Source organism: Lissotriton helveticus, chromosome 10 (genome assembly GCF_964261635.1).
Source record: "Lissotriton helveticus chromosome 10, aLisHel1.1, whole genome shotgun sequence".
Classification (NCBI taxonomy): Eukaryota; Metazoa; Chordata; class Amphibia; order Caudata; family Salamandridae; genus Lissotriton; species Lissotriton helveticus.
This window is the reverse complement of record NC_136071.1, coordinates 993,854,878-993,926,966: the sequence shown is the minus strand read 5'-3', so window position 1 is coordinate 993,926,966 and position 72,089 is coordinate 993,854,878.

Below are 72,089 nucleotides of genomic sequence, written 5' to 3'. Positions count from 1 at the left end.
GGGGGGGTCGAGAAAAAAGGGGGGTCCCAAAACGTGTTTTTAACATTGAGTTTTCCATAGGGCGGTTGGCCTCACTTTTAGCCCGAACGGCTGAATGGATTTGCACGAAACTTGGCAAAATTGTAGGGACTGGTAGCCCGATGTGCCTTTTCTATGTCTCAATATATGTGCTCCAGTGGATTTTGAGAAATTAACGTTTAAAAAAAGATATATATCTGTAAGCGCGCTCCGGGCAGCGCTCCGGTCCGCGGACCTTAAGCGTACCGGAACTTCGCGTAGCTAAGCTGATTGGCTCTCCGGTGTCTGTCAACATTCTAAACAGTCCGGAGCGGCCGCCATCTTGTCTCTCGGTAGGATTGAGAGACAAGAGGAGGCCAAAACAAAAGCGAAAATGACCATAAGGGGGCATACTACATCCTCCCTGACCCCCTAGGTTTAATGTGGAGGTTTTAAAAGGGCCCCGCGGGGCAAAAAAAACAAAAACATTTTTTTGTTTTTTTTTGCATGGGGAGCGCCCGGTCCGCGAACCGGGAAGCGTTCTGGACAGCGTACTGCAATGAAAAATGAATGATAGACTTTTCAAATGCTGTATGTTAATTGATTGTTGTTTTTGTTGATTATTTTTTATTTTTTTTATTTTTTAAGCATTTTTTTTATTGTGATTGTGTTTCATAATTTATTAAACTTTCTAACATTTCATTGTCAGAAATTTCATAATTATCATGGAATATACATTGTAGTCTCTGAGGGTGTAAAATGTCCTCATTTGCAAGGAGGTTATCTACTGCTTGTACACATTGCAGTAGTTCATTGTCCCAAGTTTCATCGAAAAATTCAATGTCAATTTGATCAATTGTATCAATCAATTCTTGGCTGCTCTCTTGCAGGTCCATTTCAAAAGAAACTTGGTTTTCGCCTTCCATTTTGCCTGAAATTTGGATTAAAAAAATATATATTAGTAGAGATAGGGCAATGTTGGGAATAATTTTAAATAGGCATTTTTTATCAGTGAATTTATCTTTGGGCAGTGTATAGTATCAGAGTGGAAGTAGGAATATAAAAAAGTGTATGTGATTTAACGTAAGTAAATTCATAATTATACAAGAGAAGCCTAACTCCATCCATAACTATAACAGAGAAGTCTCTCTAAATCTATAACTACTACAGAGGGATAGTATATATCTATCAGAAAAAGTTTACCATATTAACTTATAGTGCACAATATACTTCAGTTTTAAAAATAAAAACTTACCTTTAGAAATAAGTTGAAGGAATTAGTGAAAATACTATTGAAATGTACAGCAAGAGGTAGTAGTCAAAATGGCTGTGTTTTCTTCTCTTCCTTTATATATATTCAGGTATATAACCAATGAAATGTCATGTAAAAAAAGTAGAAAATGAAAGTAACATTTTCATTGGTTTTCAATTCCAACACTTCAGATGTGTTTTGTGAAGTAATTTACCTCAGGGTATTTAGAGAGGTCTATAGGCTAAATGACTAAATGGAATTCCAATCAAATTTGTGAAAATGGTAGGGATTGGTATGTAGTATGAGCTAATCTATATTTGGTGAAATTGTCTCCAGTGGCTTTTCTGTGAACTACTTTCCCACCTTTTTTGATGGTGCGCTTCCCAGGGAGCGACCCGGTACGCGTACCGTTGAGCGCCCCGGTTCGCGAACCTTAAGCGTTCCGGGAGTCCACCATTTTGTGTTTCGGTCGAATTAAGATACAAGATGGAGGGCAAATAATGTTCAGAATGGGTAGAAGGGGGCACGGTAGAGTTATCTTGACCCCCTAGGTTTTCTGAGGGTGGCTGAGGAGGCTTATATGTGCGAAAAAAAAACATTTTTAAAAATAATTTCGCGAGGTTAGCTCCCGGTTCGCGTACCGGGTAGCGCCCCAGGGAGCGTACTTTGTTGGAAATTAGTGAAAAATGTTAGAGTAAAATAATAATTGTGAGTGATCAGATGTAGGGTAGCTCTGAGAAGAGCTTTTGGGTTTATGGTACATTTAGGTACTTATAAGTAGGTACCAATGCACATTCTTAAATTCAGAGTGAAAACTCTGTTGCCCTCATCTGAGAAGTGAACTCCATCTCCTCTGTAGATATCTTGCATGTAGTAACGCAAGTTATTGTTGTACAGGGAGCCCATTCCATGGTCTCTCATGTAAGCTGAAACAGATTTGTTTACATGCTTCCTCGACTTCTCAATTTGTGGACAAAATTGGTTTGACCACCTCCATTTCTGTCTTTGGCATATATTTGAATATACCAAGGCAGTCTGAGGAAAAAGTGCCATTAATTGCTCAAAGGTGTCCTTTAAAAGCATTTCCAGACCTACACCAGTCAAAGTGCCCAAGTCATTACCTCCACAGTGCACAATTAACAGGTCAGGTTTGGGCAAATGCATAAAGGTTTTCACCAATGGTATCAATTGGTGACATTTTAATCCTCTGTGGCCAAACCACTTAATTTCCACATCTTGTAAATTGAGGTTAGGTAATTTCCTGTTTTCAACGTACCTTTGAGCCCAGTGAATATAACTATGTCCAACAATCCAGACAGAAAACTTGGTGAGAGAAGGTTCTCCTGCAGTCAGATGAAGTGTGGCAATGAAATGGCAGTTGAAAAAATGAGAGTTTAAAATGAAAAAAACTGTGGAGTTTCTGTGTTCATGAAGCAGTAACAGTGATTGGTGGATTTTGATTGCTGAAAACAGAAAGTTAGGGTGCACGGATGTGTTCTTTGAAAGATGTATTTTGAATGGTCAATAAAAAATCATTAAATGAAAGAATGCACTGGATATGCAGGTGCACTGAGAGTTCAGAGTTCAATTGCAACAAAGTTGTGTGAACTTGCAAACACCAGAAGTCTTCCAAGAGGTGGTTGCCATGCAGAAAAGGCAGAAAGGGCAGAGGGGGGAAGGGTTTTCATTCGAAAAAAAGTGAGGGAAGAGTTTTGATTGGGTGACATGAGAGATATGTGTGAAGAATTACAGCATTTCTGTGCTTTTGATAGCTGCAGACTCTGGAGTGCATACCTTTTGCTCTGCTGAAGACAAATTGGTGTGTTTCTGAGACTGTTTTCAAACTCAAAGTATTTGCTAAGGTGAGAAAATATTTCTTTAATTTAGATAGAGAATAGTGTGCTTTTAGGAGAAAATTATGAATTATGTGGCGCAAATTGCTTGTAAATATGCTCCCACATGTGCATGGAAAATTTAGATTTTGAATGTTTGTGTTACATAGCCATGTTAAAAGTGATACAAACATGCTGCAAAGGCAATCAAAAAACGCTTTTATGTGTCTTAAGGACATTTTAAGTAATTTTCCCATGTGCAGTGTTTTGAAATTATGATTTGAAAATCGTTTTTGGGGAAAAGGAATTGTTTTTAAATTAATAAAAAGAAATAATGGTGTATGCTTCTTTATACGGCAATTGACTGTCCCTGATGTTATTTTTCCCATTTTAATGTAAGACCTTTCTCTGTGGCGCAAGTTGCTTGTAAATATGCTCCGACCTGTGCATGGGAAATTTAGATTTTAAATGTTTGTGTTACATAGCCATGTTAAAAGTGACCCAACCATGCTGGAAAGGCAATAAAAACACTTTCATGTGTCTTAAGGACATTTTAAGTAATTTCCCTGTGGGCAGTGTTTTCAAATTATGAATTGAAAATCGTTTTTGAGGTAAAGGAATGTTGTTAAAATTTATGTGTGCCATATGTCCACAAATTTCGTTTTCAGGGGTGCAGCAGGGTGTTCTTGAGACACCCCTGCACCTTTGGAAAAATTCCTAATTTGCGATGAGCTAATTGCTAATCGCAAATTGCACCTTCATTCTTATGGGCCTCCTGCTCCATGGAAATGAATGGGTAATTTGCAATTAGCAATTTGCTCATCGCAAATTAGGAATGGTAAAGAATTGCTATTTATTCCTTAAAATTCGCTATTTTGGAAATGCAAAATAGTTATATGATACATATGGCGGTTGATGTCTAACAAGATAAGAAGCTTAGGGATACATTTATGATGACTGGCGCAATGAAGTGGACATCACTTACTTCATTGGTAGAGCTTTACATGTATTATGTCCTCTGTATTCTTCATCAAGCGTAACTTTAATCTGCAATCCTGAGTAGGCCTCACCTTAAACAAACCTCTGGATAGGCCACACCTTATCGTCATCCTGAATTAATCATTTAAAATGCTAGGGACAGATTTATGATAGGTGTATGCCTCTTTTGCGCCACTTAGAAAACACTGTCCATGGGGAAATGACTTAAAATGTCCTTAAGACACATGAATGTGTTTTTTTAAAACGTTTGCAATTTTTTTGGGTCACTTTTAACATGGCTATGTGACTCAAACAGTCAAAATCTAAATTCGCCATGCACAGGTGGGAGCATATTTACAAGGAATGTGCTCCATGGGGAAAGGTCTTATAATGTAATATGGGAAAAATGACATCAGAGACACTGAAATGCCTTATAGAGAAGCATACACCATTATGTCCTTGTCATAAATTTGCAAACCATTACTTTTCCCCAAAAACGATTTTCAAATCAATAATTTGAAAACACTGCACATGTGGAAATGACTTAAAATGTCCTTAATTCAAAATTTGCTATTCCTTATTTTGCGATTGCACTGAAGGATTTGCAAATTTTGCGATTCCTTAAATGCAATGTATCAAACAAAAAATATGTAAAAAATGATATTAAGGATTTGGAAACTACCACCAACTTCTAGTTTGTGGTAATTTGTGAATTCTTTTCAAAAAGCATTTATTTCTAAAAAACAAAAGGTCCCATATGACGCCCATACATGCCCTTAGGGCATGTATGTGTGCCATATGCCCCCAAATTTCTTTTTCAGGGGTGCAGCAGGGTGTTCTTGAGATACCCCTGCACGCTTGAAAAAATTCCTATTTTGTGATGAGCTAATTGCTAATCGCAAATTGCAACCTTCATTCCTATGAGCCTCCTAGCCCATGGAAATGAATGGGTAATTTGCAATTAGCAATTTGCTCATTGCAAATTAGGAATGGTAAAGAATTGCTATTTATTCCTTAAAATTTGCTATTTAGGAAATGCAAAATAGTTTGATGGTACATATGGTGGTTCATCTGTAACAAGATAAGAAGCTTAGGGATACATTTATGATGACTGGCGCAATAAAGTGGACATTACTTACTTCATTGGTAGGCCTTTACATGTATTATCTCCTCTGTATTCTTCATCAAGCGTAACTTTAATCTGCAATCCTGAGTAGGCCTCAACTTAAACAAACCTTTGGATAGGCCACACCTTATTGTCATCCTGGATTAATCATTTAAAATGCTACGGACAGATTTATGATAGGTGTATGCCTCTTTTGTGCCACTGTGCGTCACTTTTATGATGCAGCGGCGGTGCTAATTTGCAATTAGCAATTTGCTCATTGCAAATTAGGAATGGTAAAGAATTGCTATTTATTCCTTAAAATTTGCTATTTAGGAAATGCAAAATAGTTTGATGGTACATATGGTGGTTCATCTGTAACAAGATAAGAAGCTTAGGGATACATTTATGATGACTGGCGCAATAAAGTGCACATTACTTACTTCATTGGTAGGCCTTTACATGTATTATCTCCTCTGTATTCTTCATCAAGCGTAACTTTAATCTGCAATCCTGAATAGGCCTCACCTTAAACAAACCTCTGGATAGGCCACACTTTATCGTCATCCTGGATTAATCATTTAAAATGCTAGGGACAGATTTATGATAGGTATATGCCTCTTTTGTGCCACTGTGCGTCACTTTTATGATGCAGCGGCGGTGCAAAAGATTTGCTATGAGGCGACAACATTACAAATTGATGCATTTAGGCAGATATGTCATGGTGTAAAAAAAACGTACCACATGAAACCGATGCAGCAGTGATGCAAAAGATGCACCATGTCGCAAGACAGGCCTCACTTGGGGCCATATGTATCAAGCTAATTAGCATTCGCAAAGATCAAAATTCTACGAATTTCGGCCTTTGCGAATGTTAATTAGACAAATGGTATGTATCAAACAAGTTTGATGCAAAATAAGGAGTAGCAAAATTTGCTATTCCTTATTTTGCAATTGCACTGAAGGATTTGCAAATTTTGTGACTACTTAAATGCAATGTACCAAACAAAAAATATGTAAAAAATGACATTAAGGATTTGGAAACTATTGTGGTAAATTGGTGGTAATTTGTGAATTCTTTTCAAAAAGCTTTTTTTTAAAAAAACAAAAGGTCCCATATAACGCCAACACATGCCCTTAGGGCATGTATGTGTGCCATATGCCCCCAAATTTCTTTTTCAGGGGTGCAGCAGGGTGTTCTTGAGACACCCCTGCACCCTTGGAAAAATTCCTAATTTGTGATGAGCAAATTGCTAATCGCAAATTAAACCTTCATTCCTATGAGCCTCCTAGCCCATGGAAATGATCGGGTAACTTGCAATTAGCAATTTGCTCATCGCAAATTAGGAATGGTAAAGAATCGCTATTTATTCCTTAAAATTCGCTATTTAGGAAATGCAAAATATTTTGATGATACATATGGCAGTTCATCTCTAACAAGATAAGAAGCTTAGGGATAGATTTATGATGACTGGCGCATCACCAGGGATGTGCCAGTCATCCTGCGCCGCTGTTCCGCCACCCATGGTGTGCTGCATTTACAATGCGGCGCAGCATGGGGCAAAAATGGCACAGATGCGTGACGCATCTGTGCCGTTAAGGTGGCGCATTGCTGGAGTTGTATCGCAAGTGCGATGCAGCTCCAGCAACGCTCAGGGGTGCACCATCTCCACAATGTTGCGTCAAGACCTATGCCTGCTTCAAGCAGGCGCAGGGTTTTGACGCAGGTTTCTCCTATCTGATTGTAAATGCGGCACACCATGGGTGGCAGAGCAGTGGTGCACGTTAACTGGTGCATGCCTGGGGATGTGCCATTTAACATAAATCTGCCCCTTTACATTTAAGTATGTGCAGGGGACACAGAGTCGGTGAGGCTTATCCAAGGTTAAGAAGAGATGAGTCCTGTTCAGTGAAAAATTAGACATAGGCTTCACCTGCTCAGCATCGCTGGACATGGCTAAATAATAGCTGCAAAATATTACTCTTGTTAAACAATTTTACTATTATAATCTCTGAGATTTGTCTCTTACTCTGCAACATCTCATTGTTGTTATCTTTCTTTAAAGATAAAGACAACCTCAACATGAGCGACAATCTGCAATCAGTTGATTTTGACCTCATCATTGAACTTGTAATTGAAACATCAGTGGATGTTGATCCCTTGGATGATTTAAATCCTGAGGATGTAGAAGAGCGTGATGAGGATGCAGATTTGTCCGAATTATATGACATAGGATGGGAAGCTGACCTGCTTGAGCCTATGGAAATATAAACATTTATTTTTAAAATTTATAATTAATAAAAAGTAAAAAGGTAAACCGTTTAATTTAAAAATAAAGACACCTTCAAAAGCAGGTTATGTGTAGTGTCTTCAATAAAATATTAAAATATGCTCATAAAATTAGATCAGATTCACATATAAAATAGCATAGGTAACATAAATATAAATGTAATTTCTTTTCTGCTATTTCTGTATTGTAAATTTGCAAGGACTAAAAAATCTTCTATTTAAAATGTCAAGTAGTGTGTTAAGTTTTTGATCACTGTTATTGTTTTACTGTTTGGTAATAATGGTAAATAACATTTTTTATTATATTTTACCACAGATTCAACTGCAGATCATTTCAAGATTTCACCATGCCAACAATAGAAAGACAGAGAAAGGCTGCAAAACGTCAAAGACAGCAGGTGAAAGAAAATAAGCAGCAGTCCTCTAACAAAAAGATTTGTCAAGTCACGAAGAAAGCACCGGGTAAGAGCACAAAATATTTCATAAGAAATATGTGTAGTAAAAAAAATATTACTACAGAAAATGTTTCAGTCCATAAAACGAGAAGGAATTCAAATGGAAAGGAAAGGCCAATCAAAAATGTTAGTGCTAGAGCAAGAGATAACTCTGTGCATGATAGTAGAAGGAAACAACAGTTTAGGGAGATTCGTAAACGAATGTTCCGCAACAGGATAATTGGCAATTTGTTAAAAAATATTAAGAAAGGTCAACAGAAATTGGTTTTTTATAAGAGAAAAAAAAAGTTGAGAAAGTTATTGATCAGGCATTTGAAATTAAACGTAAGTTATTTATTTTGATAATCAATAGAATTAGGAAGCTAAACAAGGCAATTTATGATTTCAAAAGAAATAGTAGATGGAAGAGAATAGTTAATCGTAGTAATTTTTGTGAACTTTTTTCTGGAGAATGGATGCATAGTTCAAGCTGTGAGGCATTTTTTAATGAGGAGAGTTATTTCCAGGATAATGATTTGGTGCATGCAGTTGACACCAGTGGTCGTGCTTATGAAGTGAAAGATGGTTGTCCAGTTGAAAAAGAAAAACTTGTGACAACAGAGGCAGAAGAGGTGTTAGGTAATGAGGTTTTAGGAAGACGTGCTAAGGGTCCTGTGTACACCTGGAAGTGTAGTAGTATTTGCAGTGTGCGACAGGATTCCATCAATTTGCTTTGTGATTTTGTACGGTCATTTAATAAGAAAAGTTTGAAGCAGAAAATAAGGTTGTTGCAAGAATTAGATCCTTGCAGAGTAAGAGAAGTGACAGGTTTGCATGGTCATTCACTGGCTTGTCTTTCCAGGAGAGTATGCCAGAGTGTTTTTCATCATTTCAGGATGCTAGCAGTGCATCATAATAAAGTGAGGAAATTAGTTAGAATGTTGTATTATGCTAAGAGTCCAGCAATTATGCTTAAACAATTATGCGCTGCTCTTTTGCATGGTTCTGAAATAGATGTGAAGAATATATGTGAAGAAATTGAGTTTTGTTACTTTGGAAGTAAAGAGGAGAATGTTGAAATTGAGCAAGAAGAAGAGGGTCATGTGGAAGATAGTGTACAGGTTTCCAGTACAGATAATTTCCAGAGGGAAATTGCGACGTTTGAGGTGAAATCAAGTGAGAGGCCTAATTTCACTTGTGTGTGTTGTCGACGCACTTATTATAAGAATCAGACTAAGTTAGTGGATTTATATGCAAAAAGTGAAAGGGAAAATAATAGTGAATGGAAGGATTTCGCAACATACTTGATGGTAGAAAATTGTTTTGATTTGGGATTGGATCAACGTGTGTGTAGTTATTGTTGTTGCAAATTAAATCAAAACCAGATGCCTGCTAGAGCAGTTCATAATAATCTGGAATTGGTTGAGATTCCTTCTGAATTGAAGGATTTAAATACTTATGAATCTATTTTGATTCAAAGTATCCATCCCTTTCAGGCTATTGTAAGAATGGAGCCAAAGACAGGGAAATTGCCTCCATCAGATTTACAGAGAGGATTAAAGGGAAGAGTTGTTTATTTGCCTCTAGATTTGAAGAAAAACATTAACACAATTGGAGTAGAAAAAGTGGAAGAGGAACCTCTGGTTATCTTAGTTAATGGGGTTCCGACAAAGAATAAGAAAATATGGCAAGATTTAGTAGATGTTAGGAAAGTTAAAAAGGCAACATTGTATTTGAAAAAAAATAATAAATACTATAAGAATGTATATGTTGCAGAAGAGGAAGTAAGTGAGGAAGAGGATAGCGATTTGTGTGCTGGTCAAATTGAGAAAGTAGAACCCTCTACTAGTGAAGAAATATATGAACATTATAGTGTTCATCCTTTGCATTCCAAGGAAGTCATGGGGAATGCTATTGAGTTGTTTCAAATGAAACAAGCCAAAGGGAGTCCCATTAGTGTTTGGGAGGAAAGTTTGGAAGCTCGGTGTTTCCCACAGCTTTTTCCAACAGGTCAGGGAGGAAGATATGATGAGCGACCTCATCAAATTCCTGCTTCTGAATACCTGACTTTGCGATTGTATGCAGGAGATGCTAGGTTTCGACAATGCATTCCTTATTTGTTTCATCTCCTGTTTGAAAGCGATCTGTCTGGACTGTCATATGCAGTGAACCACATCTTGAAAAGTGGTATACACATGCAAAACATCTCGGCAAGTGACTTTATGGATAAAGTCAATGTCCAAGACAGTATTTTGGATTCTCACCTGATTAATCTCATGGCGTGTCAGCGTGGTACTAATGAGTACTGGTACCGTCGTCATGGTGATTTAAAATGTATGCTGAGGAACTTAGGAACTCCCACATGGTTCCTCACTCTGAGCTGTGCCGAGTATGGCTGGGAAGACTTACTTGAATTTCTACGAGAGGCAAATGCTAACGTAGATAACATCGAATTCAAGACACCCGGAGAACTGTGCTCTTTGGATCCAGTCAATGTATGTAGGTACTTCAATCATAGATTTGAAGCTATGATGTCTATCATCATGAATAAGAAGAATCCACCTCTTGGAGAGGTGTTGGATTTCTTCTGGAGAAAGGAGTACCAAGCAAGAGGTGCTCCTCATATACATATGTTGCTGTGGATCAAGGATGCACCTAAATTTGGAACGGATCCAGAAGACTCAGTGATGAGTTTCATCCAACAGTATTCTACGTGTGCTGTTCCAAACGCAAAGGAGAAGAAAAGCCTAAGAGAAAAAGTTCTGCGTTTCCAAAGCCATCGATGTGGAAAGTACTGCCGTCGTAAATTCCAAAACAAGGACAAGTTCTACACTAAATGTCGTTTCGGCTTTCCACGGCCGGTGATTTCTAAAGGAAGAGTAAACAGTTTGATGTCTTCGCTGCGACACAATGTCATGAAGAAATCACCTAAAAACACTTACAATTTGAAGAGGAACGAAGAGTCCAAGTACATCAACGACTACAACCCGGTGATTTTGTCCATGTGGAATGCTAACATGGATATACAGTTTGTGGCTGATAACTGTATGGCTGTGGCTCGGTATGTGACGTCTTACATCACCAAAAAAGAGAAGACAGAATTGAAGGATATGTGGGAGGACATTTCCCATGAAAAGAGCCTCAGCAAGAAGTTGTACAGTTTCAGTCTGAAGATGCTGTCGCATCGAGAAATCGGAGCGTACGAATGTTCTGACCGGTTGTCTTCAGCAAGTCTCTATGCCAAGTCCAGGAGTATCGTTTGGGCGAGTCTTGGTCTTGCTGCAATGCGTAATCGAGTTCTCAAACCTGTGCGGGAAATTGAGTATTTGGCGGAAAAGGAGCCAAACAGTACCGACATTTTGAAGACCAACATGTTGGATACATATTATCCAAATCGAAGCATTCACCTCGACAATGTTTGTCTGTATGAGGTTCTTCAAAATTACATATTCAAGAGGAACATCAAAGAAGATACTGAGAAAGGAGTGTATGCTGTAATAGGAAGAGAGGGATGTCTGGTCAAGCAAAGAAAATGCCACTTGGTAAACCATCGAAAATTGAGTGGCGAATCTCCTGAAAAAAAGGAGTTTTTCTATTTAGCACTTTTGCAACTTTTCAAGCCTTGGCGTGCAGAAGAGGAACTGCTTGGAGATTTCCTCTGTTACGAAGACTCTTTCAATGCCGCCAAGGAGACCATATAATGTCCTGCTTTTCCCAAATATGTAGAAATGTTGAATGCGGAAATTGAGCAGGAAGCAACGATTGCAGCCGAGATTGCCAGAGACAGTTCTCAGGACAGTCAGAGTTCTGCTTCATTGAGTCAGGATCCACTAGGAGGACCTGTTATTGAAAATGAAGCTGCCACTGCTATGAATGAAGTGGAAAGAGCCATGGCACATGCTCAAGAGGATGCGGTTAACTTAGAAGAGTTGGAAAGACAACTCAACGTTGAGCAGAGGAAAATATATGACGAAGTTACCATGCAAATTGATCATGGATTAAGTCATGACAAGAAAGAGTGCTCATGTACGTCGTTGAAGCCTGTCCGACTGTACGTGAGTGGAGAAGCGGGAACTGGAAAAAGTTTCCTCATTAAAGCAATTTCATGCTATTTGCAGGAAAGGACAGAGTCATCGCTGTCTTGTGTTGTCACTGCTCCAACTGGACTGGCAGCACATAATATTAAAGGGATTACTTTACATCGTTTACTGATGCTGCCAGTGGAGCATGACAACAAATTACAATATCACAAGCTATCTGGAGATGCTTGTTTTGAAGTTTCAAGAATCTTGAGGAAAATGAAACTTCTTATCATTGACGAAGTAAGCATGGTTTCCAATGTCATGCTTGCCTTTGTGCATTTGAGGATGCAAGAAGTTCTCAAAACAGAGTATGATGTGTTATTTGGTGGCAACCACATCATTGTTTTCGGAGATCTTCTGCAGCTGACACCAGTGAAAGGGCAACCTGTGTTCAAAATGCTCACGCATGAAGATACCAGGAAGTGCCTAGGCAGCATTGGCAACGTCAATATATGGTTAAACTTCAATTATGCTGAACTGCATGAAAATATGCGTCAGGCAAAGGATGAAGTTTACAAGACTATTCTACAAGATGTTAGAATTGGAAAAGTGACCGAGCATGGGAAAGAAGCTTTACATGCACGATTACTGTCAAATTTATATCCAGAACAAGATGTTGTGCCTGAGAATATTTTTCAGAAAATTACTGAGAAGAAATCTGGAATATGTTTGATGCCAACTCTTGCAGAATGTGCCAAATTTAACAACAAAATGTTGCATTTAGAAAAGCAAGAGATTGTGAAACTGGAAGCTATTGATAGAGTAGAGCATATGGGATCAACAATTATTTTGTCTGAGAATCTCAAAACAAAATTGCATTCATTAGAGAAGAGTATATCTAAAACTGCAGGTTTTGAAAAGACTCTGAATGTGTGCTTGAACTGCCGTATAATTTTAAGAAGGAATTTACATGTTGAAAGAGGTCTGGTAAATGGATCAATGGGTAATGTTGTTGATTTTGTGAAATACAGAAATAGAGATGGAATTGAATTTTTAAAAATTAAATTTGATGGCATTGAGGAAGTACAGCTAATTGGTCGTTGTTCTGCTAGATTTTTGCTTGTAAAAGACTTATTTGTTTCCGCGTAAGCAGTTTCCTGTTTGCTTGGCATATGCGGTGACAATTCATAAATCGCAAGGTTTAAGTGTAGACAGTGCATTGGTGAATATTGGCAGTTCTGTGTTCAAGGAGGGTATGGCATATGTGGCATTGTCACGAGTTAGAACTTTATCGGGATTGTACTTGATTGAGTGTGATGTCACAAACATTTGTGCGGATCTAGATTGTGTTAAGGAATACAATAGGTTAAGAAGAGAGTATGCGCCACATTTGCCTCAGTATCCTTTGTTTGAGAAACGTGTGGTAGGCCGGAAACGAAGAAATGAGAACAATACTGGGGAGGTTGTAGCAAAAAGACAAAAAGTCAATGAACCTAAAATTACAAGCAGAAACAAAAAGGATTCTGTTGAAGATGTTGTTGGTTTTCAGTTTGAAAACAGTTCTGGTGTCAACTGCTATGCTAATGTAGTGGTTAATGTTTTGTTTTCTCTAGAAAATGTAAAAGAAGAGATTGTGGTCAATTCTGATCAAAGATTTTGCAGTTTGTTAAATTCTGTGTTAGAGAAATGTAGCACTGATAGAAGAAACATAGAAAGTGTGTCTGAAATTCGAAATCTGTTAGACAGATGTTCAGGCCAAACACAATTCTCTCAAAATATTCAGCAAGATTGTCAGGAGTTTTTAATGTATATGCTTGATGTATTACATGCTGAAGGTGTAGATGTAGATCAGCTGTTTGGGCTTTCTTATCAATGGCAGCATGACTGCGAGAACTGTATGGTATCAAGTACTACTAGTGTAGACTCAGAAAGATTTATATATTTAACTTTGCCAGACAGTAAATCAGTCTTCTTTAATAAGCTAGTAAAAGCAGCTGATCACAACATGGAGTGTAGCCAATGTAAATCTGAAATGATGTCCACATTATTTATACGAACATATGGCCAGTATGTCATTTTAATGTTCCAACGATGTAGGCCTGATGGAACAAAATTGACAACTTTAATTAAAAATTTTGTAGCTTCGCAGTTGTCAATATCAGGAAGGACTTTTGTAACTGCAGCAATTATATATCATGACGGCCCTTCAATAACATCAGGACATTACACAGCTTATTTAAAGTCTAGAAATGGCTGGTCATTCTGCAATGATTCTGTTTTAATTTTCAAAAAAAAATTGCCGTATGACCTTAAAAACTCTTACCTGGTGTTTTTAAAACCAAAATTTTAGGGAAATAATCTCGGGATGTGCTCTGTGGAATTTCAAGAAGTTCTAATGGCTCCTACACAATTTGGCCTTGAGGATAAGTGTAGTTCAGAGACATAACTTCTAACCATAGGACTGGACGTCATGGAGAAATACGTGCACTTTGAATGAGTTCAGAAAAACTGTTTCTTTTTATAAGCTAATTGAAGCAGCCAATCAAAACATGGAGTAGAGGGAATGTAAGTCTGCAATGCTGTCTACTGTTTTACATTGCTTTGTGATTAAAAGTGATGTAGAGAATTAAATAATTGTAGTAGTCATAGAGGTAGTGTAAGTCTGCTTCATAGTAAGCAGTATCAGTGTCATAGGAAATGTAGAACATGACTGAGCAAGAAGGGGAAGATATTACTATTCCAGGATTGTGAAAATGATCTTCAACATTTTAATTCTGAAAGTTGCGGAAATGCCAAATGACGGGATTGGCTTACAAGAAATCCAAGAGTTATAAATGGCTCTGACCAGATTTGGCCTTGTGGAAAATTGTGGTAGAGAGCAAGAAGTCATTTATTGCATGTAATGTGTTTTTAAAAACGATGGAGATTTTCTTTCAGAAAGTGGCGGGCTGAAAGTAATAACAGCACAAAAGAGTGTAAGCTGTTCATAGGACATCCTTGGACGTCATGGAAAGTAAGTTAACTTTAAGGAGTTCTGAATTTTGATTTCTGATGTTGTATGGGTTTTTTAAACACAATCATTTTGATTGTGTTTTTTTTTCCCCGCTGTTACATGATGAATACCTTCAAGTCACTGTTTTTAGTGAAATTTGATACATTCTGAGAACAGCAAAAATAAACCATTTAAGATGTATAATTAATTCTGTACTGTTTGCATTTATGATGTATATGTAGAACTGTGTAGGAGGCATGGAGAAGGTGAGGCTTCTGTAAGTGTCAAAGTTGTTGCATGCAGTGCTGCACTTCTGCGTATTCTTTCATATGCTAGACTACATCTGCACAATGAGATACCTAAGCAAAGGAAACACAAGTGATGTGATTGTGAAATGAGCAAAATAAATTGCACGTATTTCAATTACATCACCTGTGTTTCCTATCATTACGAATCACATTGTGCAGATCAAGTTTAGGTCTGTCCAGGGAAACATAGGAGATTTGGACTTTGTTGAAGAGTGCAGTGGACATGACTCACTTCATTGGTAGACCTTCACATGTATTATCTCCTCTGTACTCTTCAACAAGTGTAAATCTCATCTGCAACCCTGAGTAGGCCTCACCTGAAACAAACCTCTGGATAGTAGACATCTTATTGGCATCCTGAAGCAATTATTTAAAATGTTAGTGTCTTGCGACACTTTTCTGAAACAACAGCAATGCAAAAGATGCACCATGTTTTAAGATAGGCCTCACTTCATCTGCATCAAGATACTGTTAGTTTAAAATGTATATCTTTAGGACTGTGTAGGGGGCCTGGAGAAGCAGAAGCTTCTGTAAGTGTCAAAGTTGTTGAAAAACTGTTTGTCCTTCAATCTTTTCCCTTGTCTTTTCTAATTTTTAAATACATTTTTTAATATTTTTCAAATGTTTGTTCTCTCTTTCACAGATTGAAAGTATAAAAACAAAAAGTGAGTAATTTAATGACAATTATAAGGTATATATTTTGTACTGTTTTCGTTACATTTCTATCACATTTAACTACTATTAGTTCCACTGCTTCATTTCTTTAACCCTCAGTTTCCTGCCTTTGCTACTTCCCTCATTCCTTTCTCTATTACCTACTTACTCAACTCCTTCCACTCTTTTTCTCAGTCCCTCTCTTCTCATAGTTCCTTACTCTTGTTCACTCACTGCGTCTCTATTACTCTTAGTGTCTTTGACTGATCACTCTATCACTACTTGTTCATAATGCTTTCTCTGTGTAGTTGAAGCACACTAAGGGGAATATTATGAACACAGCCAATAAAATTATTGCTCTTTTTATTGGCAGAAAACTGGTGCAAAAGTGGTTTTAGTGGCAGTTTTCTGCCACAAAAGCAGCTTTAGCGACACATTTCTGCCAATAAAAGCTGCAAAACTTTTATTGCCTATGTTGATGATATGGCTCTATGTTAATTACATTTCTTTGCTGTTTCAATTAATCTTTTTCTGTTATTTTTTGTTTTCTGTTTTCTATTTTTTCTCTCTGTTATTCCTCATGTTTTAATCTTATTTTGAACATTCACTCACACTCTCCAAGAAACTCTTCTTTGTTAATGTTATACTCTCTTTTTTTTTCTTTCACTTCGTTATCTATTTTGTTTTTCACAATTATACCCTCTTCTGTCTTTTCTTCGGTAAATAGATCTATTAAACAGTATCTCTTCTTTACTCCCTATAGCTGTCTTTCTTTTAACATCACTCTCTGTTTCCTTTCCTTATACTTACACTTTTTTATTTTTTTTATTTTTTTGGTTAGCTCCCGGTCCGCGTACCGGGAAGCTAACCCGGAAGCGAACCAAAAGAAATAGAGCTTGCCAGAGTGCTAAACATTCTAGCAATTTTTTTGGAAAGGGAAGGTAGTTCTGAAAAGAACTTTTTTTTTATATTTTTGTTGTTTTATATATTTTTTTTTTTTTTGAACATTTTATGTTTTTTTTGTATTTTTTGAACAATTTTATATTTTTTTTGGTTTTTTTTGGGGGGGGGAAACAACAAAAAACAGGCGTTGAAAAGGGCTCAACAGGAGCAAAAAAAAATTACTGGGGGCGGTTAGGGCAATCATGGTGTTCATACGCCAGGTTGAGTGCATTGATGCTCATGTTGCCACAAGCTAATAATTCACGACAGTGCATACATAAGTGAATCATGTGCCCAAAATTTTCTTGAATATTTGGCACAGTTTCCCGTGCCTCTTCTGGTGTTAGAGAAACCGGTATTGTTGGTCTGGCCACAGGAGTTGGTCTTGGATTGTCGTGCATATCCCTTAATTCCGCCCGGCTGTAATTTAGGGGATGTTTCCTTGTCATGTGCCTGTGCATTGTGTGATTTCCAAAGCTATATTTTTTGTCCGTCCCTCTGGACAATTGTTCCTTGCATATGAGGCAGGTGACATACCTCGCATTGACTTTTTTTTGGCCACGAGGTATTGAAAAAAACTGCCAGATGAAACTGGCTTTCTTTCTGGAAACCCGGGGCAACTCTTCTAAAAATTGTGGTTCTTCTCCCTCCTCATCCATTTCTTCCTCTTCCTCCTCAGTGTTGGTCAGGACCTGGGGAGGTGGTCCTCTCTTCCCATGAGGAGGTGGTGGTGGTGGTGGGGGTCCACCAGCTGAAGCTACCAATGAAGCCATTTTCCAACAAGCAAAATAGGTCTTCCTCTCACAATGATGAAAGTCAGAGTGAGGAAAGAAGGAGGGGTTTTCATCATTTGGGAAAAAACAATACTTCTCAACCAATGAAAAGTGTTATTTTTAAGTCACCTGACCTAGCCTTCCATCATTATGAAACCAAAAGTGAAATGAACCAATGAAAAGTTTTATTAACAAGTCACATGACCTCTCACGCTCATGTTACGCGCTGCGGAACGCGCCCCGGTTAGCTTCCGGGTCGCTGAGCTTCGCGCCTCGGTCCGCGCCCCGGGACACTTCCGGGTGCGCTAACGCGATACGTCACAAGACGCATTTCGCGGCAACGCGATACGTCGCGCTTTCGCGCCGCGGATCGCTTCCGGGGAGCTGCGTTTCGCGCCTCGGCCCGCGCCCCGGGGCACTTCCGGGTGCGCTAACGCAGTACGTCATAAGACGCATTACGCGGCAACGCGATACCGTCACTATGTTGATTTCTTACCGGTTCGCGGACTGGGTCGCGGAATTAAATTGAGCTAACGGGAAGCTTCCCGGTTCGCGGACCGGGAGCGAAACAAAAAAAATATTTAAAAAAAATTATTAATAAACATATAAAATATATTTTTGGATTTAAAGAAGAATACATTTTACAGCTATAGATATTAGCTTTTAAAAAACCAATGAAATTCACTGAAAAAACCATAGGTTATAGACCATATATAGTTAGGAATTAGCATTTACAAAACCTTGAAAATTCACTGAAAAAACCATAGGTTATAGACCATATATAGTTAGGAATTAGCATTTAAAAAACCTTATTTTACTCACACAAAACCATTGAAATTCCATATATAGTTAGTTGTACTAACTATATATCGCGCACCCGCAATCCACTGCTGATCATGTCACATATTACATCATTCATGACATGGTCAGTGACATCACTGATGACATCACTGATGACATCTCAAATGACATCACTGATGACATCACTGATGACATCTCAAATGACATCACTGATGACATCACTGATGACATCTCAAATGACATCACTGATGACATCACTGATAACATCTCAAATGACATCACTGATAACATCTCAAATGACATCACTGATGACATCTCATTTGACATCAATGGTCACATCACTGATGATATCATTCATGTGACAATACAATGCATCTTCTCACACTTTAATATAACCTCTGTTACACCCAGTGTTAAATACAGAATATATTTTTTTAAACAATTGACACACCAATACTAGTTACTACATACGCACTCACTGATTCCTACGTCTACACACACATTCACTCATTCACCCATACAATCATTCATACATACAATCACTCATCTTTACAACACTATCATATGCACTCATACACCCTATACAGACACTCACACTCTGCCACTCATCCTTGGAGTTACTCACACACCTAGTCAGTCCTGTAAAGAATCAATCACACTTCCAATTTCTAATCTATACAGTTAAACATAGAGTACCTTACATTTTCAAACATATTCTAACACATACTTACTCTCTTATAAATCATTGATACAAGAACACATTGATCTGCACAGAGTCACACATCTCCCAGCCAGCCACACACACACTCAGTCTCCCATACAAATACTTGGACAATCAATCAATAACCCATATAGTTACTCATATAGCTACTGATCAACACATGCAGCAGTTTACAGAATACCAGACATAATGATGCACAAATTAAGACAGTTTAGTCACTAACCTATGCATTCAGTGAGACACATTTAATCACTCATACAGTCAGTCACGCACCTACTAAAACCTTCATTCAGACACTTATACATCCACTCATTCAGTTGTGATGTGATGTCATCAGTGATGTCATTTGAGATGTCATCAGTGATGTCATCTGTGATGTCATTTGAGATGTCATCAGTGATGTCATCAGTGATGTCACTGACCATGTCATGAATGATGTAATATGTGACATGATCAGCAGTGGATTGCGGGTGCGCGATATATAGTTAGTACAACTAACTATATATGGAATTTCAATGGTTTTGTGTGAGTAAAATAAGGTTTTTTAAATGCTAATTCCTAACTATATATGGTCTATAACCTATGGTTTTTTCAGTGAATTTTCAAGGTTTTGTAAATGCTAATTCCTAACTATATATGGTCTATAACCTATGGTTTTTTCAGTGAATATATATATATATATATATATATATATATATATATATATATATATATATATATATATATATATATATATATATATATATATATATACATATTATTTACAAAACATATAAATATTTTTACCGTAGGACAGCGAAAGGGTTAAAAATACTATTCCAACTCCAGTGAGTTCAACAGTAGGGAAAGCGTTGGATAGCGTAGGGGTAAAAATTACTATTCCAACTCCAGGGAGTGCAACAGTAGGGAAAGCTTTGGATAGCGTAGGGGTAAACATTACTATTCCCACTCCAGCGAGTGCAACAGTAGGGAAAGAGTTGGATAGCGTAGGGGTTTAAATTACTATTCCAACTCCAATGAGTGTAACAGTAGGGTAAGCGTTGGATAGCGTACGGATACAAATTATTATTCCAACTCCAGAGACTGCAACAGTAGGTAAAACATTGGATAGCTTAGGGGTAAAAATTACTATTCCCACTCCAGCGAGTGCAACAGTAGGGAAAGCGTTGGATAGCGTAGGGGTTTAAATTACTATTCCAACTCCAGTGAGTACAACAGTAGGATAAGCGTTGGATAGCGTAGGGATAAAAATTACTATTGCAACTACAGAGAGTGCAATAGTAGGGAAAACATTGGATCGCGTAGGGGTAAAAATTACTATTACCACTCCAGAGAGTGCAACAGTAGGGAAAATGTTGGATAACGTAGGGATAAAAATTACCATTCCCACCCCAGTGAGTGCAACAGTAGGGAAAGCGTTGGATAGCGTAGGGGTAAACATTACTATTCCCACTCCAGCGAGCGCAACAGTGGGGAAAGCGTTGGATAGCGTAGGGGTAAAAATTACTATTCCCACTCCAGCGAGTGCAACAGTAGGGAAAGCGTTGGATAGCGTAGGGATTTAAATTACTATTCCAACTCCAGTGAGTGTAACAGTAGGGTAAACGTTGGATAGCGTAGGGGTAAAAATTACTATTCCAACTCCAGTGAGTACAACAGTAGGGAAAGCGTTGGATAGTATAGGGGTAAAAATTACTATTCCACTCCAGTGAGTGCAACTGTAGGGAAAGCGTTGGATAGCGTAGGGGTAAAAATAACTATTCCCACTCCAGTGAGTGCAACAGTAGGGAAAGCGTTGGATAGTGTAGGGGTAAAAATTACTATTCCAACTCCAGTGAGTGCAACAGTAGGGAAAGCGTTGGATAGCGTAGGGGAAAAATTAGTATTCCAACTACAGTGAGTGCAATAGTAGGGCAAGTAAATATTTCTTATTTAAATATAAATAATATAAATAGTAACAACAATTACAAATTAATCGAAATATTTTACAATTGTGTTAAAGATATTAAATAATAAATTTAAAATACAAATACAAATTATTTAATAATAAAAATTACCTACTAATACTAATTGTTTACCTATTAATAATAAAATAATTAACAATTTAAAAGTATTTTGAAAAATTAACTCAATACGTTTTTTATTCAAAAATGTAATTACTTACAATTAAATTACTTCACAAGCTATTCCCCTAAAAACACACAACCCACTACAAAAATTAATTTAATAAAAGTAACATAATTATCAATTAATCAATTACAAAAAATTACAAAATATATTTTAATTAATTACAAATTAATAATTATTTTACAAATAGTTCTAAATAAATACCAATAATTAAAATAACATATTTAATTAATTATGATGAAAGTACTTCCCACCCTATTCCCCTATAAACCCACAACCCACTACAAAAAATAAATTACTAAAATTAACATATATATCAATTATTCAATAACTTTTAATTACCAATTATTTTTTAATTGCCAATCAATTACTAATTATCAATTAAGTCTAAATAAATACCCAGAAATTAAATTACAAATTTAATTAATTTTAATAAAATTACTTCCCACCCTATTCGCCTATAAACCCACAACCCGCTACAGAAAAAAATATTAACATTAACATATTTATCAATTAATCAATAAAAATTAATTACAAATTATAATTTAATTAATCACCAATTAATAATAATTTAACAATGAATTGTAAATAAATACCAATAAATAAAATAACATATTTAATAATTATAATTAAATTACTTCCCACTCTATTCCCCTATAAACCCACAACCCGCTACAAAAAAATTACTAAAAATAAAATATTTATCAATTAATCAATTAAAATTACTTACCAATTATATTTTAATTAATTACCAATTAATAATTATTTAACAATTAATTGTAAATAAATACCAATAAATAAAATAACATATTTAATTAAATTACTTCCCACCCTATTCCCCTATAAACCCACAACCCGCTACAGAATTATATTACACAAAAATGTAATATTAATATTAACTTACCTTAAATTCGATATTTTGTTTGTCTATATTCTGTCTAGTCGATATTATGTCCATTCTATATTTTTGATTCTATATTTTTGCTATTCTAGTCAATATTAATTTTTTCTAGTCGATATTTCTGTAGTCTATATTATGTCTAGTCGATATTATGTCTAATCTATATTTTAACTCGATATTATGTCTAGTCGAAATTAAAAACTCGATATTTTGACTAGTTACCAATTCAGACATAGCTATATGCTAATCAGTCTTGACCCTGTGCCTCACAGGAACAGTCCAGTCCGAACTGCAAGCCATATCTTCCCTGGACCAAAGAATAAGCATCCTGGGACCGGTTTCGGGGTAACACCCCTCATCAGCCAGCATAGCTTGAATCCAGTAGCAAAGTGAACAAGGGAGAAAGTGAGCAAGGAACCCACATCTGGGAATACCCTGCCAACTTAGGGTGGACAAAGATACCAAGGGAGATAGCCGAATCCAGGTGCCTGGCCTGTGCATCTTTCCACTTGAAGGTAAACATTATTTGCTATTTTACTATTTTGTGATAGTATGCAATCACACATCTTAGTGATATGTTTTAAGCATTCAATTTCTTACAAAGCATGTATTAAATTTGTCAAACAAATTGTCACATATGTTATTAATTGGCATGACATTTCTGAACGTTTGAGGAGAACATGACATTTGCTCTAATGGCCAATCTTTGTGGTGTTTTAATTGAAGCTAATTAACCCCATAACTACTGGGTCTTTCATGCCACTAGTGCTGAGCTCTTTATGGTCCATTTGGGCAAGTATATGCTTAGGGCTCTTACAGCTTATTCCACATGAGGTATCCACATCAAATTTGCATCCTATTTTCTAACATCCTGGGGATTCTAAAGATACCCGTAATTTGTTGATTTCCTTAGAAGTGACCGAGAAAATTGTCAACATATAGGTACACTTTAAGTTTTAGGGAAAAACTATTAAGAAAGTGCTCTACAACAAAGTGTCTGGTTTTTCCTAAAAATGCATCAACAAAAGTGTTGCCTTGCTGAAGTCACCATCTTTCCCGCTTTCAGGAATATGAAGAGTTGAATAAAAAAACGACTTTTGACCACAGTTTTGACACTTTTCAAAGGGGTAGCCAATTTTTCCTATTTTTTGTGCTTTCAGCCTACTTTCATTTTGTGGAGAAAACCACTGTGAAAACCCATGGGTATCGAGGAAATCTATAGATTGCTGAACAGTAGATTCAATTCTGAATTCATCATGGAGTCAATTGTGTGGATCCTTCCAGGTTTTCCCAAATAAACAAACTGTTACAATGAAGAAATATTGAAAATGAGTAGGAGAAAACGGCCACTGGTGACAGCGTTTTCATCTGTAACTTGTCTTCATGATGGCCAATTTACAAAAGCAATATACTATTATTTTTGCTAGACCCTTCTGGTAGTATATAGTGCTTGTAGGTTATCCAAGAACTCGAGGTACTCAAAGCCAACACCTGGGCGTCGATTCAGATCCGGTAAAATCACCGTCCGTACGATTCGTATCCGGAGCCGTTTCCGTACGACTCGTACACACACCGTACGACTCGGCGAGTACGATCCGGACCGGGTGATCAGGACGCGATTCGTATGACCACGTCAGGTAAGGGCGAGTCGTACGGAAAAGCACACAAACACATACACACCGTACGGTCCGTAGACCCCATGATCGCAGGGGTACGGTGCGTACCACTGCGATCATGGGGTGTACGAGCTGTACCCCCATTGTACGATCGGTGTACGAGCCGTACACCCATCGTACAATGGGGGTACGGCTCGTACACCGATCGTACATGGGGTACGGCTCGTACACCGATCGTACAATGGGTGTACGGCTCGTACACCCCATGATCGCAGGGGTACGGTGCGTACCCCTGCGATCATGGGGGGTACGCACCGTACCCGGGGGGGCTGTTCCGTACCTGTTTTGGCGCGAACTCTGCTTTTACGGCTGTTTTCAGCTCCCGTAGAAAAAGGGTTGTACGGTGCGTACCCGACATGTTTCGTACTTGCTGGGTCGTAATAACCAGCCGCGAACCGTACAGATGTCGCTTACAGCGGGTTCCGAGGGAGAATCGTACGGAGATTAGAGTCGCACGGTGTCTTGTACGACTCGTACGGAGTACGGTTCCTGGTACGAATCGTACTTCGTCGTACGTACGGGATGTTTACAGGTACGATTCGTACAGGGAAAAAACGCTCCGTACGACGATTCGGAGCGCTTTTTACCGGATCGGAATCGACCCCCTGATGTGCACAGTACAATGGTTTTTCAATGTGTGCTGAGAATAGAACAAATCATTCGGTGAAATTTTTTGTGAAAAATAGATATCAAGGAAACTATGTATTTCTGAAATGTGCTCAAGATATGGATTTTAGCAGCAGGTTATTTGTGCATTAATGAATTTTTGGGTAACAATACAAGCTTGTGATGTAGAAGACATTTTACAAAATATCTTCTTTCTTACACAATTGCTTACATTTGGAAAGCACAAATGCAAGGAACTTCAATTTGTAATAACATATGCTTTGCTATTCGATCTTCCCACATGTCTTCCGATAAAATGGTTCCTCACTTGTACTTGCACTGGAGCCCTCAACAGGAAATGGAAATGGGCTAAAATCCAACATGGATGCTTCACATTTTCCCACTCGAACTGACCCTTTTCCCCAATGTGGGTAGCTGTGGATATTGGGCCCTCAGGTTAGGCAGCACCTAGGGCAACCTAGCAGTTTTTGAAAAGTAGACACCCAAGTTAATCCAGGGTGGGATGACCTGTGTTTCCCTCACCAGATTTCTTATCCAGAATCCCTTGCAAACCTTAACTTTAACTAAAAACATATCTTTCTCATATTTCTGTCATGGAATGTTCTGGAATCTGTGGGGAGCTCCTAACCTCCTACAGCTCAGCATTCCCACGAGTTTCCCATTAGTAATGGCACCTTTATTTTACGGGTTGGCCTAGTGCCTGCAACATGAAATGGACCAAAATGTAACATGCGCGCCTCACAACTGACCTTTTTTCCCATTGTGGTAGCTGTGGATTTGGAGCCCTAGGTCAGGAAGCAGCTTGGGAAACCTAGCAATCCTGCACATATTTAAATACTAGACACTGGAGAAAATCCAGGATGGGGTGATTTACATGTATTCCCCAAGGTTTTCTTACCAAGACTCCCATGCAAACTAAGAAGAAATTAGCACCCTCTAGACCAATATTACTTCGATTCTGCTGATACATGCTGTTGGTGCTGTACCATTTATAATGAAATATTGACATGTAAATGTTTTTTCATAAGATCAATTTTATCTTTTGCATATATTTTATTTAGCAAGTTTTCTATTATTCCTTATGTATTATTTGTAAAACAGCATATTAATATGAACAGTCTATAAATACATAAATACATACTGATGTCCAAGCAATCTATACATCAAGACAAGCCTCAGTAGCGATACAGTATGTAACATTATCTGCTTCGGCGTTGTGGGCTGGGATCTGCTTTCCAACAAGTGGTCAACGCACGTTTCAGAGTGGGCATATAATTCCCACAGTCACCTTTTTCGGGACCACACAAAATGGTTTGTGTTTTCATTCCAGAGGTAGGTACGAAGGGAAGAGTCTAATAAAAACAAATAATTACATGGGATCAGGACCAACCAAAATAGCCTCCTAGAATCTGGAGGAAAAAACTAAATATTAAAGGTGGGTTCACATGTGTAATGCCATAGGTCAAAAAGCACCAAATATTAGGTTAAGGTGTTCTTGTGTAGAAAGAAATAGCTGCCTTTCCCAAGCATTCATTGTTGCAAAATGTGTGCTTTTTGTCCCATTTGCCGTGCATAAGGTGAAATAAAATCACTGGTCACAAAGCAATTATTTTTGAAGGAAAAAGGCAAGTGAATAGATTCACCGAAGATCTCTTGCATGCTAATAGTCCTATTTCAAATACCCCATTCATAAGTGCATTTATAAATGTGTCAGCACTTACTATGATAGTTATGGGGATGACACTAGTACTAGGATGCACTAGTCCTTGAGGATTATGTGTAGATCCAGAGGCAAAGCCTCATTTAATAATGAGCAAATATCTTTAGATGCATCTTTACATTTAAGATCCTATTTGGAAAACAATGAGGAGACAAGGTTTTTTCATTGCTCAAACATAATCTTTTATTTTAAAAAGATTAATTTCTATTATCATTAATGAGGCGCTACGTGTTACCTTTGTCAGAAGTTGGCACAGTAATTAGTAAATCTGTAGAGGTGCCATGCCTCTGGCGATTCAGATACACTTGTTTGGTTCTTGGTTATAAGAGGCCCGATTCACAGAACTAAGTTAAGACAAAATCCTAAACGTACTACTTTTGATATTCACAGAAGGCATTTAGTAGTAGTAAAGTTAGGATTTTGATTTTAAGTCTGACTTAAGACAAACTTAAGACAAACTTAAGACAGACTTAAGGCAGACTTAAGACAGACTTAAGACAGACTTAAGACAGACTTAAGACAGACTTAAGACAGACTTAAGGCAGACTTAAGACAGCCTTAAGACAGACTTAAGTTAGGATTTTGTATTGAGACCGCACACCACATCAGGTAAAGTATACACTTTTCTTTATTTCAATGGCATGTAGCTTTCCATCCCTGCATGTCGTCCCTGGCCTGACGCGTTTCAAAGCGTTTAGCTTCTCATCAGAGGCCTTGTGTCTGCAGCCCTTTCAAATCGGTGACTACCATCTTCCCTTGCGTGATTTTGAATGCTTGGTTTCCGGTGTTGTCTTCATGACAAGATTTTCATTTCATGGTGCACGCTGGGATACGTAGTATTACCTTTCAATTTAGAACCCTCCAATGGGTTTGGCTGCTGAAACGAAGTTTTAGGGACCCAATTAATCGCCCTCCATTAGGCTTTAGGATAGAATTCTGCATGCCTCCAATAATGTACCTGGTATGCCTTTACACGAGTGAATGATTCACTCATGCGGGTCCGTTGTTCCTTTTTCAGCAGTGCGTCGTCTCACGCGGCATGGGAAATGCCGCTATTAATTTCTCCAAAGGTTTCCCAAGTATTGAGACCGCACACCACATAGGTAAAGTATCCACTTTTCTTTATTTCAATGGCATGTAGCTTTCCATCCCTGCATATCGTCCCTGGCCTGACGCGTTTCAAAGCGTTTAGCTTTTCATCAGAGGCCCGTGTCTGCAGCCTTTCAAATCGGTGACTACCATCTTCCCTTGCGTGATTTTGAATGCTTGGTTTCCGGTGTTGTCTTCATGACAAGATTTTCATTTCATGGGCGATTAATTGGGTGCCAAAAACTTCGTTTCAGCAGCCAAACCCATTGGAGGGTTCTAAATTGAAAGGTAATACTACGTATCCCAGCGTGCACCATGAAATTAAAATCTTGTCATGAAGACAACACCGGAAACCAAGCATTCAAAATCACGCAAGGGAAGATGGTAGTCACAAAACATGTTTTCCCCATGTTAATTTCCATAGGGCGGTTGGACTCACTTTTAGCCCGAACGGCTGAATGGATTCCCACGAAACTTGGCAAAATTGTAGGGACTGGTAGCCCGATGTGCCTTTGCTATGTCTCAAGATATGTGCTCCAGAGGATTTTGAGTAATTTAGGTAAAAAAATATATATATCAATAAGCGCGCCCCAGTACGCGTACCGGGGCGCACACCAGAGCGCTACGTGAGTTCGCGCGCGGAAAGCTGATTGGCTCTCGGGTGTCTGTCAACATTCCAAACAGTCCGGAGCGGCCACCATCTTGTGTCTTGGTAGGATCGAGACACAAGAGGTGGCAAAAACAAAGGGGAAATGACCATAAGGGGGCAGGGTAGACCCCCCTGACCCCCTAGGTTTGATGTGGGGGCCATAAAAGGGCCCCGTGGGGCAAAAAAATATAATTGTTTCCGATTTTCGCGGGGGGAGCGCCCGGTACGCGCACCGGGGAACGTACCAGGGAGTGTACCAAGGGGAAAACCCAGTGAAACAGTAAAATAATAATTTAAAGTGCTTAGAGGTAGGGTAGCTTTGCATAGAGTTGTTGTGTTGTGTGGGTGATTTAAGTACCAGCATGTAGGTACCAATACAGAGTCTTAAATTCAATGTACACCGTCTCCTCTGTAGATATCTTGCATGTTGTTACAGAAGTTATTGTGGTATATGGAATCCATATAATAGTGTGTCAGGAAAGCAGAAACAGATCCTTTAAGCACTCCTTGAGAAAGCCTATGGGATCATGGGTAGTCTACCCTGCTCCCTTATGATATTTTCAAGTATTACATTTTACTCTCTTCTGAATCTACACAAAATTGGTGGTGATATGGTGCATTATAGACAGACAGTGAGAGAAAGAAGGCTGTAGATCAAAAAGAGATGTCAAATACACATTTGAGATAATATAGTAGGAGAAAGGAAGTAACTATGAGCAAACTTATTATGTAACACAAAAAAGTTGTATAGTATGCACAGTATACTGTAAGTCTCACTTTATATTATAATCATTTTGGTACTACTTCATGAATTATATATAAAAATGAATAATGTCTCAAACAATTTTTAATTATTAAATATTAATTTAATATTCTGAATTTTCATAATTTAATAACACTTGCAACATTTCATCGTCCGAAATCTCCTCCAAATTTGTACTGCATGATTCCATATTATCTACACAGTCTATGAATTCTTGGTCAAGAGAGTCATCTAGGAAGTCAAATAAATCTTCTTGAAGAATTTCTTCATCAGTTATTTCGAAATGAATCTGCTCATCAGTTATTTCGAAAGAAATATTGTTGGTCTGTGGTGAATCTTCCATTTTCTTGCTGTAAATTGCATAAAAAATAACTATATCGGTAGAGTTAGGGCACTGTTGGGTTTGAGTTCAGAGAGGTACTTCTGAGTTTTTAACAGTGAAGTTATCTTTGGGCAGTGTATGGTATGAGGTAGGAAGTAGAAATATAAAAAAGTGTATGTGAAGAAGCCTAAGTAAATTCATAATTATACCAGAGAAGCCTAACTCAATCCATAACTATAACAGAGAAGCCTATCTCAATCTATAACTATAAAAGAGGAACAGTAAATAACTATCAGAAAACGTTTTTACAAATTAACTTAAAGTGCCCCCTACAAATTAACAACTTACCTTATTAAAAGGTGATGAAGATAAATGGAGAAAATTCTTTCAAGATGTACCTCAGGTAGTTGTAGTCAAAATGGCCGTGTTTCCCTCTCATTTTTCATATATATTCATGTACATAACCAATCAAATGTCAGGGAAAAAAAGTAGAAAATGAAAGTAACATTTTAATTGGTTGTAAATCCTAACACTTCATATGTGTTTTTGTCATGTAATTTACCTCAGGATATTTAGACAGGGCTACAGCCCAAACGGCTCAATGGAATTCCACCAAATTTGGGAAAGTGGTAGGGACTGGTATGTAGTAGGGCCTATTCTATATTCGGTGAAAGTCTCTCCAGTGGTTTTTATGTAAATTAACTTTTCAAAGTTTTTGGGAGCGCTTACCGGTGCGCGCCCCGGTACGCGTACCGGAAGCGCAACGGGAGTCCTCCATCTTGTGTTTCGGTAGATTTGAGACACAAGATGGAGGACAAACAACATCGGGAATGGGTAAAAGGGGACACGGTAGACACCCCCTGATCCCCTAGGTTTTCTGAGGGGGGCTTAGGAGGCCCATATAGGCCAAAAAAAACAATTTAAAAAAAAAAAAAATTCGCGGGGGGAAGCGCCCGGTACGCGTACCGGGGAGCGTACCGGGGAGCGTACTTTGGTGAAAATTAGTGAAAAAAGTTAGAGTAAAATAATCATTTTGAGTGATCAGATGTAGGGTAGCCCTGAAAAGAGCTTTTGGGTTCTGTGGCTGATTTAGGTACCTAAAAGTGGGTTCCAATGCACAGTCTTAAATTCAGGAGGAATATTCTATTCCCCTCATCTCAGAAGTGCACACCATCTCCTCTGTAGATATCTTGCATGTTGTAACGCAAGTTATTGTTGTATATTAAACCCATTCCATAGTCTCTCATGTAAGCAGAAACAGATTTATTCACATGTTTCCGTGCTTTCTCAAATTGTGGACAAAATTGGTTGGACCACTTCCATTTCTGTCTTTGGCATATATTGGAATATACCAAGGTAGTTTGTGGAAAAAGTGTCATCAATTGCCCAAAGGTGTCCTTTAAAAGCATCTCCAGACCTACCCCAGTCAAAGTGCCTAGGTCATTTCCACCACAGTGCAAAATTATGAGGTCAGGGTGTGGCAGATGGTAAAAGGTTTTCACCAATGGTATCAATTGATGACATCTCAATACTCTTTGGCCAATCCGCTTGATGTGCACATTGGTAAATCAAGGTTGTGAAAATTTCTGATAGCTGCATACCCTTGAGCCCAGAGAATGCAGCTATGTCCAATAATCCAGACAGAGTACATGGTGAGAGGAGGTTCTGGTGCAGTCAGGTGAAGTGTAGGAATGAAATGGCAGTTGGAACAGTAGGAGTTTGCAAAAAAAAACTGTGGAGTTTCAGATAGTTGAAAACTGAAAGTTAGGGTGCATGGTTCTGTTCTGTGAAAGAAGTAATTTGAATGGTTAAGAAAAAGTCATTAAAAGAAAGATTGCACCTGATAAGCTGGTGTATTGAGAGGTCAAACATCCTTGCTGAGTTCATTTGCAACATTGTAGAATAAACTTTTAACCCTGAGAGGTCAGTGAGGAGGGAGTTGCTATTGTAACAGGCAGAAAGGGCTGAGGGGGGGAAGGGTGTTGGTTTGAAAATAGAGAGGGAAGAGTTTTAATTGGTTAACATGAGGGATATGTGTGTAGAATTAGAGGTTTTCTGTGCCATTCATGGTTGCAGTGCCTGGAGTACATACCTTTTGCTCTGCTAAAGAAATATTGGTGTGTGTATCTGACACTGTTCTCAATCTCCCAAAGCATTTGTAAAGGTGAGTTATGATTCATTCAATATAGATAGAGAGTTCAGATTAGGAAGTTTTTGAACATGCATGGTATCAATATTTGCAAGATAGAGGATTTGTATTTTGTGAAATAGTGAGGTTTTAGTAGTGAAATTGAATGCTTGTACATAGGACCTGCGCTCTGTTTCTAAAATGTTATTTAAAAAAAGATTTTAGGGCAAATCAATGGGTTTCAGTAGTGAAATTGAATGCTTGTACATAGGACCTGTGCTCTGTTTCTAAAATGTTATTGAAAAAAACGATTTTGGGGCAAATCAATGGCTTTTACATTTTTTAGAAGGAATAAATAGTGTGTGCATGATTACATAAAAATATTTGAACCTTTCACAATCATGTCACCTGTGTTACCTCAGATTAGGAAGCAGACTGAGCTTCTTTGCTGTTGGTTTGTGTCATTTTTTTGGTAATGCTTGGTAGGAATGTTTGCAATAGAGAGGAAATGTATTTTGTAAAATAGTGAGTTTACAGTACTGAAATGGAATGCTTGTACATAGGACCTGCGCTCTGTTTCTAAAATGTTATTCAAAAAACGATTTTGGGGCAAATCAATGGCTTTTACATTTTTGAGAAGGAATAAATAGTGTGTGCATGATTACATAAAAATATTTGAACCTTTCACAATCATGTCACCTGTGTTTCCTCAGATTAGGAAGCAGACTGAGCTTCTTTGCTGTTGGTTTGTGTCATTTTTTTGGTAATGCTTGGTAGGAATGTTTGCAATAGAGAGGAAATGTATTTTGTAAAATAGTGAGTTTTCAGTACTGAAATGGAATGCTTGTACATAGGACCTGCGCTCTGTTTCTAAAATGTTATTCAAAAAACGATTTTGGGGCAAATCAATGGCTTTTACATTTTTGAGAAGGAATAAATAGTGTGTGCATGATTACTTAAAATTATTTGAACCTTTCACAATCATGTCACCTGTGTTACCTCAGATTAGGAAGCAGACTGAGCTTCTTTGCTGTTGGTTTGTGTCATTTTTTTGGTAATGTTTAGTAGGAATGTTTGCAAGAGAGAGGAAATGTATTTTGTAAAATAGTGAAGTTTCAGTAGTGAAATTGAATGCTTGTACATAGGAGCTGCGTTCTGTTTCTAAAATGGTTTTCAAAAAAATGATTTTGGGGCAAATCAATGGCATTTACATTTTTGAGAAGGAATAAATAGTGTGTGCATGATTACATAAAAATATTTAAAATTTTCACAATCATGTCACCTGTGTTTCCTCAGATTAGGAAGCAGACTGAGCTTCTTTGCTGTTGGTTTGTGTCATTTTTTTGGTAATGCTTGGTAGGAATGTTTGCAATAGAGAGGAAATGTAGTTTGTAAAATAGTGAGTTTTCAGTACTGAAATGGAATGCTTGTACATAGGACCTGCACTCTGTTTCTAAAATGTTATTCAAAAAACGATTTTGGGGCAAATCAATGGCTTTTACATTTTTGAGAAGGAATAAATAGTGTGTGCATGATTACATAAAAATATTTGAACCTTTCACAATCATGTCACCTGTGTTTCCTCAAATTAGGAAGTGGATTGTGCAGATGAGGTGAGGCATGTCCAGGGGTGCAAAGGAGTTGAGGCCTGTGTCCATGAGTGCAATGGAGAGGACTTACCTCCTCTGACCCGTAGACAAGCATTATCTAATCTGTGCCCCTTGGACAGACCTCAATACATTGATTATAATTGATGGTAACAGGGTGCAGATGAGAAGAGGCGTGTCCAGGGGTGTAGATTAACTGAGGCCTGTCTAATGGTGCAGATGCGTTGAGGTCTATTCAGGGTTGCAGATGAGGTGAGGATTGTCCAGGGGTGCATAGGAAGTGATGCCTGTGTTGAAGAGTGTAGTGGAAGAGAGGTCTGTCCGGGGGTGAAAGAAGGTGAGGGCTGTGACTAAGAGTGTAGTGGGGGATAGGCTTCATGAAGTCCAGTCCAGTGCACTCTTAGACACCGGTCTCACCACCTATGCTCCCCAGGACAGGCCTTACCTCATGTGTACAATCTGTTTACTAATCTGAGGAAACACAGGTGATATGATTGTGAAATGTGCAAATATATTTTTTTAATCATGCAGATACTATCTAATCCTTGTCAATAATGTAAAACCAATTCATGTGCCCGAAATATTTTTTTAGAATAACATTTAAAAAACAGAGTTAAGGTCATATGTATAAGCATTATAGTGTTTATATCGTTTGCTTATTGTCATTGCTTTGTTGTTTGGTAATAGTGGTCTATAATGATTTTTTTTTTTACCACATATTGAAATCAAGATTTCAATAGTATGCCCTCAAGGCAGAGGAGACGGAAAGATGCTAAGCGGAAAAAATCAAAAACAGCAACGGAATTAAAGCAGTCTCCTACAACAAATACTTCAAAAAACTTGAAAAAAGCTCCTGGTAAGACAACTAAGTCTTTTTTTCGGAACATATGTAGATCCAAAAAAAATGATAATATACATGTGAATGTACAGAAGGAGAGAGCAAATTTGAAGAGGAAGGAGAGATCCCCCAAAAATGTTACTACTGCAGCAGGAGACAATAATATGTATAGGAATAGAAGGCAAAATCAATTTAGGGACATTCGTAAACGAATGTTTCGCAATAGGGTGGTTTTAAATTTGTTAAAAAATATTAAGAAAGGTAAACAGAGAGCTGCTTTTTATAAGAAAAAGAAAAGTGTAGAGAAGATTATTGATCAGGCTTTTGAAGTTAAGAAAAAATTATTTATTTTAGTAATCAATAGAATTAGGACACTTAACAAGACAATTGATGTTTTCAAATCAAAGAGTAGATGCAAAAGAGTAATTAATCGGACTCATTTTTGTAAAGTTTTTTCTGGAGAATGGATGCATAGTTCAAGTTGTGAGCCATTTTTTAATGAGGAGAGTTACTTCCAGGAGAATGATTTGGTGCATGCAGTTGACACCAGTGGTCGAGCATATGAGGTGAAAGACGGTTGTACGATTGAAAAAGAGAAACTTGTGCCTAGAGAAGTAGAAGAAGTGGTAGCTGATGAAGTTTTAGGGAGACGTACTAAGGGTCCAGTGTACACTTGGAAGTGTAGTAGTATTTGTAGTGTGCGACAGGATTCAATCGATGTGCTTCGTAATTTCTTACGTACATATAGTAAGAAAAGTCTAAAACAGAAAATGAAGATGTTGCAAGACTTAGATCATTGCAGAGTGAGAGAAAACACAGGTTTGCAAGGGCATTCACTGGCTTGTCTTTCTAGAAAAGTCTGTCAGAGTGTTTTTCATCATTTTAGGATGTTAGCAGTGCATCATAACAAAATGAGGAAATTAGTGAGAAGGTTGTATTATGCAAAAAGTCCAGCACTTAAGCTTAAACAGTTAAATAGTGCTCTTTTGCATGGAACTGAATTAGATGTGAAGAAGATTTGTGAAGAAATTGAGATTTGTTATTTTTGTGAAAAAGAGGACAGTGTAGAAATTGACACAGTAATACAAGGTAATGTGGAAGACAATGTACAGATTTCAAGTACAGAAAAGTTTGAACAGGAAAATACCAGGTTTAAGGTTAAATCAAGTGAAAGGCCTAATTTTACTTGTGTGTGTTGTCGACGAACTCATTATAAGCATCAAACTAGATTAGTTGATTTATATGTAAATGTGAAAAGATAAATAATTATGAATGGAAGGATTTTGCAACTTATTTGTGGGTGGAGAATTCTTTTGATTTGAGTTCTGATCAGCGTATTTGTAAATATTGTTATAATAAATTAAATCAAAACAGAATGCCTGCTAGAGCTGTTCATAATAATCTTGAGTTGGTAGACATTCCTCCTGAATTGATGGATTTAAATACATATGAGTCTATTTTGATTCAATGTGTCCATCCTTTTCAGGCAATTGTTCGCATGGAGCCTAAGATAGGGAAATTGCCTCCTTCAGATTTACAGAGAGGATTAAAGGGAAGAGTTGTTTATTTGCCTCTAGATTTCAAGAAAAATATTGATACAATTGGTGTAGAGAAAGTGGAAAAGGAACCTCTGGTTATTCTAGTTAATGGGGTTCTGACAAAGAGTAAGAAAATCTGGCAAGATTTAGTGGATGTTAGGAAAGTCAAAAAGGCAACGTTGTATTTGGTCAAAAACAATGAGTACTACACACATGTATGTGTCGGAGCAGAGGAAACAGCTGCAGATGAAGACAGTGATTGTTCAGCTGGCCAAATTGAAAAAGTTGATGTGTCTACAAGTGAAGAAATATATGAACATTATACTGTTCATCCTTTGCATTCCAAAGAAGTAATGGGGAATGCAATTGACTTGTTTCAAATGAAATCAGCAAAAGGAAGTCCCATTAGTGTATGGGAAGAAAGTTTGGAAGCTCGTTGTTTTCCACATTTATTTCCAACAGGTCGAGGTGGACGAAATGACGATCGAGCACTTCAAATTCCTGCATCCCGGACTACCGGACTTTAAGATTATATGCTGAAGATCCAAGGTTTCGTCAATGTATTCCATATTTGTTTCATCTACTGTATGAAAGTGACTTGTCTGGTCTTTCTTATGCAGTAAATCTTATACTGAAAAGTGGAGCACATCTGCAAAATGTTTCGGCAAGGGACTTTATGGAGAAAGTCAATCTGCAAGATAATATTTTGGAATCTCATCTAATCAATCTCATGGCATGTCAGCATGGTACAAACGAGTATTGGTACCGTCGTCATGGGGAATTGAAATGTATGCTAAGAAACTTAGGAACTCTTACATGGTTCCTCACTCTTAGCTGTGCCGAGTATGCATGGGACGACTTACTTCAATTTATACGCGAGGCAAATGCAAATATACAAAATATAGAATTCAAAACACCTGGAGAACTGTGTTCTTTGGATCCAGTGAATGTATGCAGATATTTTAATCATAGATTTGAAGCTATGATGTCTTTTATTACCAACAAAAAAATACTCCCCTTGGAGAGGTTTTGGATTTCTTTTGGAGAAAGGAGTATCAAGCGAGAGGTGCTCCTCACATACATATGTTGTTGTGGATTAAAGATGCACCCAAATTTGGAACAGATTCGGATGAAACAGTGATGAGTTTCATTGAAGAGTATTCAACATGTGCTGTTCCGAAAGCTACCGAGGAAAACAGTTTAAGGCAACAAGTTTTACGCTTTCAATCCCATCTTTGTGGGAAGTATTGTCGTCGAAAATTCAAAAACAAGGAAAAGTTCTACACAAAATGTCGTTTCAGCTTTCCACGACCAGTGATTTCTAAAGGAAGAGTAAATCATTTGATGTCTTCTCTATGACATACTGTGACGAGGAAATCACCCAAAAATACATACAATTTAAAAAGAAACGAAGAATCCAAGTACATCAACTACTACAACCCAGTGATTTTGTCCATGTGGAATGCTAACATGGATATTCAATTCGTTGCTGACAACTCTATTGCTGTGGCTCGATATGTGATGTCTTACATCACAAAAAAAGAAAAGACAGAACTGAAGGAAATGTGGGAGGATATTTCACATGAAAAGAGTCTAAGCAAGAAATGATACAGTTACAGTCTGAAGATGTTGTCACATCGAGAAATTGGAGCATATGAATGTTCTGATCGATTGTCATCAGCAAGTCTATATGCCAAATCTAGAACAATCATTTGGGTGAGTCTAGGTCTTGCTGCAACACGAAACCGAGTTTTGAAATCTGTACAAGAAATAGAGTATTTGGCGGAGAAAGAACCAGAAAGTACAGATATTTTGAAGTTAAACATGTTGGATACATACTATCCAAATAGAAGTCCTTACCTTGGGAACGCTTGTCTCTATGAAGTTCTGCAAAGATATATTTATAAGAGGAACATCAGAGAAGATATCAATAATGTAATATATGCTGTCATTGGATGTGAAGGATGTCTAGTGAAACAGAGAAAAGGTCATTTGATTAATTATCGAAAATTAAGTTGCGAAAATCCAGACAAAAGGGAATTTTACTTTTTGGCTCTTTTGCAACTCTTTAAACCATGGCGTACAGAAGAGGAACTACTTGGAGATTTTCTCTGTTACGAAGACTCTTTTAATGCAACCAAGGATACCATAGAATGTCTTGTTTTTCCAAATTATCTGCAAATGTTGAACGAAGAAATAGAGCAAGAAGCAACAATTGCTGCAGAGATTGCGAGAGACAGTTCTCAAGACAGTCAGAGTTCTACTTCATTGAGTCAGGATCCACTAGGAGGACCAATTATTCAAAATGAGGCTGCCACTGCCATGGATGAGGTGGAAAGAGCTATGGAACAAGCTGAAGAGGGTGTAATTAACTTAGAAGATTTGGTGAAACAACTAAACATTTAGCAGAAACAGATATATGACGAAGTCACAGAACAGGTTGAACATGGATTCAGTCATGAGAAAAAAGAGTGCTCATGTACATCATTTAAGCCTGTCCGACTGTATGTGAGTGGAGAAGCGGGAACTGGAAAAAGTTTTCTGATTAAAGCAATTGCAACTTATCTGCAGAAAATGACTGAATCACCGCTGTTTTGTGTTGTTACCGCTCCAACTGGGCTGGCAGCACATAGCATTAAAGGGATTACTTTACATCGTTTACTGATGCTACCAGTTGAGCATGATAACAAATTACAATACCACAGGCTATCTGGAGATGCTTGTTCTGAAGTTTCCAGAGTCCTGAAGAAAATGAAACTTCTTATCATTGATGAGGTAAGCATGGTCTCAAATCTAATGCTTGCTTTTGTGCATTTGAGAATGCAAGAAATTCTTAGAACAGACTATGATGTCTTATTCGGAGGAAAACACATTATTGTTTTTGGAGATCTACTGCAGTTGACTCCAGTGAAAGGACAACCAGTGTTTAAAATGGTCACGCATGAAGATATCAGGAAGTGCCTAGGAAGCATTGGAAACGTTAATATATGGTTAAATTTCAAATATGCAGAACTACTTCAAAATATGCAACAGGCAAAGGCTGAAGATTATAAAAATATTCTACAAGATGTAAGAATCGGAAAAGTAAGTGAGCATGGGAAAGAAGCATTACATGCACGATTAATTTCAAATTTGTATCCAAATGAAAACATTCTTCCAGAGAATATTTTTAAGAAAATTACTGAGAACAATTCTGGGATATGCTTGATACCAACTCTGCAAGAATGTTCCATCTTCAACCACAAAATGTTAAAGTTAGAAAATGAAGAGATTGTGAAACTGGAAGCTATAGATAAAATAGAGCATATGGGAGCAACAATTATTTTGTCTGAAAATTTGAAATCAAAATTGGATTAATTAGAGAAGAGTATATCTAAAACTGCTGGTTTTGAAAAGACTCTGAATGTGTGTTTAAATTGTCGTATCATTTTGAGAAGGAATTTAAATGTTGAAAGAGGTCTGGTAAATGGAGCAATGGGTCATGTGGTTGATTTTGTGAATTACAAAAATAGAGATGGAATTGAAATATAAAAAATTAAATTTGATGGCATTGACGAAATACAACAAATTTGTCGTTGTTCAGCTAGATTTTTGCTTGTGAAAGACTTATATGTTCGCCGAAAACAGTTTCCTGTTTGTTTGGCATATGCGGTGACAATTCATAAATCTCAAGGTTTAAGTGTATATAGTGCTTTGGTGAACATTGGAAGTTCTGTGTTTAAAGAGGGTATGGCATATGTGGCATTATCACGAGTCAGAACTTTATCAGGATTGTACTTGATTGAGTGTGATGAAACAAAGATTTGTGCTGATCTAGATGGTGTTAAAGAATACAATAGGTTAAGAAGAGAGTATGCTCCACATTTGCCTCAATATCCTCTGTTCTGAAAAACGTGTGGTAGGCCGAAAAAGAAGAAATGAGAATAATTGCAGTGAGGTAGTAGCAAAAAGACAAAAAGTAGATGAAACTGTAATTGTAAGCAGAAAGAAAAAGGATTCTGTTGAAGATGTTGTTGGATTTCAGTTTGAAAACAGTTCTGGTGTCAACTGCTATGCTAATGTAGTGCTTAATGTTGTTTTTTTTCTTCAAATTTACAAGAACAGATTGTTGAAAATCGGTATCAAACATTCTGCTGTTTATTGAATTCTGTGTTTGAGAAATGTAGCAGTGATAGAGCAAAAATAGAAAGTGTTTTAGAAATTCGAAATCTTCTAGACATATGTTCTGGATAAAATCAATTTTCACAGAATATTCAGCAGGATTGTCAGGAATTTTTAACGTATATGTTTGATGTATTGGAAGATGAAGGTGTAGATAAAAAAATCTTTTTAGCCTTTCTTATCAATGGCAGCATGACTGCGACAACTGTAGTTTATCAAGTAGTACTAGAATAGACACTGAAAGATTTATATATTTGACTTTACCAGACTGCAAATCAGTGTCTTTTAATAATCTAGTTAAAGCAGCTGATCACAATATGGTGTGTACGCAATGTAAATCTACAATGCTGTCCACATTATTTTTACAAACTTATGGTAAATATGTCATTTTAATGTTCCAACAATGTAGACCTGATGGAAGTAAATTGTCAACTTCTATTAAAAATTTTGTGGCTTCCCAGTTATCAATATCAGGAAGAACTTTTGCAACTGTAGCTATTATTTATTATGAAGGTCCTTCTACAACATCAGGGCATTACACATGCTATTTAAAAAGTCGAAAAGGTTGGACTAACTGTAATGACACTCATTTGACTTTCAAACAACGTTTGCCTTTTGACTTAAAAAATTCATACCTAGTGTTTTTAGAACCAAAATTTAAGTAAAGGTAATTGCCCTATGAAGACGGGAGCAGTTAATAAAAATTAGTTTGCTGTTTAAAATTATATTGTGCGTAAAAGTGATGAAGACAATATACAAATTATAGTTCTCATAAAGGTATGGTAAGTGGATTGCATAGTAAGTGATATCAGTATTATAGGAAATGTTCAACATGAGAGAGCCAGAGATGGAATTATGAATAATTAAATATTGTGAAAATGTTGTTTGAGCCTTTCTTTCAGATTGTCAGGAAAACAGTAATTTTAGAGTTTGTTTTAAGTAATTTGAAAATATACTGATACATCTGACACTATTTGGCCTCAAGGAAAGGTGAAGGAATGAGCAAAGAGTCATGACTGAACACAAGGAGTATATGAAAACATTGAAACATATTTCAGATGTTGTTGGAGCTTTTCTTCTGGAAAGTCGATGAAATGGAATTTTTAGAGAACAGCAGAGTACCTTCCAACGAAAAGGACCTTCATGATGTACTATTTGGCCTAAAGGAAAAGTAAGTGAATCAAAGATTAGTGTACATATGTGATTTGTAAGTTTATATGTTTTTTTTAAACACAATCTTTTTGATTGTGTTTTTTTTCCCGCTGTCATATGATGAATAGTTTGAACTCACTGTTTTTAGTGAAATTCAATATGTTCTGAGAACAGCAAAAATAAACTATCTAACAGGTTGTATAAATTATTCTACAGTTTGCATTGTGTAATTTATATTGTATTCCCATTGTCTCACACTCACTTTCCTTTTTCCTCTCTCTTTCAGCTCTCTTTACTCACTCGCACTGCCTTTCTCTCACTCTGTTTCACACCTATTCGTTTACTGCACTTCTTTCACAACCCCTCATTTTCATTTCAACTGTCTGCAATCCCTCTCTCCCTTGCACCACTTTTCAGTTTTCAGTCTCTCTGTTTTACTTTCCTTTTCTATCTTTTCCCCCTTTGCTCTTTTAGTAATTCCTCTTTACTCACTCACCAGTATTGTTGCACTTTATCACTATAACTCACCCACTCTCCTTCGCTTATCTTTGTTTGCTCCTTTTTTTTACCTCTTCTCTCTATTTTCCGTTCACTACCTCTATGTCCTCAGTCCCTCACTCTCCTTGTGTTATGTTCACTTGTGTTTATCTACCTTCTATCATTTCTCTTACAACAACTTCACTGCTCCTCTCTCATCGTTCTTCATCCCATTTCTTTTACTCTGGTTCCATTACTACCCCTCATTTCCTATCTTTCAGTGTCCTTCTCTTTACTTTCATCACCGAATCACTTTCTCTCAGTACCACTGTTTTAGTCCTCTTCTCCTCTCTTTCCTTTTTTTGCTCCCTTACTCATTTCCTTTCCTCACTCATTGTACTCCACTTCACTCAGTCCTTCTCTTAGTCTCTCTGTCTACTAACTTCCTCACTCCTTTTCCCTCGATCCTTCTATATTATCCTCTCTCCCTTCATTCCTTCACTCTATGACTCTCCTTCACTTACTCTCAGTTATCTTCCATTCCTCATTCTTTTAAATGCATCCTTAATTAGACTCCTTTCCCTCTCAGTCATTAGCTTTTTACTTACTCCTGTTTCCTGATTTAGTTTTGCTAACTCACATTCTTTTAGTATCTTTCTTAGCTTCAGTTCATTTCTCTCTTCTTCTCTTCCTCTCTGTCAGTGAATCTATATGCCTTACTCTTAGTAATTTGCTCTCTTTCTATTTCTTTTTCCCTCTTTTTGTCCTTCTACCTTACTTTATTTCCCTTTCTGTGTCCTTCACTCTTACTTTATTTCTAAATACACTGTTATGATTTTTAACCTCTTCATTTGTATCTTTTATTTTAAAATACATATTTTACTAATTAAAACTTATTTTTTCTTCTCTCTTTCACAGATACAAATTGTAGTAAAAAATTTAATTAAAGTTACATTAATTATATGGTAAGTGTGACTAAAAAAATGTAGTTTGTCATCACCCTTTGCTTTAACCTCACTATTATTTTCTCACCCTACCTCACTCCTATTTCTTTACTCTGCTTCCCTCACCTATTCTTATCCTCCATGTTTACTCCCCTTTCCCTAACTCCCCTCCCACATTCAACTTCTTTCAGTCCCCTTTCTTTACTTCCCTTACCCTCTGTTCCCTTCCTTTGCTCCCTCACTCATTCTCTTTCCCTTAATCATTTACTTCACTCCTACACACACACCTCACCCCCCCACACACACACCTCTGACACACACCCCACACAGACACCACACACACACCTCACACACACACACACACACACTCCTCACACACCCACACATCCCACACACACACACCCCACACACATACCCCCCACCCCCACACCCCCACACACATACCTCACACACCCACACCTCCACCCACACCCAAACACCCCACACACCCACACCCACACACACACCTTACACACCCACACCCACACATCCCACACCCCCCACACACACCTCGCGCCCCCCCACACACACACACCTCACAGACACACCCCACACATCCCCCACACACACCTGACCCCCCTCACACACACACACATCTCTGACACACACCCCCCCCACACACACACACACACACCCACACACACACTCCTCACAAACACACACCCACACATCCCACACACACCCACACATACCCCCCACACCCACACACCCTCCACACACACCTCACACACCCACACTTCCACCCGCACCCACACACCCCACACACCCCCACCCACACTCACCTCATCCCCCCCACACACACACACACCTCACAGACACACCCCACACTTCCCCCACACCCCCCCCCCCACACACACACACCTCTGACACCCCCCCCACACACACACACCACACACACACCTCTCACACACACACACACACACACCCACACACACACCCCACACCCCCACACACCCACACACATCCCCACACACACACCCACACATCCTACACACACACACACACACCCCACACACACACACTCATTATTATTTTTTATTTTTTTGGGGGGGGTGCGCGCCCCGTACACGTACCGGTACACGTACCAGTACGCGTACCGTGGAGAAAAAAAGAAAGACAGAGTTTTTTTAAAATGTAGCATTTTTATATAAATTGGAGGTAGTACTGAAAAGAACTGTTTTTTTTATTCTTTTTGTTGTTTTATATATTTTTTTCTTTTTTGGCTTTTCTGAACAATTGTATATTATTTTTGTAGTTTTTCTGGGGTCAAACAAAACACAGGGAATTGCAAACAGCTCAACTGGAGCAAAAAAAATAGAAAAAAATTAAAATTGCTTGCTGCAGTGATGGTTGTCTGCAGCTCGATTGAGTAAAGTGATGCTTTGCTCACCATATGAAATTGTTTTGTTGCAATATATGCAAACAAATTTAAATTTTGCAAACCTGGTTTGTACATTAGGGACCATCTCCCTAGCCTCTGCACCCGTTGGAGTGGGTTGATTGGAGGCGCTTGGAGAAGAAGGATGAGGAGGGTTCCTGATCAGTTCCCTGACCTCTGCTGCCGAATAATTGTTTGGGTGCTTTCTCTGCATATGTCGAATCATAGTGTGGTTCCCAAAAGAGTATTTCTTCTTTGGGTTCCCTCTTGACAGTTGTTCGCCACAGATGAGGCAAGTCACCTTAGCTGCATTCACTTTTTTTGCACCCCTTGGCATCTTGTAAAAGTTCCAAATAAAATGTTCCTTGGGTCTGTATGGGGGATTGTCCTCAGGCAGAAAGTGCCTCTCCTCCTCCTCCTCTTCGTCCTCCTCTTCTTCTTGACCACCAATGTGGTCTTGTGGTGGTCCTTGTGGTGGTGGTGGAGGTGGTGGTGGTGCAGATGCACCTGCAGCTGCTACTAGTGAAGCCATTTCTCACAGAATGAATGCAGGTCTTCTTCACTCAAACAACAAAGTGAGAATGAGGAAAAAAGGTGGGGTCTTTCATCATTTGGAAAACAAAACTGTTGTGAACCAATCAAAAGTGTTATTTTCAGGTCTCATGACCTGGGCTTTCTCATCATTTGGAAACCAAAAGTGTTCTGAACCAATCAAAAGTGTTATTTTCAGGTCACATAACCCGACACGCTTACGCTACGCGCCCCGGTGCGTGCCCGTAGTCGCGCCCCGGGGCGCGCCCGGCGGTGCTTACGTTGCGCGATCGTATGAGCTCGGGAGCTTCCGGGTGCGCTTACGCAGTGCGTCATATGACGCATCACACAGCTACGCGATACGTCACGATGTTGTTTTCGTTCGCGGGAATAGCGCTAACGGGACGCTCACCGGTACGCGCCCGGGGTGCGCCAAAGCACTGCGCTTACCGGTGCGCTCACCGGTACGCGCACCGGGAGCGCTCCGGGGCAAAAAAATAAAATAAAAAATACTATTACATAATTATACAATATAAAATTCGTTATAAAAAATATTACTTTTCATACCTATAGAGATTTGCTATTAAAAAACTTATGAAATTCACTGAAAAAAACATAGGTTTCACACCAGTTATAGTTAGGAATTAGCATTTAAAAAACCTATTAAATTCACTGAAAAAACCATAGGTTTTACACCAGTTATAGTTAGCTGGAAATTTTACTGGCATAAAGCCATTGAAATTCCCACGTTATAGTTAGTTGGACTCACTATAACTTGCGCGTGCAATGCACTGCTGATGACGTCACATATTACATCACTCATGACATGGTCAGTGACATCACTCATGACATCACTGATGACACCATCCTTGTGACAGAGTGACAGACCTCCTTTCACTGTAATGTAACCCTTGATACACATATTCAAAAATAGAAACTAAAATTTTCAAAAAAATGGAGATACCCATATCAGTTACAACAACCAATTCAGTAATTCCACCATCTATATACACATCCACTTATTCACAAACAGTTCTATATAGTCACTCATACATATACTCACTCATCATATGTAGTGATACACCTATACATCCTGTTACACACCGACAGTCATCCAAAAGTTACTCACACACATACTCACACATGCAAATAAACTATTGAACATCCATTTATTTGCATATACAGCTATTCACACACAACCACCTTACTTCTAAGGAAACTTACACATACTTACTCTCTTAAACAATCACTTATAGAAACACATACTTATTTAAACAGGAACTCTTACAATCTCATACTCTCACATATACTCACTTACATACATCAATATTCACATATACTAGATTAAAACATATGTAGTTACTGATAAAGACACTAGTGAGACAGTCATTCACTCACTAACACACACATATACACACTCATCCACCCATACAGTCCTGCACATATGCTGTCTTCAAAACACATACAGAGAGACAGTTATCCATGCATCTATGTGCTAAGTAATACCCCCACCAAACCATACAAACACTCATACTGATACTAAAACAAACATCTAATAACCCATATACATACACATGTAGCTACTCACCAACCCATGCAGCCACTTATATAGAAAGTGAAACACTAATCCTTATATTTAAATATTTAAACATTACTCACTAATATATGTATTGCCTAAGATACACTTAATAAGCCAGTTAACCAATCAATTTTTTTAAAAAAAACATCTAAACACTTATTTAAACATTTATTCTTCCATCCACTTTTACATATACATATATAACACATATTTATTTCTCGGAAAGACACACATTCACTGGATGGTGTCATCAGTGATGTCATGAGTGATGTCACTGACCATGTCATGAGTGATGTAATATGTGACGTCATCAGCAGTGCATTGCACGCGCAAGTTATAGTGAGTCCAATTAACTATAATGTGGGAATTTCAATGGTTTTATGCCAGTAAAATTTCCAGCTAACTATAACTGGTGTAAAACCTATGGTTTTTTCAGTGAATATATATATATATAACACCCCAGGTGCAGTCCGGAAACGCTGTTCACCTGCCTTTAAACGCCGGTGTCAGCCATGGCGACAGCTACAGCAAATTATCAACAGTTCAACTCCACTGGATAGGAATGAGGCGCACCAAATTCAATTTGGGTACATTTAATCACCAAACTACAATGCGTTTCAGCCATAAAATGGTTTTTGTCAAGTTGTTTTTAGTCCATCATGGTCACCATTTTGTATTCATGATGTCATAATCGACATGGAAGAAATATTTGCAGTAATTACAAAAGACAGAATGATTTGTCTCATTCGTACATGACTACATATCAATAATTCATTGTGTGTATTTTTTAAGTTTCAATTGTACATATAATCATGATTTGGTACATCAATATCAGTTAAAACTTCAGTGTTCATTCTCTTCATTGAAATAGAAGAAAGAGAGGAAAACAAATGAAAAGTATCTAAAGTACCGCTTTCTCATTGTGGTATACCATTTTGAGTTATGGTGTGATTTTATCAAATAAAAACATAGTATATGCAATTTTATCATATATTTCTTGTACTGTATTTATGAGATGCTAATAAAAAATTATAACACAAAAAACATATGTATGTATAATATACATGTGGGCACATTCAATTGTTTAGATGCTTAATAGCACACAGTCATGATTAATGTCAAGTGGCTCCCAATTCTAGATATAAAAAAATGATATGTAATATACCCCGCCGCCGAGTTTTTTAATTTCCAAAGTTCTGCCCCGATAAGCAACACACGCACTCGGAGAAGTACAGCTAGTAAGTGTTTATTTCCCAAGTAACGCTACGCTTTTCAGCACAAAAGTGCCTTGATCACACGTTATACATATATATATATTACCTACTGGCAGTCGCCAGTAGGTATATATAGTTAGTACCTAGTTACCATAGGAAATTCCGAACATTCTATTGGGAATAACTTTGGCGCCGATTGAGGGATCTGCCTGTAATTTTCCATAAATTTGCCTCGCTCCGCTTCGCTCCTTCCCTGAATGTTTCGGGGTGATTCGTCAAGCGGGGGCCGAGAAAAAAGGGGGTCCCAAAACGTGTTTTCCCCATGTTAATTTCCATAGGGACATTCTGACAAGGCTACAGCTCGAACAGCTGAACGGAATTACACCAGATTTGGCAAAATGGTAGGGACTGGTATGCAGCAGTGCCTTTTGTATGTTTCGTGTAAATCCCTCCAGTAGTTCTTGAGAAAATTGAATTTGAAATTTTTCAAATGGCATTTTCTATGGGACCTTTAAACACGGCTACAGCCCGAACGGCTGAACGGAATTACACCAAACTTGGCAAAATGGTAGGGACAGGTATGCAGTAGTGCCTTTTCTATATTTGGTGAAAATCCCTCAAGTAGTTGTTGAGAATTTGAATTTTAGAAAATTATATATCTATATGCGCTCAACATTCTATTGAGAATAACTTTGGCGCCGATTGAGGAATCTGTGTGTAATTTTCCAGAATTTTATCCAGCTCCGCTCCGCTCCTTCCCTAAAAGTATTGGGGGGATTCGTCAAGCGGGGCCAAAAGGGGGGTCCCAAAACGTGTTCTACCCATGTTAATTTCCATAGGGACCTTTAGACACGGCTACAGCCCGAACGGCTGAATGGAATTACACCAAACTTGGCAAAATGGTAGGACCTGGTATGCAGATGTGCCTTTGCTATGTTTGGTGAAAATCCCTCCAGTAGTTCTGGAGAAAATTGAATTTGAAATGTTTCAAATGGCATTTTCCATAGGACCTTTAGACACGGCTACAGCTCGAACGGCTGAACGGAATTACACCAAACTTTGCAAAATGGTAGGGACAGGTATGCAGTAGTGCCTTTTCTATATTTGGTGAAAATACCTCCAGTAGTTGTTGAGAAAATTGAATTTTAGCAAATTATATATCTATATGCGCTCACCGTACGCGCACCGTACGCGTACGGTACGCGTACCATAAGCGTACGTGCGCGTACCCTTACGTGCGCGAGCGAGTTTCTGATTGGCTGGCAGTCGACTGTCAACATTCAAAACTGTCCAAACCAGGAAGTGTTGGCCACCATCTTGTTTTTCAGGAGAACTGAGGCACAAGAGAGCCCAAAACAAGAGTGGAAAACACGAAAAGGGGGCAAGGTAGAGACCCCCAACCCTCTAGCCCTTCTCAGGGGGTCCCAAAGGGACGCCCAAGGGCAAAAAAATATATATATATTTTAAAAAAATCGCGGGGTACGCGCAACGTACGCGTACGGTACGCGTACCGTGCGCGTACCCCACGATTTAAAAATAAGATATATTTTTTTGCACTTGATTGTCCTTCTGGGACCCCCTGAGAAGGGCTAGGGGGTCAGGGGGTCTCAACCCTGCCCCCTTTTCGCGTTTTCCACTCTTGTTTTGTGCTCTCTTGTGCCTCACTTCTCCTGAGAAACAAGATGGCTGCTCAGGTGGTCCCAGAAGGATAATAACATATATAAATGTTATCCGCTAATGGAATTAGCATTTACAAAACCTTTGAAATTTATTGAAAAAAAATATAGGTTTCACGCCTGATTTAGTTAGGAATTAGCATTTAAAAAACCTTGCAAATTCACTGAAATACCATAGGTTTCAGGCCTTATATAGTTAGGAATTAGCATTTAAATATATATATATATATATATATATATATTCACTGAAAAAACCATGGGTTATAGACCATATATAGTTAGGAATTAGCATTTACAAAACCTTATTTTACTCACACAAAACCATTGAAATTCCTTATATAGTTAGTTGCACTAACTATATATCGCGCACCCGCAATCCACTGCTGATGATGTCACATATTACATCATTCATGACATGGTCAGTGACATCACTGATGACATCACTGATGACATCTCAAATGACATCACTGATGACATCTCAAATGACATCACTGATGACATCTCAAATGACATCACTGATGACATCTCATTTGACATCAATGGTCACATCACTGATGATATAATTCATGTGACAATACAATGCATCTCCTCACACTTTAATATAACCTCTGTTACACCCAGTGTTAAATACAGAATATAATTTTTTGAACCATTGACACACCAATACTAGTTACTACATACGCACTCACTGATTCCTACGTCTACACACACATTCACTCATTCACCCATACAATCATTCATACATACAATCACTCATCTTTACAACACTATCATATGCACTCATACACCTATACAGACACTCACACTCTGCCACTCATCCATGGAGTTACTCACACACCTAGTCAGTCCTGTAAAGAATCAATCACACTTCCATTTTCTAATCTATACAGTTAAACATAGAGTACCTTACATTTTCAAACATATACTAACACATACTTACTCTCTTATACAATCATTGATACAAGAACACATTGATCTGCACAGAGTCACACATCTCCCAGCCAGCCACACACACACTCAGTCTCCCATACAAATACTTGGACAATCAATCAATAACCCATATAGTTACTCATATAGCTACTGATCAACACATGCAGCAGTTTACAGAACAACAGACATAATGATGCACAAATTAAGACAGTTTAGTCACTAACCCATGCATTCAGTGAGACACATTTAATCACTCACTCATACAGTCAGTCACGCACCTACTAAATCCTTCATCCAGACACTTCTACATCTACTCATTCTTCAATATGTAAAACATATTTAAACTTTACAGAAACACACAGTCACTGGATGATGTCATCAGTGATGTCATTTGATATGTCATCAGTGATGTCATCAGTGATGTCATTTGAGATGTCATCAGTGATGTCATCAGTGATGTCACTGACCATGTCATGAATGATGTAATATGTGACATCATCAGCAGTGGATTGCGGGTGCGCGATATATAGTTAGTGCAACTAACTATATATGGAATTTCAATGGTTTTGTGTGAGTAAAATAAGGTTTTGTAAATGCTAATTCCTAACTATATATGGTCTATAACCCATGGTTTTTTCAGTGAATTTTCAAGGTTTTGTAAATGCTAATTCCTAACTATATATGGTCTATAACCTATGGTTTTTTCAGTGAATTTCAATGGTTTTTTATTAGCAAATATCAAAAGCTTTAAAATGTCAAGTACGTGGTAGGTAAAAACATTTTCGTGTTTATGCACGCTGATGTGCTTTGAACGCTGCCCCCCCCCTCTTTTCTTTTAGGAGTATTCTCTCTTTGCAGATAGTGAAGGGTAGGTAACGCAGGCCTTTGCCCCCGTTGTAATCCGTCGTGCCTGCTTCCCTCTCCATTTGATTGATTGTTATCCAAGCATTTACTGTTTTGGAATTGCTTCTCTTTGGTTCATTCTCTATTTACAAACAAGCACAGAGTCGCAATACTCTGTTTAGTCTTTGCAGATAGTGAAAAATCATTAGAAAAAACAAAAGGAATCAAGCAAAATCAGTAGGCCACTAATGGGATCTCTTTTTGACCTCGCTAAAATAGAAACATTAGGAACAACCCCTCATGAGAAATATGAAACTAGTGAGAGGAACCGAGCTCGACGCCATGATGGCTGCGGGACAGCTCGGCTCCGCCGCCCACCCCGCCCAAAATAACGACAAACCCTATGCAAATATTATAAATATATACAACACACCAGCAAAGTAACAGGGTAAAACGTTTTATTAAATAATTATTTAATTGGCAGCCTGCTGCAACATCGATCCAAATACATGCTGCCGTTCCCGGGATTTCTCCCCGACTACTCTGCGGCCTACGAGATGGAGAGGCCGGGGCGTTGACTAGGCGGGGCCTCCGGCCGCACCCACAGCGCCAACGATCGCTGCTGACGGAGGGGAGCCTAGCCGGTGAGACCACTGATCTGAAGAACGGCTGCCTGCGGTGCCTCCCTCAGCCGCTTGACGTAGGCCCCCGAGGGGCGGTGTGGTGGCGCGGACTCGGAGGGGGCGCTTGGCTCCTGCCCCCTCCCCAAGTCTTGTTGCCCTGGTGTGGCTTGAGATCGCCCCGACATAGGCGTCCGGCTCCCGGGGTCCGGCGGAACTTTTTGCCTTTTGGTGACTCTTCCATTCTGGACCTTGTCCCACAATCCGTTTGACCTGAAGACACGTCCTGCGGTGCCCTGGTCCGACCATCACATATACCTGCGCCAGGAGACGGCGTGGGGTGCACTGGAAGGGAGAGGCGGCGCGAACGAGCCTCCCCCACCTCCCCATGTGGAGGTTTCACAGCTGCACCCCAGCGCTTCACTCGACGTAGGCGGCCGGCTCCCGGGGTCCGGCGGAACTTTTAGGCTTTTGGTGACTCTTCCATTCTGGACCTTGTCCCACAATCCGTTTGACCTGAAGACACGTCCTGCGGTGCTCTGGTCCGACCATCACATATACCTGCACCAGGAGATGGCGTGGGGTGCACTGGAAGGGAGAGGCGGCGCGAACGAGCCTCCCCCACCTCCCCAGGTGGAGGTTTCTCAGCTGCACCCCAGCGCTTCACTCGGCAGCTGAGTTACGCCCACTCTTGCGGCACAGTGCCTCTCTCGGCCAGCTGAGTTGCGCCTGCTCTTGCTATTACAGCGTCTCACCCGCCATCCGGCTGAATTGCACCCACTCTTGCTGTACAGCGACAGGCGGCTGCCACGGAGCTCACGAAATGGCGGTCGGCTCCACAGACTTGGGCCTGGCCTGCAAGGATGGCTCTGGGCAACCCTGGAACTCGGACGCTTGACTGCTAGGGCATGGGCCCCATTCCCAAAAGCGTCCCCTCAGCCTTGAAGATTCTACAAGAGTCACCGGGGCCCCCGACTCCCGCAGACTTCCGGTGGGGAGCGACTGCCATGATTGCTCGCGGAACGGTCACGACGTAGCCACGGGGTGCTCTCATGCTGACGCCAGCTTCAGTCTGAAACATCCAGAAACACTGTAGTATCGCGTTGTCGCGTAATGCGTCATATGACGCGCCGCGTTAGCGCACCCGATGCGCAAAGCGAGGCGTGAAGCGCAGCTTCCCGGAAGCGATCTGGAGCGCGGCACGGAGCGCGTAACGTAAGCATAACAGGTCATGTGACTTGTTAATAAAAATTTTCATTGGTTCATTTCACTTTTGGTTTCCTAATGATGTAAGGCTAGGTCATGTGACCTAAAAATGACACTTTTCATTGGTTTAGAACTATTTTTTTGTCCCAAATGATGAAAACCCCTCCTTGTTTCCTCACTCTGACTTTCATCTTTGTGAGAGGAAGACCTACAGTGCCTCGCTCGGCCACCTGAGTTACGCCCGCTCTTGCGGCACAGTGCCTCGCTCGGACAGCTGAGTTCCGCCCACTGTTGCGGCACAGTGCCTCGCTCGGCCAGCTGAGTTCCGCCCACTCTTGCGGCACAGTGCCTCGCTCGGCCAGCTGAGTTCCGCCCGCTCTTGCGGCACAGTGCCTCACTCGGCCAGCTGAGTTCCGCCCACTGTTGCGGCACAGTGCCTCGCTCGGCCAGCTGAGTTCCGCCCGCTGTTGCGGCACTGTGCCTCACTCGGCCGGTTGAGTTTCGCCTACTCTTGCGGCTACAGCGTCTCACCCGCCATCCAGCTGAGTTGCGCCCACTACGACATGGAGAGGCCGGGGCGTTGACTAGGCGGGGCCTCCGGCCGCAACCACAGCGCCAACGATCGCTGCTGACGGAGGGGAGCCTTGCCGGTGAGAGCCACTGATCTGAAGAACCGCTGCCTGCGGTGCCTCCCTGAACCGCTTGACGGAGGCCCCCGAGGGGCGGTGTGGTGGCGCGGACTGGGAGGGGGCACTTGGCTCCTGCCCCCTCCCCAAGTCTTGTTGCCCTGGTGTGGCCTGAGATCGCCCCCGACATAGGCGGCCGGCTCCCGGGGTCCGGCGGAACTTTTTGCCTTTTGCTGACTCTTCATTCTGGACCTTGTCCCACAATCCGTTTGACCTGAAGACACATCTTGCGGTGCCCTCGTAATGCGGCCTGGTCCCTGAATGTGTGCAGGGGGACGGTATTGATTGGATCAAGATGGCGGCTTCACACAAAGCTGACTCAAGTGTTGCTGCTGATGCTATGCAGACAAAAATTGGTTTTCAGTTTGTACATTCTTCAGGATTTTTCCATCCAAGGCTGGTTGAGAGTTTGTAGAACATTGGCTTCAGATTTTCAACATACTACTCTTCAACATTCTTCATAAATGTAACAATGTGAGACTCACTAGGAGAACGGCCGTTTATCTTTCCTTTCAAAATGCTGCCAACAATATTTTCTGAATGGAAGACACCATCTTGTAGCATAAAGGGCTGCGTCAAGGGTGGTATTGCCCAGAATGTCTTGTTTTCTAGTGCTCGTAATGACGAAGCCAGTACTTCCGAAAGGGATTGAACTATACTCTGGACCTGCCTGGCCTCGACCAAAATGGCGCCAGTATGGGAGCGACTTGCAACTCCTTATGACGTTCTAGTTACTTAGCCTTGAAGTTATGGGGGATGTATGCGGTCTTTGTGCACATGGCGGGCGGGGAAGGGTACTGACTAGGAATACGGACAACCCTATTGATGTCGATTTTTCATTATTGATTATTGTATTAATAAAGCTTCGAAATAATGTTACCCATGATACTCGCCCATGGTGTGCGTATGAACGATTTTATTGTAACTGATCCTGTTATACTTTCATTTATAAAATCAACCTTCACTGATCCTGCAACCGTTTGTCACGTTTAGTTTTTTCAATTAAATGGCTCGCTTGTTACATACTAGTTTTCTAGTGCTCGTAATGACAAAGCCAGAACTGCCGAAAGGGATTCTGGTCCTGCCGCTACTTATTGGAGACATTGAACTATACTCTGGACCTGCCTGGCCTCGACCAAAATGGCGCCAGTATGGGAGCGACTTGCAACTCCTTATGACGTTCTAGTTACTTAGCCTTGACGTTATGGGGGATGTATGCGGTCTTTGTGCACATGGCGGGCGGGGAAGGGTACTGACTGGGAATACGGACAACCCTATTGATGTCGATTTTTCATTATTAATTATTGTATTAATAAAGCTAGAGATAAGTCAAGTACGTGGTAGATAAAAACATTTTCGTGTTTATGCACGCTGATGTGCTTTGAACGCTGCCCCCCCCCCCTCATCATTTAGATTACCACCGCCCATTGCACAAAAGCGTACCGGGCGCTCAAACCTAGAGGGTGAGGGAGGATCTACTATGCCCCCTTATGGTCAATTCCCCCTTTGTTTTGGCCTCCTCTTGTCTCTTGATCCTACCGAGAGACAAGATGGCGGCCACTCCGGACTGTTTAGAATGTTGACAGACACCGGAGAGCCAATCAGCTTCGCTTCGCGAAGTTCCGTTACGAATCAAGTACGCGAACCGGAGCGCTACCCGGAACTGCTGTTACAGATATATATATTTTTTTGAACGTTAATTTATCAAAATCCACTGGAGCACATATATTGAGACCTAGCAAAGGCACATCGGGCTAACAGTCCCTACAATTTTGCCAAGTTTCATGCAAATCCATTCAGCCAGGCTAAAAGTGAGGCCAACCGCCCTATGGAAATTAACATGGGAAAAACGCGTTTTGGGACCCCCCTTTTTTCTCGGCCCCCCCTTGACGAACCCCCCCAAATTTTCAGGGGCTGCTCAGAAACAAAATGTTCAATTTTCCTGAAAATTTCAGCCAATTCCGTCCACAAACGCCAAAGTTATTAGACATAGAATTTTCAAAAATCCCATAGAGAAAAAATCCTAACTATATATACCTACTGGCGACCGCCAGTAGGTAATATATACATATATATATATATATATATATATATATATATATATATATATATATATATATATATATATATTCATTCACTGGAAAAAAAACATAGGTTTCAGGGACGTTATAGTTACTTGGGCATTTGACTCATACAAAACCAGAGAAATTCGCCTGTTATAGTTAGTTAAGCTAACTATAGCTTGTGCACCTGCAATGCACTGCTGATGACATCATGTATTACATCACTCATGACATGTTCAGTGACATCACTGATGACATCTCAAATTACATAACTGATGACATCATCCACGTGCTAGTCTGACACACCTCTTCACACTGTAATATAACCTTTGATACAAGCACTCTAAAATAAAGACTACCGTTTTGAAATGCACACCAATACCAGATACTAGATATCCATTCACTGATTCCGATCTATATATTGTGAGCCAGATTTACACTGATACAGTCACTCATACATGGTGTCACTCATCATTACATCAGGATAATATCCACTCATACATCTATATATACATTTACACAGTGCTATTGATCCATAGAGGTACTCACACATATATTCAGTCATGCTAAAAATCAATTATACACCCATGTATTCACCTATGCAGATATATACACAACACCTGCCTTATTTATACACACATCACTTTCCTTATTTATATAGATACTATCACATACTTACTCTCTTATACAATCACTAATACATGTACACATTTGTGTATGTAGACACTCTTGCAATCATTGTCTCTTACGTAGTCAATTATACACCCCAACACTCAGATATAGTGTGTAAAAACAGATATAGTTACTCACATATATACAATATATATACAACTGAGACATCAATTCACTAATCAACACACCTATACACACAGTCAGCTATCTATACAGCCCTTCTGAGATGCACTTTTGAATCTATGGAACGAGTGAATCAGCCATTCAGATATGTATGCAAAGAGTCAGACACCACCCACACACCCACATAGACACTCAGACCCCATACAGATACTCTTACAATCAATAAAAAACACATATACACACTGATGTAGCTACTCACCAACCCATGCACTGCTTACACACCAAGGGAGAGACTAAGAGAGACATTCACACAGTCTAGTCACTAATCCATGCATTCAGTAACATACATTCAATCAGTGACTTATAGAGTCAGTCATGCATCTACTAAATAATGTATTCAGGCACTTTTACATCGACTTATTCTTGAATAGACCTTGGCATAGATATATATGAAAAATACTTAAACTTTACAGAAACACACATTCACTGGATGATGTCATCAGTGATGTCATTTGAGATGTCATCAGTGATGTCATGAGTGATGTCACTGACCATGTCATGAGTGATGTAATATATGACATCACCAGCAGTGAATTGCAGGCGTGCGAGTTATAGTTAGCTTAACTAACTATAACAGGTGAATTTTTCTGGTTTTATAGTCAAATGTCCAACTAACTATAACGTGCCTGAAACCAATGTTTTTTTCAGTGAATTTCAAAGTATTTTTAAATGCTAATTTCTATTTTTAAATGCTAATTTCTAAATATAATGTTCATTAAGCATATCTGTTTTTTTGTCTTTTTTAATTATCATCCCATTCTCAACCTGAGAAAAACTGCAAATATCACAAATCTTCCATTAATACCTTCCGCCAACAAAATCGCCACAAGCCAGAACCACAACTAACGCTAATGATATACAAACTAGGCGTTCCCGTGCAAAGAAAACACAATAACACCACTTCCCTATATGTTAAACAACCAGCCAAATCATGATATACAAACTAGGCGTTCCAGAGCAAAAAAAAACATGAAAACCCCTCTTCCCCATAATTTCAACAACGAGCCAAATCTGCAATGCTTCCTAAAAACAGGCGATAGCCACACTTACCAGTATCCAATTTGTAGTGTAGTTCCTATTATCCCAATAGGCTCTGCGCATTGGAATAATACCTTCAATAGTATAGGCCTAGACCAGACGTTAACTAGGTCTACTACTGTCGATATTAGACTTAAAGTTTTGGGTTTGCCAGCTAGCTCAGAGTTCACTAGAAACTTTCTCGAATAGGCAAGGAGGAGTTGAACCTCCCTAGATAGACAAGAAGGGATTTCGTTTCTGACAACCATAGAACATGACAACTTTGCTCTCCCCTAATCAAGAGTGTATCTCGAGAGTCGTGTGAAAACAAAAGGCAAGTTATTTTACTCAGTCAGTACGTGCATTCTTAGTCTCATCAGATTGTAGAGAAAAGGAAGAGACGGGCGTGTTCAATAAAAGATGTTATTTATTGATCAGTCTCTTTTCTCATACAAGAGAAATGGATCGATATTATTGCAATACTTATGGTTAAGTAAAGTGCATACATTAAGAGCAGAAGTATAAAATAATACTGTAAAAACATTGATATGGTTTCTAAGCCATATGATGGTTTAAAATGAATAAAATATATTACATACACATATACATTTGACTAATCGTACTCAACTGGTGTTTCTAGCTACGCCTACCCCGTGTACCTGACCTAAGCCTAATACGTGGGCGGGAATAGAAAGTTACATTTTAAGTTAAGTTTGTTTTTGCCAAGTGTCTGACTAAAGAATTCTCTTCGAGGGGTTATTCAGTTCTGTACCTGGAATCTAGGATGGATGAGGGATGGTATCTCTTGTCTCTGGTCTCGATATTCCAGGCTGCCTGCGAGGGCTACCCGGAAGCACCGGAGCTGGATTTCTCGGCAGGAGAAATGGGCAGCTGCTCGTTCTCAGCGCGTCAAGAAGGCGGGGCTGCGCCAGCGGGGTCTGCTCTGCTCTGGGCTTCGGCAAGTCTGGCTGCTCCGTCCTCGTCACCACCGCGTGTGTTTGCATTGGGCAATATCGGTAATATTTATACCTTTAAGGTGCCGAGATTGACGTAAGGATGGACATAGATACGTCAATAAGGATGTCATACGACCAGGTCGTTAGCACATTCTTTTGCTGAAGTTCTCGGTGAAATCAAAACAATGGCCGCAGGGTTTTTTCCCAGGTTGTCATAGGTTTGATTTGTTTTGAGAACTCCGTATGCCTTATCAGGGGCTGGAGGAATATCGCTTGTCTAATTAGATGGCAAGCGTTATGACCTAATCAGATAACACGTTCCTGTGCCGTAGTGTGGCTTTATCAGATAACGGTTCCTGCATCATGGGGTTTTCTGCCTCATGGGATGACTGCTAGTTAACTTGTTAGTTTGTTAACCAGAATAGGGTCAGGAATAGGGGGATCGATACAGAACCTATAGGAATACATCACACCCACTCCACGCTAACTATGGACATATTTACTAATCTATGCATAGTAAAACATACTATAGAGTATTGTGTATACCTTACCACCCCAAAATACATAAATGCATTTTGAAATTATCAAATATACGGAAAAAACAGTAATATGTAATATATGCACTCAAGCTGTAGAATAATGCTAAAGTAATCACGCATATCTATACATTATCACTAATTGGTATATGAGAATTTACACATGAAATGGCTCTTAATACAGAAAAAAGGTTCGAGACCATTTCATCACAGAATAAAATATTTATGAACATACCAGCGGGCAGCTAATGTCTATAAGCTGTCTAAAATTAGAAATTTTAGTTCTCTAAGAATAGTTCTTACTTTAAGCAGAAGATAGTGTCCCGAAAAATATGCAAAAATATTTTGGGGCTGCTGAAAAAATTGCTGTCCGTGAACTGGAGGGAAAATTGTTCATGTGACTTTAATATTAAAGTTGAAGGCCAAATTCAGGGAACGCCGTGTACGAGCTTGCTCAAAAGTCTCTATTTCTGCTCTGATGAGAACATCATATCATTTAGACTCTCGAAAAAGTTGTCAACAGCTTCCTGGGAGAGTTCCACTAACTCGGAAATAGGTGTAACCATGCATTCATGCGCATGATTGTCTCCATTGACATTTTGATTTGGATTGCTGACAGAAGGTCGTACCTGATCGATGCTGCTTTCATCTTGAACTTCACTACCCCTTAATCGTAGTGGTGAAGCTTCCACGAATGCCGTCATCAGGATTGGGAGCCGTTGAGGGCAGCACAAAGCATGAGCCTTTGTAGGACTCAACAATGTTTCTGCATCCATTGGCGCATCCGATTGTAGCGTCAGACAGGTGTCTAACACGCATTCTTCTCCGCATAGCAGGCACCTTAATACAGGTAAAACACATCGTTGCCACATTGGTCGAAACGATAGAAACCAAGTCATGTTCAGGTCTCTAAGCCGGGGTAGTCCCAGGATTTTTGATATCCGGTCCCGGTATCCAATGGCTAGGATTGTTTCTTCCCTTGTCGCAGGTGTTTTGTCTGTGACATGGTTTGCCATAACGAAATATAAGGACTAGGAATAGGATTCCTGCAATCGGTCCTAAAATGAGGGGAAGTCCGCCAAAAATCGAATGGACGAAATCTGGAAAAATACCCAGTATGGCTTTGAATGGTGTTAATGCCATCGAAAATACTGTCTTAAATACTTTTGAGACTCCACTGGTATCAGAAATATTTAAGATTTCATTCAGGATTTCTGCGAAATGTATGGGGGAATTAGTCGATAACAATGAATGTATCTCTGCAGTCGTCCTTGCGACTAGGAGATCATACGTTTCTTTTGATGACGTGAGCTTTGTCGGCGTCTGAAGAAGCACTGTTTTCATTCTGCTTAAAGTATCTATTCGAATAGAAGTAATTTTCAAGTTGGGCCATGCCCTTGCCTCCCTGTCTGGAAAGGAGCTGGGGAACAATAAGCGTCCACAGCACTTGACCTTCGCAGTAGTAGTTACGAGATAAGGAGTCCCGGGCATAAGACTACAGCATCTGCGGTCCACAATTAGAACGTAACTCCCATTATAGAGTCTTTGAAAGAATGGTTCTATCTCTGTTGCAGGTGTGCCTAGCTGGTGACATGAAAGGTTATTTGAGTTCCCTTCACAGGCTCCATGCAAACTAATTCCGTTACACAGAAGTGCACCGCTTAGTGACATTGCACAATTATTGCCACTAAGAAACACTTTCTGTCCTTTATTACTGACACATGCATGTGAATAGGGCAGGTTCCATGTTGTTTTAATGTACCCTTTTCCCAATTTCTCGTACATGCCAGCCTGTATATATTTTTGGCAGTATTGAAACCTGAAGGTTGATATTGGAATATTAATTATCCCATGTATTATCCATTCACTGACAGGTCGTTCTGACATTGTCACTGGTAATCTTTCGAGTTTCTCAATGCTCAGGATTGTATAATCAGCACCCTTCTGGGCCATACTGATTTGTTTATCAGTAAGGTTAAAGATATTGAAAAGTGACGTTGTGTTGATTAAACGCCAAGGCACATAGCCTGAACGCAGATTTTGTAACGTCCAGCCAAGCTGTACAATAGAACGCAATTGGGACTGACCGTGTTGTAATAACAGTAAGTCTTGCGATATTATGTCGATTGCTGAAGACACAATGCTGTCCAGAGAAAAAATTCTGGAGGACAGAGTCATTAACCCATTGTCCACTACAGAAAGTGATTTTTCCAAATTAATACGGTCAATTTCCCGTATTCTTTCTGCTGTCTCAATTTGAGTAACCTTCCAGGCCTCATTGTATGCTGCATATACAGAGGATTCCTGGGTGTTGTGTTTGGGAATATCTAGGGTCTGGCCTGGTCATTTTGAACCCCTGTGTTTTGTTCAGGAATCTGTCTTGACAGTTATTAGTATCTGTGGGCCAGATCAACCACTGTTTCCAATCAGGATGTGTTCTGTTTTGGTTTAATACATAATTTACGTCTATCCCTTCATCTGTAGAGCTATTGCTGTTCATTGTTGGTTGTGGAATAGACGGTTTGTTTAAGTCTTTGATTTTGGCTAAGCCAAGACAGGTAGTTTGTTGAACAGTGTCATTTAAAAATATAATTTGTTCTGGGATCATGCAGGCTCTAAACAAAGATTCTATACCCTGTACTTGCCATTCTTTTGTGCCCCAAACACTCTTCAATTCAACATTTCTGTCCCAATAATCAAAACCAAAAGTATTCATTTGTTCAAAGAATGAGTCTGAATATATCAATTTCGTGTTTGTTATCATGGTCTTTGTCCCTGTCTTATTTGACAATTTGAAATAAAATGTTTCAGCATTACTTATGTTAAAACCTGAAAAGTATGAATATTTGTCGTAAACGGTTCTTGAGCTTCCTTTTGGAGGGGTTGCACAATGTTCCCATTGATTATAATTTAAAACATTTCTAGGTTGTGCAGATTTATGTAGAAAATGGTTACCATAGTGGTTGTAGCAATACATACTATCATAATTTGTAGAACCCTGCAAATAATCATGTTTGGTAAATTTAGCAGACATTACTAAGTCAGACATCATGTTATTTATACTTTCGAAGTCCCAATCATCAGCAAATGAGCTTGGTTTTACAAAGTCACTCAATGAGATCTTAATTTGGTGTGGATATTTCAGGATTTCAACAGGACCATAGATTTCGTAGTCAGTATTGTCCCATGCTACCCCACCCGGTATAGGATTGGCTGTGAGGTTGACTGAAGAAAGTTCTCTTTTCTCGACGTGTGAAGATGTGTGTGGTTTGAGGATCAAGTTGATTTTCTGACTTGCTGTGTCCATTTTAGCATATTTTCCCTCAATGAAGCGTCCCAATGTTAGTATCATGATGAGCCAAAGTATGAGGATAAATGCACCAAAACCCACCCAAAATTCAATCCATGGAGAAATCAGATATGTTTCTTTCAGTTGTTTCAAAAGTACTTTAACTTTATCTTTAAAGGTTTTTGTTGATGGCTGTGTTTTTGATTCAGTGAAGCCTTCAGAGGAATCATCGAAGTTTATGAAGTAGCCGGATGCAGTTCTGTCAATTGTTCCAATAGCTTCAGGATTACTGTTTCTTGCATAGTCGTTTGTTACTTCATTATAGGTTGGTGTGTCTCTGCTAAATGTTTTTATTTGGGTGTTCAGAGGTCTAAGTTCCATTGCATTGTTGCATAGTCCTTGTTGTTCTTCTGTAGGCGTTTCGAATGTGATTAGCCTCTTTGTTAGGACCTCTGTACTGGTAGCAAACCTTGGTGTTGTGCTACTTATGGGGAGTCCACTTGGCCTACTATTTGTTATCGGCCACATGATTGTGGTTTTACCAGGTCGATGGATACAACTCGGTTCTCCTTTTTACCAGCAAGTGGCGGTAGTACAAATGATCTTGTCCCGTTGACAGACAAGACAGGAACTGCTTTTCTGTAAGAAGGCCCAAATTCCTTCTTTACCGCGATCTTTTCTCTGACTAGATCCCCGACTTTTGGAATCCAGACAGGTCTTGCTGGGACAGGTGGTGGTTCTTCAGTGGTTGTTGGCTGTTGTTTCAACTTTATGTTGCTCAGATCTTTTCTTGTTTCATTCAAGTCCTGCAAAATAGCCAAACGGTCTTTGATATCAAAGCTTTTTTCCTTCACCACTGAAGTTTGACTGTCAAGGTCAGAGATTAACATCCTAGTTCCAAATAATAATTCGTACGGACTGAATCCCTTCAGAGAATTTCTTGGCAGGTTATTTAGACTACGTTGGACACTTATTAGATGTTTGACCCACCCAGCTCCCGAACCTAATATCCTTTCCGTTATAGATTGCTTTATGCCTTGGTTTTTTCTTTACACCATCCCGTATCCCTCAGGAAGGAAGTGAGAAGATTCCCGCTGTGCTATGCTCATTTGGCCATGTTTCCCCTCAGGCTGGAGGGCTAGAGTGAAAACAATGGTCAAACGTAGCATGCTCTTAGCGTATATTCCATTTAGACTCGCAAATCTTTGTATAACAGTCCAGACGTCAGCCGAGTGCTGGTGATCTACATTATAAGTGGAAACTAGCCTGTATATGTTAATCGCAAGCCTTGCTTTTTACTGTTGATTTTTTCTGGAGTGAAACGACACGGTATTACACCGTGTCTCTCACCACTGCTATTCCTGTTACAGTTTGGGCAGTTCTTTACAAAAATGGTATGATGCAGGCTCATGCCTGGCCACCAGTACCTTGATTGTAGTTCTTCCAGAGAATCTTTCAGTTTGAGGTGTCTGAGACCCTCGCCCATATGTGCGTCTGCGATTAACAAGTTTCTCCTGTCCATGTTTGGAATCACTCTATCCCCCACTCCAGGGATTCGAGCAAAAGGGACGGAGTTTGCATCGATTATGTATGTATAATTGAGTGGATAGGTGATCGGTAGCGCCGAGCAGTCGCCTTTTGATGACGTTTTCACTGCCAGCACTGTTTCACCGTCAATATACTTCACTGTACGCTTTTCCCAAACTACGGAAGCCGATTTAGTTGCTACCGCTGTGGCTGTCTCAGCCAATGAATTCCCTGCAACATGAACGCCATCACGCTGATGACTCAGTGAGTGTGTCACGTGAGTCTTTGGTAGTTCTTTTTGTAAAAGAGCTATTTGTTCCCAAAGCAGTTTTTGCTTTATTGTTGCACCTGTGTCATCTTTGTAACCGTTTTGAATCCATGTCTGCAAATCGTTGTTATATGATTTGACGCAGTAATATGAATCGGACACTATAAGTGTCGGGAATTCGTGATCCGCATTATCTAGCGCCATTTTCAATGCTATTATTTCAGTCTGTTGTTCTGAATTAGTTTCTACTGAGTGTGTTTTTGTTAATAGAGGTTTTAGTTTACCTCCGCGCCACACTTCTTTTGTAATCTCACATGTGGGGTTGTATGCTTGTTCTCCCCAAACGGAGGGTTGAGCCTGTCCGTCTGTATAGATTACACATGCGTATTGTCGTAAGGGCAGAATGTCGATAGGCAGAGGGAATGTCCTTTCATATTCTAGATATTTCAATTCCTTTAGTTCTGGATCAAAGTAGTAGTATACTTTGTCCGTTGTAATTGAATTCACCCATTGTATCCATTCCGGATTCAATGTTGTTGTTGGTAAATTACACGGTGTTGTTAATGCCTCAAAGGCTGATTCCGCTGTTCTGACTGTGATGTGTCTACCGTCCGCTTGATCTTTTTCTCTAGCTATTGCGGTTTGAACTGCATGAACAATGTTTTCTTTAATGCTGAATTTCTTTTCAGCTTCTGTGTACAAGTGTGATTTGAATGCAATTGGTACCTTTTCTCCCTCATTAGAGGTCAGGTATGTGAATCCGCATCTTCCTGGGATGACTCGAATCACAAGATTGCGTGTGTTATCACGTGTTTCTAATTTTGTTTTAATTAACATGTCTGTTTGTAAGGATCTCAGAATTTCTGTGTGTATTTGAGTCCAATTGGTTCTTTTAAAATCTGGTTTTATTAGATCATAAAGGGGTTTCACCCTTTCTGCGTAATTTGCAATGTATGTTCTTCCGAAATTTAGGAAGCCTAGAATTGACTGTAGGTTTTTTAGTGTTCTAGGTGCTTGGAGTACGGCACATTTCTCTAGAAAATTGTCAGCCAGGCTTTTGCCTTCACTTGATAATTCATATCCTAAGAACAGGACTGTCAGATGGGCAATTCTGGATTTTTTAAAGTTGAATTTGTAACCCTCTGCTGCGAACCCAAGTATTATGGTGTTCACTCTCTTCAAGTGAGTCTCCAAGTCATCATCTGTTAAGTATATGTCGTCGACATACGATAATGCTTCGTCGTCATATGTTTGTAGTAATTCTGTTACTCTTGCTGAGAATACTCCCGGGCTGTTCTTGTACCCCTGGGCTAACCGACAGAATTGTTTTTGAGTGCCATTTATTGAGAATACAGACAAATATCTGCTCTCTGGTGCTATGTTTTGACAAAAGAATCCATTAGAAATGTCTAATGTTGTTTTGTATTTTTTGCGCACTATATTATTCATTAGTGCAGCACTGTGCGAGTTTTGCACTGCAAAAGTTTTGCAACATGAGTTAAGGTGTCGGTAATCCAAAACTAGACGAAATGAATTGTCTGGTTTGGAGACCGGAAACAAAGGGTTGTTCATTTGTGAGGTGCAAGTTTCAATCACCCCCTGGTATTCTAGCTGATCTAGGATTTCTTTTACCTGTATCTTAGTTTCTTGCTTAATTGGGTACTGCCTCTGTGCAGTAGGTTGTGATTTTAACTGGATTTTGTGAGGAGGAGAGTCCTCATCCCATCCTACATGATTTTTATATAAAGCAGGAGCTTGAGCTACTGCCCACTTTCTGGTAAGTGTGTATTTTTTATGAATTGGGATATGATTTGAGAAGGCAGGCATAATTATTTCTTCGCCATGAGGGCACTCCCTGACAAACTCTGGTGGCCAGTCTTTTTCAGCTTGAAGGATGTCATAGCCCTTGGAGAGATTATCCCAAAATAGTCCCCTTATTTTTCTAGTCTTATCCCCTTCTATACGTAAAGTTATTTCATATATTTTGTGAGGTTTGCTAACTCTGGTGTCTGCAGTTTCCACTTGAAGATATTCATTCGTGTCCACTGTCTCCAGATGATTCATAAGGACTTTGCGAGCTATGCTCACTTCTGCTGCGCTGTCTAGCATTGTCTGAGCCCATTCTCCGTTTTTCAGTTGTGTCCTCAGTATTCTCGGCATTGTTAACTACCTTGATACTGGCTATCTTCTTTTTTGGAAATTGTAATTTCTTTTTTTAGCTGAGCAGGTTCCTTGTCTTTGGACTTGGCGTGCTCTTCTCTTTGTTCTGATCGCCCTCTTCTTTCCGATTTCTGCGAGGAAGTCTGAAAAGATTGAGAGGGACGTGTATCAATGTCTTGATATCTATCAGGCTTCTTTATATTATCCCTATTTCTAAGGTTATATCTTTTCCCAGAGGGGTCACTCTGGGGTGACCTGTGTCTTTGGTTCGGAGATTTTTCTCTTCGCCTAGGAGACCTTCCTCTGGACTGGAATTTCTTTTCTTTAGGATTGGATTGTTTGTTTCCATCCCAGCTCTTTTTTTGTGATGTTGAGTTATTATTAAAAAATATTTTTTCAGGACTTTCAATCAGTTGTGGCTTTACTGGTATTCCACCTAAACTATCTCTACCTAGTTCCTCATAGGATTTTTCTATGATTCTGGCAATTTCAGCTGGTTGGTCTGCTATATCTGTCTCTTTTAGCCTCTGGCGGATCGCCACGTTTGCTGCTTCTCCCTTTATGTTGGCTAATAATATAGCCGAGACCTGCTTGAAGTCTTTTAGTAATTTCATACCAAGAGTTAAAGCGGGTTCTGGACCATATTCGTCTTGAATTTGTTTTAGCACCTCTGGTATTACCGAAATAGATGGAACACCGTGCGTTTTTGTGTAGATGGAAGCAAAGACTGTACCCCAAGTGTCACAGTCCTCGATGTGTGGTGCGATTCCCATTGGAAGACAGATAGTCAGAATCCTGTGTTTTTCTAACGGGGTGGTGTCTGGAAACACAGCCTCTATTTGGGTGATTTTTTGTGCTAACCAGAATGGTATTTGTTCCCGTTTAGCTGGTACTTTACCTAGGCAGGATTGTATGTTCTGTGGTGTAATTTTATTTGTGTTCCCCTGATGAGGGGTCAGCTGTGGAATTTTAATTGCTGGTTGAATTGTTGAAGTCCGCATCACATATTGGACTAATTGTCTATGTACTTTTATTAATTGTTTTAGCTGTGTTAAAAGCTCTGCTGCAGACATCCCATTGATGTCTGGATGTGGTGTGTATCCGGCTAGGACCGGCCATGTTGCTCCTGGTCTACCTAAAGGACCGAGCCTGGTGATGTGATTATTGTGTTTTAGGGCGCCATTAAATAAGAGCAAATGCTCTTGAAATTTAAGTGGTACTTCCACCTCCTCGAAAGGAGTGTACTCTCCAGGAGGTTCCTCTGTTTTGTAATAGTGGAAGTACTTTGTTACAGCATTTGCTGCTGGAAAATGTATCCATGAATAGTATACCTCTGTCTGCCGATATTCGTGTGCCTCAATTACGAATATGACTGTACCACCTCTAGGTGTCAGTCCATTTTCTATAAGTTTTAAAGTTATAGATTTCCTTTTAATGACCGGGATGAGTATTATATCCGGGTCTGCTTCTTGTAGTGCAGTATCAGCTGCTGCTATTTCAGCTGCTAATCTAACTGCCTCTCTTTCTCCTTCACTGTATTTTGTTTGTTTGCAGATCAGGTTTCTTATGGAAACAAAGATTAGATGCACAATGTTTTGGAACGGTTTATCCTTCAACGTTGACTAAACCAAGTACCATACATAGGAGTTTCCTCCTGCGAGGTTTGGCGGATATTACCTTTCGCCCACTCCAGACGTCTTTGGAGTATTTATGGGAAAAGGGGTCTGAGTGAGAAAGCACGACTGAGTTACTCTAAATGTCTTACGTTAGTTTTATCGCCCTTCCAAACGCGTTGGGCGCCATGTAGTGTAGTTCCTATTATCCCAATAGGCTCTGCGCATTGGAATAATACCTTCAATAGTATAGGCCTAGACCAGACGTTAACTAGGTCTACTACTGTCGATATTAGACTTAAAGTTTTGGGTTTGCCAGCTAGCTCAGAGTTCACTAGAAACTTTCTCGAATAGGCAAGGAGGAGTTGAACCTCCCTTGATAGACAAGAAGGGATTTAGTTTCTGACAACCATAGAACATGACAACTTTGCTCTCCCCTAATCAAGAGTGTATCTCGAGAGTCGTGTGAAAACAAAAGGCAAGTTATTTTACTCAGTCAGTACGTGCATTCTTAGTCTCATCAGATTGTAGAGAAAAGGAAGAGACGGGCGTGTTCAATAAAAGATGTTATTTATTGATCAGTCTCTTTTCTCATACAAGAGAAATGGATCGATATTATTGCAATACTTATGGTTAAGTAAAGTGCATACATTAAGAGCAGAAGTATAAAATAATACTGTAAAAACATTGATATGGTTTCTAAGCCATATGATGGTTTAAAATGAATAAAATATATTACATACATTTGACTAATCGTACTCAACTGGTGTTTCTAGCTACGCCTACCCCGTGTACCTGACCTAAGCCTAATACGTGGGCGGGAATAGAAAGTTACAGTTTAAGTTAAGTTTGTTTTTGCCAAGTGTCTGACTAAAGAATTCTCTTCAAGGGGTTATTCAGTTCTGTACCTGGAATCTACGATGGATGAGGGATGGTATCTCTTGTCTCTGGTCTCGATATTCCAGGCTGCCTGCGAGGGCTACCCGGAAGCGCCGGAGCTGGATTTCTCGACAGGAGAAATGGGCAGCTGCTCGTTCTCAGCGCGTCAAGAAGGCGGGGCTGTGCCAGCGGGGTCTGCTCTGCTCTGGGCTTTGGCAAGTCTGGCTGCTCCGTCCTCGTCACCACCGCGTGTGTTTGCATAGGGCAATATCGGTAATATTTATACCTTTAAGGTGCTGAGATTGACGTAAGGATGGACATAGATACGTCAATAAGGATGTCATACGACCAGGTCGTTAGCACATTCTTTTGCTGAAGTTCTCGGTGAAATCAAAACAATGGCCGCAGGGTTTTTTCCCAGGTTGTCATAGGTTTGATTTGTTTTGAGAACTCCGTATGCCTTATCAGGGGCTGGAGGAATATCGCTTGTCTAATTAGATGGCAAGCGTTATGACCTAATCAGATAACACGTTCCTGTGCCGTAATGTGGCTTTATCAGATAACGGTTCCTGCATCATGGGGGTTTTCTGCCTCATGGGATGACTGCTAGTTAACTTGTTAGTTTGTTAACCAGAATAGGGTCAGGAATAGGGGGATCGATACAGAACCTATAGGAATACATCACAACATCAACATTTAACTGGTGTAAGAAGGTCGACTATCTACTGTGTGAATTAAACCCAACTCACACCCATATCTAAAGTAGAATATGTGATAGAGGTACTAATCATGCAGCTCCGACATCCAACAAGGTCACAACACCCAGCGCCACCACCACCACAACCACCCCCTTGGACCACTCCCCCTACTACCTCTGAGGCAGCGCAAAACAGGACAGCGGACCTTCCCAAAATTCCATATCCCCTCAACCGCACAATAGCTGAATGTTCGGAGATGTGGCAACCAACTGTGTATAAGGGAGGCAACTCACACATCAACAATAATTCACACAATCCCAAGTGTACCAGTGATGTGCTGTACACAACTCACTACAGAAACAACAAACCTCTCCATGTGCTGATATAGTATTAATACGTGTACTGTACTGTATAGTGGACGTAACCATATTATCTCAGACACTGGGTAATATCTCGGTCATGTAGCTGTGTTGTCCCCCCTTGAAGTGGAAGCGGAGTGGGCTGGTCCAACGTACGCAACTCCCGTGTAAGAGTATAAAAACATAGGCCACGCCCTGGGCGTGGTTCACTTTTGCGAAGACAAATAGTCTGCCAGAGCGGTTGCCCTCACCCTGCCACGTGTCTGCCGCCATGACCACAGGCCTCCTCGACACAGGTGCCCTGTGAATCCAGTGCACAGCACCACAGACTTATGTCTGAATCGACTACTGCCTTCGATCTTCACTGCGGACAGCAGGGTTCACAACTTGAATTCAGATTTGGATCTACACTACAGACAACATTGAATTCAGCCTTGATTTATTTAATGCAGAGACAATTGTACTCTATGTCTTCAGATTTTGATAAAGGATGCGAGAAAAAGCATCCCTCGATGTCTGTGCTGACTACTGCCTTTGATCTACAATGTGGACAGCAGGGTTCACAACTTGAATTCAGATTTTGATCTACACTACGAACAACATTGAATTCAGCCTTGATTTATTTAATGCAGATACAATTGTACTCCATGTCCTCAGATTTTTTTTAAAGGATGTGACAAAAAGCATTCCTCGATGTCTGTGCTGACTACTGCCTTCCATCTACACTGCGGACAGCACGGCTCACAATTCAGGTGTAGTGGCGATTGCAGTTGACGCAGGCTAGTAGGCAAGACACATTGTACCAGTGCGGCCCACCGGGCCACGCATCATCGCAGGGTGCGCACACGCTCAGTTGTTCAGGTGCCACTAACTCACTGCACCATAAGTCATTGCCACTTGGCCTTATTAAGGCAGAATTCATTAGACAGAAGACATTGCTCCCAGTGTGGCCCGCTCGGACCACGCATCATCGCTGAGCGCCAGAGGTACCACTAACTCAGTGCAACATAAATCATGGCCACGTGGCCTTATTAAGGCGTAATTTAGTAGGCAAAATACATTGCTACCAGTGCGGCCTGCCCGGACCACGCATCATCGCAGGCTCAACATAAGCTGGTTGGTTTAGGTGCCACTAACTCAGTGCACCAATTATGATTGCTGGCTGCACACACGCTGAATTGCCAATACTGTGCAGCTCTACTCAATGCCACGTCGCCGTGGGCCCTTGCTGACCCCTGCCTCCTGCCTACACTGCGGTCATCAGGGCATACAATTAAATTGACTCTTTATTCATTAATTGCAGAGTGCAGTATGCTACTAAGCATAACGTCCCTCAAACATACACAATATCCTTTTATTATCCTTGCTTCAAGACTTGTTTTATATTAGTTATAGCTTTAGTACAATAACCAAATTCATCTTGCAAGTCCAAAGGAACACTGAATGGCAGTCTACACTCCGACAGCACAGCTCACAATTTGAACTATAATGTCCCTGAAACCTACATGTTTCGACAATGTATTCCATATATGTTTCATCTTTTGTTCGAATCGCGATTACAGATGATGCAGTCCAGTAAGCAACAGACAATGCTCCCAGTGCGGCCCGCCCGGACCACGCATCATCGCAGGTTGGGCACACGCTGAGCGCCAGAAGTACCACTTACTCAGTGAACCATAAATAATCACCACGTGGCCTTATTAAGGCAGAATTCAGTAGGCAAAAGACATTGCTACCAGTGCGGCCTGCCCGCACCATGTATCATCGCAGGCTCCACACAAGCTAGTTGGTTCAGGTGCCACTAACTCAGTGTACCACTTATCATCGCTGGCTGCACATACGCTATATTGCCAATACTGTGCAGCTCTTCTCAATGCCACTTGGCCGTGGGCCCTTGCTGACCGCTACCACCTGCCTACACTGAGGTCATCAGGGCTCACAATTAAATTGACTCTTCATTCATTAATTGCAGAGTGCAATACGCAACTAAGTATAACGTACCTCAAACCTACACAATATCCTTTTAGTATCCTTCCTTCAAGAACTTGTTTTATATCAGTTATAGCTTTAGTACAATAACCAAATTCATCTTGCAAGTCCAAACGAACACTGAATGGCAGTCTACACTGCGGACAGCACAGCTCACAATTTAAACTATAATGTCCCTGAAACCTACATGTTTCGACAATGTATTGCATATATGTTTCATCTTTTGTTTAAATCGAGATTACAGATGATGCAGTCCAGTAGGCAACAGACAATGCTCCCAGTGCGGCCCGCCAGGACCACTTATCATAGCTGGCTCCGCAGACGCTGAATGCTTCTGATGCCCCTACCTTAGTGCACCACAACTCATGGACCCTTTATGATAGAATGTTTTGTGTGTGATTTCAGATCTGCTACCTCTACCTCAGTGCACCACAAGTCATGGACACTTTACGATAGAATCTTTTGTGTATTCTTTCACATGTAGTGCTCCTACGTTACTGCAGCACAAGACATAAACCTTTTATGATGGAATATCTGCGAATGATTCGATGATTACTATTGTACTTGTTACCAACACCAACCATTCCCTGAGGGCTGGCTTACACTCACCCCACATGCACCCAGCACAGACATCACTGGACATGTGACCCTGGTAATAAAAAGGAGTCGAGCGCATGTGCACGTACCCAGTTCAACTATCAATCTGTGTCTGTGTGTTCATTATGTTTGCAAGATGCTGCCCCTGGGCCCTACCACATTACATTGTGCTGTAGACAGCGTATGCAATATGTTACCTCTGGCAGTAGGAAAAACGTTGGTTATGTAACTTTCTCTCGCTCATTCTACAAGTACTAATGTAGAGACTGAATCATTAGAGTACTGCAAACAAAGTGTATAGTAAATTTATAAATGAGTGGGATTGCTGGAGTTTTTTTTGTTGCATATTTATATAGCGCAAACTCGACCCAAAAGTATTTCAGCATTTTACATGAGCACCGTATTTATATTACACTTTCAGGCACGCAGAGATTACGCGATTTGCCCACAAGCACAGGATGTGGACGCGACCCCGAGACTCGAACCCTGGTTTCCAGCACCAAGTTCGACGGTGTCGCTGATTGACCACATTCGTACATATGTTGGCGCCGCCTAACTCCGACCGCAAGCTTCGCTCTAATTAGCTGCCCTTCATATGCCAAAAACAGCAACCTGAACTTTCTATGGCCCAGTATTGCTACAGCTACAACACTCCACTGAACGTGCAAAAATCATTCATAGCCACAGAAATGCGTCATGTCCACCATCTTTCATGTGTGGAACTATGAATAAATATAGAATCAGTGATTTCCCGTACCTTC